Source organism: Musa acuminata, chromosome BXJ3-9 (assembly GCF_036884655.1).
Source record: "Musa acuminata AAA Group cultivar baxijiao chromosome BXJ3-9, Cavendish_Baxijiao_AAA, whole genome shotgun sequence".
NCBI lineage: Eukaryota > Viridiplantae > Streptophyta > Magnoliopsida > Zingiberales > Musaceae > Musa > Musa acuminata.
This window is the reverse complement of record NC_088357.1, coordinates 32,825,735-32,897,823: the sequence shown is the minus strand read 5'-3', so window position 1 is coordinate 32,897,823 and position 72,089 is coordinate 32,825,735. Positions and strand designations below refer to the sequence as shown.

Here is a 72,089-nt window from a genome sequence, read left to right as displayed (position 1 = left end):
ATTCCAGCTAAGTTCATGACATTGTGGTATCAGAGCGAGCAAGCAATTCGAGCAAGCAACAAAGGAACTTTACAATTTTGCTATAGCAAAGCATCGTGGTGAATCAAGCAAGGCGGGGCAAGCCGGACCTTTGCCCCAAGCAGCCGCAATGTAGGCTGCAAGTGGAAACTCACTCTCATGTCGTTGGAGCCACTTTGGAGGATTGTGGGAGTGAACATGATGAGCGAGAAATTACTTAATCTTCGCGAGCGGAGGAGGCACAATCTGGAGCGCCACCCGGGAAGAAGAGCCATAAGGAGAGACTCACAATGGCGGAAACCCGCTTGGATGTTCTAGAAGCGAGCTTGGAGGAACTCTACTAAGGCCAACGAAGGCTTCTTGGGGTAGAGAGCTCACAAGAAGAAGCTGAATCCCGAATCGACAAGGTCGAGGCCCTAGTCGATCGATTGTCGGACGACACAAAAGACTCCGTGCAACATCTGCAGGAAGTCGTGGCAGAACTCACTTCCAGGGTGACCATGCTCACAAGGGCACTGAATGCAGGAGGAAGCAACGCCCACATTGTGCCACCACAAAACTTGAGGGCACCCGAGCCACATTATTATAGAGGTGCCCGAGATGCTAAAGAGCTTGGGAATTTCCTATTCGACATGGAACAATACTTTTGAGTTATGAGGTCTGATTATGAAGAAACCAAAGTTTTGATAGCAACCATGTATTTGAATGAGGATGTAAAACTTTGGTGGCGTACCCATTGGGAGGAGATCCAACAAGGTCGGCGTCGGGTGGACACATAGGAGGACTTAAAACGAGAGTTGAGAACTCAATTTCAACCCAAGAATATAAAGTTCGTTGCAAGGAGGAAGTTGAGACAACTTCGCCAAAGTACTTCCATCCAAGACTACGTGAAGTAATTTTCTATGCTAATGCTGGATATATAGGATATGTCCAAGAAAGATAAGCTATTCAACTTCCTCGATGGTTTAAAGCTATGGGCTCAATAAGAATTGTATCGAAGGAATGTCACCGATGTGATGGGGACAATTGCTACTGTAGAAAGGCTCACCGACTTTATTTTCTTTAGGACCCGGGAAAAAAGAAATCATCTTCAAGAAATCGCCCTCCAAAATATTCTTGAGGGAAGGAGCCCGGAGGCGAACAAAGAAAGAAGAGTTCCCACAAAGGGCCAAGCTCAAAAGGCAAGGCCCCAAAACTTGGCAAATGCTTCTTGTGCAGAGGGCCGCACATGGTGAGGGAGTGCCCGTAGAAACAGACACTCAATGCTTTAACAACTTCCATCTATCCTCCCAAATCAGACAAGGGCAAAGCCATCACCCTTAGTTCAAGCAGTTCAGAATCTAGCAGTGACGATGAGGAGTCGCAAGGTCCCCGAATGGGAGCAATGTGTTTATTAAATACATTATGGGGTCAAGTGGGGGAGAACATGAATGCAAAGCCATTGAAAGCAGGGAGTAGCGAGCTAATGTACGTGGACATTAAGCTCAATGGCCAAACAACCCATATAATGGTGGATACGGGAGCTACCCATAACTTTATTGTCGATCGAGAAGTAAAGCGACTTGGGCTGATCTTGGAGGAGAACCCAAGTCGAATAAAGGCGATGAACTCGGAGGCCAAGCGAATCTCCGGGTTAGCAAAGGGAGTTCCCATCAAGATCGGAACATGGAGTGGGAGCATAAATATGATGACGGTGCCACTGGACGACTTCCAAGTGATTCTTGGAATGAAGTTTATGTATGTAACAAAGTTGGTACCAATGTCGTTCCTAAACTCCCTATGTATGATGGGAGGTAACGACCCCTATATGGTTCCCATCTCTCAGAGAGGAACCAAGGACCCCAAACAGATATCAGCATTACAACTGAAGAAAGGGGTATGAAAAGGTGAATTTGTTAGGATCAAGAGTCGGCACTAGAGGGGATGAATTAGTGCAGCGGTAAAATAACATCGGTTTAAAAACTTTCATATGATAAAAATTGATTTCGATGAAAATCGATTTCGGAAGCTTAATAACTTGAAAGCGTATGGAAGCGTAGTGACTAATTCAAGTAGTTTGTATTATGTAAATGGCAAGAATAAAATGCAAACCAGAGAACACAACAGTTTTAGAGTGGTTCGGTCAACGTGACCTACATCCACTTTGGGCTTCCTCCTCCGACGAGGTCATCGACGTCCACTAGAGGCCTTCTTTCAATAGGCGAAGGCCAATCACCTTATACACCCCTCTTCTCCTTTTGCCGGGTTTAGAAGACAACCCTTACAAGCACTCACTTACTCCTCTCTCAAACTAGTCTAACACTTAGAAGAGGGAGAGGAGATCATACAAGATTTTAGCAGCGTTTCTTTCTTTTTAAACTCTTTATGCTTGTATGCTTTAACTAGGGGTGAGAGGGATATTTATAGGCTTCAAGTTGATTCAAACTTGGAGCCTAAAACTTTCTCATCCCGGGTTCCCCGGGCATGGGCGGTACCACCGCCTGCGTTGGACGGTACCACCGCCCATTCTAACGGTACCACCACATGGGGGGTAGTGCTGGGCGGTACCACTGCCCAGACTAGTGGTACCACAACATGATACAGTCTCGAAGATTATGCCACGATGGTAAGACTTCTTGGGGCACTGTTTAGGCCTCTTATTAGGCCCAACATAGTTCTTATATGGGCCTAGCTAGCCCTTAATTGGGTTGGCCCAAATCCAAGCCCAATTACATGCTAACTACGAAATCCTAAGACATTTGTAAGCTAAACAAGTCCCTATGTCTATTCTTCCGGCGAGCTTCCGGCAAACTTCTGACGATCTCTCGGCAATGTTCCGACAGACTCCGGCAAGCTCCTGGACTTCACGATGATCTTCTTGGCAAATTTTGATGAGCTTCTCTAGCAAGCTCTGAGACTTCTCGGTTGGTTCCCCCAGAACTTCCGACGAACGTCCTGACTTTCGACGAACTCTCAAACTCCTAACGAAATCGCGTCATTGACTCCAGGACTTCATTTTGCTTCATGCCTTGCTATCGTAGTTAATCCTACATATGTAAAAACACACTTCGATCTAGACAATTAATATTAAGCATTAATCATGTTGTCCGGCATGTCAATGGTCCATCGACGCTTCGTCCGATTCTTCGGCGCATCGTCCTCTCTTGCGATCTATTGCCCAATCAGTCAGTTGACTCCGTAACTCTAATATCCTTAGCGCAATATCCGCTCTTCTTGGCCCGATGCCCGAATCCATGGCCTGAAGCCTTCTGTTGATACGTCGATCGATCCACCGGCCCAACGTCCAATCTTCTGACATGTTTTCCTTCGGCACAACATGATTCTTCTTGCTTTAATTATCTTATCCCGATCGAAGCATCCTGCCTCACTTAAAATGAAGATTAAAACATAAACACTTATCGATTGGTTTCATCATCAAAATCTGAGATTCAACAGAATTAATATTCGTGGCTGCTATGAAGCTAGAGCCACTCGACGAGAAGGCTATTCATGAACCTGCTATGGTGGCAAACGTTCTGAAAGAGTTCACAGATGTTATACCACTCGAGTTGCCAAAGACTTTGCCATTACGCAGAGGTGTGGATCATCATATCGAGCTAGAGCCAAGAGCGAAGCCTCCAATGAGATCACCCTAGTGTATGCCCCCTCCAAAATTGGCAGAGCTCAGAAAGCAGTTAGGTGAACTGCTAAGCCGTGGTCTCATCTGTAGTTCTAAAGTACCATTCGGAACTCCAGTTCTCTTTCAAAAGAAACAAGATGGGAGCCTCTGACTATGCATCGATTATCGAGCCCTCAACAAAGTAATGGTGAAGAACAAGTATCCTATCCTACTCATCGCGGACTTGTTCGACCAATTGGGTCATGCCAAGTATTTCTCCAAACTTGACCTTTGGTCGGGGTACTAGCAAGTGCGTATTGTTAAAGGCGACAAAGAGAAGACTACCTGCGTGATAAGGTATGGAGAGTTTGAGTCCTTGGTAATGCCTTTCGGCTTAACCAATGCTCTGGCCATGTTCTGCACTTTTATGAACCAACTATTCGAGGGGTATTTGGATAAGTTTATAGTCATCTACTTGGACGATATCGTCATCTACAACCAAACGCTCGAGGAGTATGTCGAGCACCTTCAAACAATTTTCAAGATTCTCAGGGAGAACACTTTGTTCGTGAAAAGGGAGAAGTGCTACTTTGCTCAAATGGAGATCTTATTCTTAAGGCATCGAATCGGTGATGGCTCCATTCGGATGGATAAATCAAAGGTGTAAGCTATTGCAGAATGGTGAACTCTGAAGAAGGTGTCGGAGCCGAGATCCTTCCTTGGTTTCGTCAATTACTATTGATGCTTCATAGCGGGTATTCGAAGTGTGCAACTCCACTGATAGAGTTGCTGAAGAAGGAGCAGCCTTGGAGGTGGTCTGATAAATGTGAAGCTGCATTCCAAGATCTGAAGGCTACTATGTTGGAAGAACTAGTGCTAAAAAATTATCAGACTATGAGAAGCCCTTCAAAGTCCATAGAAATGCTTCCGATTTTGCTATTGAGGGAGTACTCATGCAGGACGGTCATCTGGTGGCCTACGAGAGCCGCAAGCTTAATGAGACCGAGCGACGGTATCTAGTGAAGGAGTAGGAGATGACAGCGGTGGTCCATTATCTACGAGTTTGACGACACTACCTTCTTGGATCGTGATTTGTGCTAAGGACAGACAACATCGCTTTGAGCTATTTCTAAACTCAGAAGAAACTCTCCCAAAGTAAGCACGATGGTAGGACTTCCTAGCTAAGTTTGATATGGTAATGGAGTACAAGCTCGGAAAAGCAAATGTCGTGGCCGATGCATTGAGCCAGAAAGTAGAGTGAGTGAATGTCATACAGTTGGAGGACGGAGGCCAAGCAAGTCAATTGCACTCCAACTTCCTTTCCAGGATCAAGGATGGACTATATAGTAATCCCCAGGTAGTAACCGTGATGCAACTTATCAAAGAAGGCAAGACACGACGATTTTGAGTCTAGGAGGGACTCGTTTATATAAAAGGGAATAGGGTTTATGTCCCTCAAGTGGACAATATGAGGCGTGAGCTCTTAAGAGAGTATCACAATTCCCTTTGGGCTAGACATTCGGGCATTCACAGAACCTTAGCTCTCGTGGAGAGGGCCTTCTACTGGCCGAAGATAGGGACTAATATGGAGGTATATGTTTAAACATGCCTCACTTGCCAATAAGACAAGGTGGAGCAGCGAAAGCCGGTGGGAATTTTGGAGTCATTGCTTATACCAAAAAGGTCATGGAAGAACATTTTCTTGGACTTCATATCTAGCTTACCGGCAATAGGGAGACTCAGATCGATACTCGTGGTGGTCGATCGATTTTAAAAGTATGTAACTTTCATTGCTGCAACCCTATACTGTTCAGTAGAGGAGGCGGCTAAGCTAATAATGAAGAATGTGGTAAAGTATTGGGGAGTCCCGCACAATATCATTAGTTATCGAGACGCTCGATTCCTGGGATGATTCTAGACCGAGCTATTCAAATTGTTAAGGTCTAAGTTATACTTCTCCACAAGCCTCCACCCCTAGACTATTGAATCTCGTATTTTGATGATGAAACCAATTGATAAGTGTTTATGATTTGATTTGCATTTTGAGTGATGCAGGATGCTTCGATCAGGATGAGACAATTAAAGCAGGAAGAATCATGTTGGGCCAGAGGAAAACATGTCAGAAGATTGGACGTCGAGCCGAGGATCGGTCGACGTATCAACAGAAGGCTTTGGGCCATGGATTTTAGCATCGGGCCAAGAAGAGCGGATATTACACTAAGGATATCGGAGTTGCAGAGTCAATTGGCCGATTGGGCAATAGGCCACAAGAGAGGACGATGCGCCAAAGAATCGGACAAAGCGTCGATGGACCAATGACATGCCGGAGAACATGATTCAAGCTTAGTAATAATTGTCTAGAACAAAGTATGTTTTTACATATGCAAGATTAACTATGATAGCAAGGTATAAAGTAAAATGAAGTCCCAGAGTCAAGAATGCGATTTCGTTAGGAGTTCGAGAGTTCGTCGGAAGTCCGGACGTTTATCGAAAGTTCTACAGGAACTAGTCGAGAAGTCTTGGATCTTGCTAGAGAAGCTCGTCGAAACTCGCTAAGAAAATTGTTGTGAAGTCTAGGAGCTTGTCGGGAGTCTGCTGGAACATTGCCGAGAGATCGTCGAATGTTTGCTGGAAGCTCACCGGAAGAAACTAGATTTACGAACTTGTTTAGCTTAGTAAATGTCTTAGATTTCATAGTTAACATGTAATTGGGATTTGAATTGCGACAAACCAATTATGGGCTAGTTATGCCCATGTAAGGATTGTGTTGGGCCCAATGAAAGGCCCAAATAGTGACCTAAGAAGTGGTACCATCATGGTATAATTTTCAAGACTATATCAGGCGGTAGTACCGCCTAGTGGCCTAGTGCCAAGTGATGGTACTGCCAGTCTGGGCGGTGGTACCGCCCAATGTAGTGTCAGTGTCAGACTGACACTGGTGGTGGTACCGCCCAACACAAGCGGTGGTACCGTCCGAACCCAGGATTTGGATTAACTTGAGGCCTATAAATACTCTTCTCATCCCTAGTTAACACACACAAGCATAGAGAATTTAAAGTGGGAAAAACACTATTGTAATCTCTTGTGAGAATCCTCCTCTTTTAGTCTAAGTGTTAGAATAGTTTGAGAGAGGAGTGAGTGCTTGTAAGGGTTCTCTCCTAAACCCGGTAAAAGGAGAAGAGGGGTGTAAGAAGGAGGTTGATCTTCACCTATTAAAGAAAGATCGATAGTGGATGTCGGTGGCCTCGACGGAAGAGGAATCGGAGGAGTGGATGTAGGTCACGACGATCGAACCACTATAAATCGGTTTACATTTCTGTTTTGATATTTATCTTAACTGCAAACTGTCTTCCTTGCTTTACATCAACTACACTTCTATATGCTTTCAATTTAAAGATCTTTCCAAAATGATTTTCATCAAAATCAGATTTTACCATACGAAAGTTTTTCAAACCGATGTAATTTTTACCACTACACTAATTCACCCCCCCCCCTAGTGCCGACTCTTTTCCTAACAATTAATATCAGAGCCACGTTTTTCTCATTTGGTCTAACACTTAAAGAGAAATGGCTCTTTTCGGCCTTCAAGATGGTCACTCTCTCATTTGTCCTCCCTTTTTTAATGGGACGAACTACACATATTAGAAAACTTGAATGAGAGTTTTTTTACTTTCCTTGGATTTAAATTTATGAAATATTATTGAAAAGAAAACAGTTTTTGAAGGTCTTCTCTTTCAATGAACCGTTGGAATAATTTGGAGAAGAAGACATTTTCTCTAAATGCAAAGACTATAAATGTTTTATTTTGAGCTTTAGATAAAACTGAGTTTAATCGGGTTTCTACTTATGAAATGACTTTCGATATATGGTACACTCTTGAAATCACACATAAAGGCACGAATAGAGTAAAAGATTCGAAGATTAATTTTTGAATAAATGATTTTGAGCCGTTTTAAATGAAACAGAGTGAAACTATTTTTGACATGTACACCCGCTTTATGGATGTCATCAATAGTTTAAAAGCTCTTGACAAATGTTTTTCGAATCTTGAACATGTGAATAAAGTTTCACACTCACTTTCTAAAACTTGGAATTTAAAAGTAAAGGCTATTCAAGAATAAAAAAATTTGAACCATTTACCAATTGAAGAACTTATAGGGTCTTTGATAACCTATGAAATAATCTGCAATGCGCGTGAAGAACTTGAGAACCACCTTCCAAAGAATATGAAGGATTTCAGACTTAGAACAATTGAAGACCACTTGAGCATAAGCTCAAGTGATGGTGAACTTGAACTCCTCATGAAATTTTTAAAACAAGAATCGAAAATTAAAAATGAACTTAAAAAGAAGAAGAAGAAGGCAACTTTGGACGAATCAAGCTCATCCGAAGATGAGGAGAAAAACAAAGGCGAGGTGGCAAACTATGCCTTAACGGCATTTGACAATGAGGTAATAAAAATGCCTTTAATTTATTTCAAAATTACATGATACTTTTCATGAGTTATTTTTAATTTAGTATAGAATAATTTTATAAAAAAATTACATGTTTAAAAATGAAAATACAAAAAAAAATATGATCATGCTAGTAATTTTGAAAATGATAATAAAAATTACATGTTTTATGTTAATGAAATAAAATGTTAGATTTAAATCTAATGATCCTATATATGTTTTTCAAGAAGAAATAATGTGTATCTTGATGATTTCCGACTTTGATTGAAAATACTCAATGAAATTATGCTTGTTGTTTTTAATAAAAGTTTTGGTACAATGCTTGTTGACTTTATTTTATGCATGAGATTTTGAAGTTATACATGATAGCTTTTATATGGAAGGCTTGATGATTTTTATGATGAATTTTTTCCTTAGTTTTCGATTTTAAACATGTTGCATGGTTTTAATATAAGAACAAATATTTGGCCATGCTAATATAAAGACAATCATACAAATTGAAACTAAAGAAGATTAGATATCTTTAAAAATCATTCAACATTATGTTGAATGAAGCCATACTTAAAGTCTTAATGAAAATGTTAAGAGATTTGATATCATGCTTAATGAGTTTATATTTCAAAATTATGCATAATGATTTTTATGATTTATGGCTTATTGATCTTTATCATGATGAAATTTAATTTTTTGGTTTTGAAACGATGATGAATGTTTTTATTTAGCAAAGGCATGCTTGTATGAAATAAAAGGGGAATACATTTCTTGAAAATTTCTCAATTCCTATGTTATGAATTTTTGAACCATGAAATTGATTTTGATTTTTCATTAATGAATCCATGTATATTATGCTTTTGTGAATCTCATGGATTATGAAAATGATTTAAATTTAATGGATTTTATCGAAATCATGATCTTGATTTCTCATGATTTATAAATTAAAAATTCTTTTTTATAAATGTCTACTATGATTCTTTCTTTTCGCCACTTGAATTATCCAAAAAGAATCATAATATGTTTGTTGATATTCATAATTTGTCTTCATGATTTGTATATCTCATCATCAAAAATCTCTTGATATTTTTTATGATGATATGAAATTATGCATGAAATACTCATGAATTTATGTTAATACAAACAAATGAGAAGTTATGATCATGCATGATAGGATGTAATATAATTTGATATTTATATATCATCATGATTTGAAATGTTATGATTTGTTGTCAAAATGATGTATCATGAATGCTTGAATATCATATATGATATGCCCATAATGATTGATTTATTTGTGTCATGCATAAAGTAAGGATACAAATATAAGGTTTTGAAATTGTGCATGTTTTAATTTGAAAATATAATAATACACAAATAAGATTGATGCTTTACCTTTGTCATGATTTGAAAATTACTGTAAAGGGAAAAGAATTACAAAATTATATTCTTCCCTTCTCTTTGATAATGAAAAAGGGGGAAATAGCTAGCTTGCACAAGTCAAGAAGATACAAAGACATGCTAGCTTGCTCATCTCAAAAGAGAAGCAAAGATTGTTAACTTGTATATTTCAAGAAGCAAAAGTTGTTTTCTTGAACATCTCAATATTGCTAGCTTATATTTTTTTTAATGATGTAAAAATTTTTTGCTAGCTTGCATGATGTAGAAATTGCTATCTTGAACATCACTAAGAATTGCTAGCTTGCAATCTCAAGAGAAGCAAAAGTGCTATCTTACCTATCTCAAGAAGCAAAACATGCTAACTTACAAAATTTACGATCTTACACATTTTCAAAATTAATGATGATTTGGTGATTATGCATATTGTAAGTTAGATGAACAAATTTGCTAGCTGTATGTTATAAAGCTTGCATGATGATAAAACTTAATATTATGTTTATTATGCAATGATATGAAATGTAATGTCTAAACACTTGAAAGTTACATTTCTTTTTGTTAACGACAAAGGTGAAGAAGTATGATCATGTTATGCATAATGACATGTTGCAAATACTTATGATGAAATTTGCAACGATTTGAATTTAGCTTGAATTCAAGGTTCTATCAATATAGCATATTGATAGGGGGAGTTAAGGTTAACTCCGTCATCAATTGGTTGTCATCATCAAAAAGGGAGAGATTGTTGAATCTCATATTTTGATGATGAAACCAATTGATAAGTATTTATGATTTGATCTACGTTTCTTCACTTTTAAACTCTCTATGCTTGTGTAAGTTAACCAGGGATGAGAGGGGTATTTATAGGCCTCAAGTTGATTCAAACTTGGAGCCTAAAAATATGTCATCTCGGGTTTCCTAGGTTCGAGCGATACCACCGCTTATGCTGGGCGGTACCACCGCCAGTGTCAGTCTAACACTGACATTGCTTTAGGTGGTACCACCACCCAGTCTGGCGGTACCACTGCTTGGCATTGGGCCACTAGGCGGTACCACCGCCTTGCACCCTACTAGGAGCGGTACCATCGCCCAGACTGGAGGTACCATCGCCTAACACAGTCTCGAAAATTATGTCATGACGGTGCTGCTAGTCATAAGTGCCCAGCAAGCCAATCACGTGAGTGATGGCACGTGTGACTTGATACAGAATCTTTTTTGCTTATTATATTTTGGCGTATATCACTTTATACCTATTGCATAAATGCATATATATTGTGATGTCCTTGGATTTGTGCAATGGGAATCGGATCGTGATGAGATCACGATAATGAGATCGATTCACCTTTAAACACATATCCTAAATAATCCCGGTCATAGGTTACTCGAGAGGGACATCGTGATAACCGGATAGACTGGTGTGCTGTATACCCGTCCATATGATGGATGCAGCTGGTCTTATAGCTGCTCGTGTAGGGACACTAGGGATACAGTACAGGTGCTCATTGGAGAATGAGTTCACTGATTGATCCGCTTACGGAATGCTGGATGGTTGATGATGCCTTATTGTCAGACAACAATTCCGTAGTCCTAGTGGTGTATCTGGTTCTTAGACTTGAGACACCAAGGATGTCCTGTATGAGTGCTCCACTCTTTGATACCAGACTTATAGGTTTGGCTGTTCCCAGATCTAGTACAGCTGGTCATTGGGAGTGGTAGTCGACCTTACGAGGGCTATTGAGTGTCGATAGAGGATCATCCACTCTCGGTATCATGAGAGGAATATCCCATGTGTTCTTGCTCAGACAAATCCCTGGCCAGGGTCATTCGGGTTGAGAGAGAAAGAGTTCTCCGGGAGAATCCGATTAGAGCGAGACTCGAGTAGAAACCGTATGGGTCTGACAGCACCATGCTCGATATACGGTCTCTGGGATATTAGATGGATGAGGGACTATAGGTACATGGTAACTGAGGACAGACAGGTCCAATGGATTGGATTCCCCTGTATCGTCTGGGGACTACGGCGTAGTGGCCTAGTACTTCCGTAGTCGATGAGTCGAGTGAATTATTACAGAGATAATAATTCACTTAGTTAGAAGGAGTTCTGACAGGTATGACTCACGGCCAGCTCGATATTGGGCCTAGAGGGTCACACACATATGGTAGGCATTGCGATGAGTAGAGGTTCGGATATGAGATATCCGACGGAGCCCTTGTCTTATTGGATGCAGATCCAATACCCACTAGGGAAAGGACCCATTAGGGTTTTGACACGGGATCTCTATAAATAGGAGGGATTCACAGCCTCATAGGCTAGAGTCTTTGCTTGCCCTTCCTATTCTCCTCTCCCTCTCCACCTCAGAGTAGGCCTAGAGTTTTGAGGAGCGTCGTCGCAACCCTGCTGTGTGGATCACCGCTAGAGAGGAGGACGCTTGACCTCCTTCACCCTCTCCTAAGGATCTGCAAGGAAACAGGGATATACGCAGTTTTGTGTTTTTGCGGATTTTGCGCACCAATCTTCGCACGACGATGAACATCTTTTTGGGAATCGGGGATTTTTGTTTTCTTGTTCTTCCGCTGCGCATATGATGTCGCCCCCCCCTATGATTTCCCAAGAGTGGTATCAGAGCCAGGTTGTTCGTGCGAATGATTGGTTTTTGAACTGCGTGTGTTGTGTTTAGGAAGAATATTGACGTCAAAATCGTTGACGCAAAAGCAAGGAAGGGCAGCAACAGTTGCTGCCCTCGATCTGCATGCCTGCAGCCAGTCGCAGCTGCAGCCAGGCAGCACAGCGCCGGCGCATGCGCAAGCGCTGTGCCTGCAGCAGCCGGCCGGCGGTCTGCTTGCAGCAGGCTTGCGGCCGGCAGGGCTGGGAGCCCGCTCGGTAGAAGCGCCTGCGGCCACTGAGCCCGCGGGCAGAGGCGCCGCGGGGCAGCAGCGCGGGCTGAGGCACCGCAGGGCAGCGGCGCCTGTGGCCGCTGCTCCCACGGGCAAAAACCCCGCAGGGGCGGCCGCCAGCGAGACAGCACCACCTGCGGGCGCTGACTCGCGGGCAGAACCGCCCGCGAAGGCGGCGGCGCCCGCGGGGGCGCCCACCTGCAGCGGCAGCGACCCCAGCGGGCGTGCCACCTGCAGGCGAGGGCAGTGCCCTCGCCCTCGCCGCACAGGCCGCCGCCAGCAGGGTGGCGGCGGCGGCGGCGCAGCAGCGAAAAGGGGAAAGGGTATTAGGGTTTTCTGCGCAAAAGACAGTTTTGCCCCTCGGAATTTGAGAAATTCCAGTTTCTGTCTTTTGTCCAAATTACGAAAATACCCTTAGGAATTGAGAAATTCCCTATATATCCCTGATTTCAGAAAATATTAATTAATTAAAAGGTTTAGTTGATTATTATTTTTATTATTATCTAGTAGTCCTACATGATGATGATTATTTATACATGTGATGTATGATGAGTGGACGGATGATCATGGACCGTGTGATGTGTGTACTTGTGATTATTATTATTGAGGTCTGCGAACCTCCATTATATTTCTCGTTTATTGTCGGGCCTGCGTGCCTATGATTAAGTTGTAATCACATGAGGAGGCGCAGCGGGAGCGTGGAAGCCATAGCGGGACCCACGAGACGGACGATCGTGATGCATGAAGATGCATCAAGATGTCGACGGAACCAACGAGGACGAGATGGACGATCACAAGGCATGGAGATGCACCGTTGCACAGATAGATCTTGATGTGAGTGATTAGGCCTACTGGCTCGGGCCTAATCATATTAGGTTGTGGTCCATGATCATCTGGTGTGATTGCTTATACACATACTAGATATGTATATATATTTGCATGCGATGTAGATATATATTAAATATGTATATGTGTGACATGTCATATTAGGAGACCAAATCATAGAAACATCTCTCGATAATATTAAGTCGGTAAACGTGAGGCAATTAGATTGACCCACGTGGCCTTCCATCGTTATGAGTAGGAACCGAATCCCGGTGTAGGTTGAGTTGGTCGAGTCCCTCGAGACTCACCTATATCGCGATTCGCTATCTTGCTTACGACATAGAGATGTCACCGGTGACCTGAGGGCATGATATGCTTGGTCGAGTCCCTCGAGGGTATATCATCAAATCAGACTCATCTTGTAACGAAGGTGTTGACTTAACCAAGCATCATGGTTGGTCGAGTCCCTCGAGGTCATGGTGATTCGGAGGCCGAACAGGACGGGAATCACAAGGAGTTGTGATCGGCAAGAGTTGTCTACCTTTTAGGCTTAGTGTGATTGGTCGAGTCCCTCGAGGTTACACTAAGACGCTGATTGGATCCTGATCCCCACTAGAAGTCTGCCGGAGACTTCCGTTTCACGTGCTGAGGGTGTCGCGTGACTCGTTAGTAAAATAGTGGGAGCATATTAAGATAGAAGTCCATATCTTGATAGTTTAATTCTTGCAAAATCTGCATGTTATTCATTTTTGCTACATCTTTATTTTCAGAAAATGTCGCTTTCAAATCCCTTACGTGGCATACTTGATGTCAACCGCCTCACTGGTCCAAATTATACGGATTGGCTCCGTAACTTGAGAATTGTTCTCACAGCGGAGAAAATCGTGTACGTCCTTGATACAGTGATGCCTACGCCCGAAGAAGGGGCAAGCGAGGATGAGATCGCTCGCTACGTGAAGTACATTGATGACTCCACTCTTGCTCAGTGCTATATGTTGGGCTCTATGACTCCAGAGTTACAGAGACAACATGAAAAGATGGATGCCAGATCCATTCTCCTACATGTCCGTAAATTGTTTGAGGAACAGGGAAGGACTCAACGATATGAGATATCCAAGAGCCTTTTCCGCGCTAGGATGACTGAGGGGACACCGGTTCAGAACCATGTCCTAAAGATGATTGAGTGGATAGAGAAACTCACAGGTCTAGGAATGGTCCTAGAGGATAACTTGTGTGTGGACATTGTGCTTCAGTCCCTACCAGATTCCTTTTCACAGTTCATAATGAACTTTAATATGAACAAGCTTGAGGTGACTCTCCCAGAGCTCCTCAATATGTTGAGGGAGGCAGAGAGTACTATTAAGAAAGAGAAGCCAGTTCTCTACACTGGTGAGACCAGAAAGAAAAGGAAAGCAGAAAGGTCCCTTAAGAAGGGAAAGGGCAAGGGTAAACAAGGTAAAGCAAAGGTTGCTAAGAAAGACCCAACAAAGGACAAAGGCCAGTGCTTCCACTGTGGTAAAGATGGGCACTGGAAGAGAAACTGCAAAGAGTACCTTGCAGAAAGGGCGAAACAAAAGCTTGATGAAGCTTCAGGTACATTCATGATCAGTCTCCATTTGCCAGACTCTTATGATAACACATGGGTATTAGATACCGGTAGTGCTTATCATATATGTAATTCGTTGCAGGTTCTGGCAAGGCCTAGGAGACTAGAGAGAGGCGAGATGGACCTCAAGATGGGTAATGGAGCAAAAGTTGCTGTATTAGCTGTTGGCGAGGTCGCCCTACATCTGCCTAGTGGAGCTTTTATTGCATTAGATGCATGTTATTTTGTTCCTTCTATTATCAAAAACATTATCTCCATTTCATGTTTAACAGTTAGTGGATATAAATTTGTTTTTGAGAACAATGGTTGTTCGATATTATTAGATGATAAGATCATCACGAAAGGAACATTGCATAATGGTTTATTTATGTTAGACACCACTCCACATATCATGAATATAAATGTGTCCAAAAGGAAACGAGATGAGTTGAACAGTGCATACCTGTGGCATTGTAGGCTAGGTCACATCCATGAAAGAAGGATTCAAAAGTTGCTAAATGATGGATATCTAGATCCATTCGACTATGTGTCATATGCAACTTGTGAGCCTTGCATTCGTGGAAAACTGACCAACTCTCCATTTAGTGGAACTGGAGAGAGAGCCACTGAGTTGTTGGAACTCATACATAGTGATGTATGTGGACCCATGTCAACTCATGCCATTGGAGGTTACTCCTACTTCATTACATTTACTGATGATTTCTCAAGGTATGGATATGTGTACTTAATGAAGTACAAGTCCGAGGCCTTTGAGAAATTCAGAGAGTATAAGAATGAGGTGGAGAACCAGACTGGAAAGAGTATCAAAACTCTTCGATCAGATCGAGGAGGTGAGTACTTAAGTACAGAGTTTACTCACTTCCTCAAGGACCATGGGATATTATCCCAATGGACACCTCCTTATACACCTCAGCTCAATGGTGTCTCTGAAAGGAGAAATCGTACATTATTAGATATGGTACGGTCCATGATGAGTTTCGCTGACCTACCCATCTCATTCTGGGGATATGCCCAAGAAACCGCAGCTTACCTTCTGAACAGAGTTCCAACTAAGTCGGTGGTGTCTACACCATATGAGATATGGAAAGGGAAGAAGCCTGATCTTAAAGTAGTTAAGATTTGGGGCTGCTCTGCCCATGTTAAAAGACACAACCCCGATAAGTTAGAATCAAGGACAGGGCGATGTAAATTTGTGGGATACCCCAAGGAAACTTGTGGGTATTACTTCTATCATCTCGAGGACCAAAAGGTCTTTGTAGCTAAGAGAGCAGTGTTCCTTGAGAAGGAACACATTCTTGACGGAGACAGTGGGAGAATGATAGAATTGAGCGAGGTTAGAGAACCAAGCTCAAGCACCACTCTACAGCCCGAGTCTGTTCAGGTATCTAATACACAAGTTTCAACTTTACGCAGGTCTGATAGAGTATCCCATCCTCCTGAGAGATATGTGGGACATATTAGAGCAGAGGATGTAGAGGATATTGATCCTCAGACCTACGAGGAGGCTATTATGAGTATAGACTCCGGGAAGTGGAAAGAAGCCATGAATTCTGAGATGGATTCTATGTACTCCAATAAGGTTTGGAACCTAGTTGATGCACCCGAAGGTATTGTACCCATCGGTTGCAAGTGGATCTTTAAGAAAAAGATCGGAGTAGATGGAAAGGTAGAGACCTATAAAGCAAGGCTAGTGGCTAAGGGGTATCGTCAAAGGCAAGGTGTTGACTACGACGAAACTTTCTCACCCGTAGCAATGCTAAAATCCATCAGAATTCTATTGGCTATTGCAGCACACTATGATTATGAGATCTGGCAGATGGATGTGAAAACCACATTCCTCAACGGGAACCTGGAGGAGGAGGTGTATATGATGCAACCTGAGGGATTCGTGTCCAAGAACTGCCCAGATAAGGTGTGTAGGTTGCTTAGATCCATTTATGGACTAAAGCAAGCTTCCCGAAGTTGGAACATAAGATTTGATGAGGCAATCAGATCTTATGACTTCGTTAAGAACGAAGATGAGCCTTGTGTATACAGAAAGGTAAGTGGGAGCGCTATTAGCTTTTTGGTGTTATATGTGGATGACATCCTCATCATTGGGAATGACATAGGAATGCTATCCACAATAAAGGCTTGGTTATCTAGACACTTCTCCATGAAGGACTTAGGAGAAGCATCTTATATCTTGGGGATTAGAATCTATAGAGATAGATCCAAAAGGATGCTTGGCTTGTCCCAGTCCAGGTACATAGAAACTATTATCAAAAGGTTTGGCATGGAAAATTCCAAAAGAGGTCTCATACCGATGAGACATGGGATATCGCTTTCTACGAGTATGTCCCCAAAGACTCCAGAAGAAAGGGCGAACATGGATATGATACCTTATGCCTCAGCAATAGGGTCTATCATGTATGCCATGCTATGTACTAGGCCTGATATAGCGCATGCTCTGAGTGTCACGAGCAGGTATCAGGCGGATCCAGGCTTGGAGCACTGGAAAGCAGTAAAGTGTATCCTTAAGTACTTGAGAAGGACTAAGGATCTTTTACTAGTATATGGAGGTAATAGCCTTAAGGTTGAAGGCTACACTGACTCAAGTTTTCAGTCTGATGTCGATGATAGCAAGTCGAATTCAGGGTATGTGTACACCTTGAATGGAGGAGCAGTGTGCTGGAAGAGTTCCAAGCAAGATACCACTGCTGACTCGACCACAGAGGCGGAGTACATTGCTGCATCAGATGCAGCAAAGGAGGGAGTCTGGTTGAAGAAGTTCATCACAGATTTGGGAGTCGTGCCGGATAGTGAGGAGCCGATTTCCCTATATTGCGACAACAACGGGGCAATTGCTCAAGCGAAGGAACCTAGGTCTCATCAGAAATCTAAGCATGTTCTGAGGAGGTTCCACCTTATCAGAGAGATCGTGACCCGAGGAGATGTAGCAGTGGAAAGAGTTCCATCCGAAGATAACATTGCAGATCCACTAACAAAGCCATTGTCTCAGATTGTCTTTGAGCGTCACAGGGGTCTGATGGGGATCAGACACATAGGTGATTGGCTTTAGGTCAAGTGGGAGATTGCTAGTCATAAGTGCCCAGCAAGCCAATCACGTGAGTGATGGCACGTGTGACTTGATACAGAATCTTTTTTGCTTATTATATTTTGGCGTATATCACTTTATAACTATTGCATAAATGCATATATATTGTGATGTCCTTGGATTTGTGCAATGGGAATCGGATCGTGATGAGATCACGATAATGAGATCGATTCACCTTTAAACACATATCCTAAATAATCCCGGTCATAGGTTACTCGAGAGGGACATCGTGATAACCGGATAGACTGGTGTGCTGTATACCCGTCCATATGATGGATGCAGCTGGTCTCATAGCTGCTCGTGTAGGGACACTAGGGATACAGTACAGGTGCTCATTGGAGAATGAGTTCACTGATTGATCCGCTTACGGAATGCTGGATGGTTGATGATGCCTTATTGTCAGACAACAATTCCGTAGTCCTAGTGGTGTATCTGGTTCTTAGACTTGAGACACCAAGGATGTCCTGTATGAGTGCTCCACTCTTTGATACCAGACTTATAGGTTTGGCTGTTCCCAGATCTAGTACAGTTGGTCATTGGGAGTGGTAGTCGACCTTACGAGGGCTATTGAGTGTCGATAGAGGATCATCCACTCTCGGTATCATGAGAGGAATATCCCATGTGTTCTTGCTCAGACAAATCCCTGGCCAGGGTCATTCGGGTTGAGAGAGAAAGAGTTCTCCGGGAGAATCCGATTAGAGCGAGACTCGAGTAGAAACCGTATGGGTCTGACAGCACCATGCTCGATATACGGTCTCTGGGATATTAGATGGATGAGGGACTATAGGTACATGGTAACTGAGGACAGACAGGTCCAATGGATTGGATTCCCCTGTATCGTCTGGGGACTACGGCGTAGTGGCCTAGTACTTCCGTAGTCGATGAGTCGAGTGAATTATTACAGAGATAATAATTCACTTAGTTAGAAGGAGTTCTGACATGTATGACTCACGGCCAGCTCGATATTGGGCCTAGAGGGTCACACACATATGGTAGGCATTGCGATGAGTAGAGGTTCGGATATGAGATATCCGACGGAGCCCTTGTCTTATTGGATGCAGATCCAATACCCACTAGGGAAAGGACCCATTAGGGTTTTGACACGGGATCTCTATAAATAGGAGGGATTCACAGCCTCATAGGCTAGAGTCTTTGCTTGCCCTTCCTATTCTCCTCTCCCTCTCCACCTCAGAGTAGGCCTGGAGTTTTGAGGAGCGTCGTCGCAACCCTGCTGTGTGGATCACCGCTAGAGAGGAGGACGCTTGACCTCCTTCACCCTCTCCTAAGGATCTGCAAGGAAACAGGGATATACGATCTCCCTAGGTAACACAATCTCTATACGCAGTTTTGTGTTTTTGCGGATTTTGCGCACCAATCTTCGCACGACGATGAACATCTTTTTGGGAATCGGGGATTTTTGTTTTCTTGTTCTTCCGCTGCGCATATGATGTCGCCCCCCCCTATGATTTCCCAACAGGTGCCACTTCTTGGGTCACTATTTGGGCCTTTCATTGGGCCCAACACAGTCCTTTAACTTTTCGTCGAAAGTTTTAAACTAATTGATGTTTGGGCCCAATAGCATTTCAGATTTTGACGCAGGATTTGATCTGCGTTTTGAGTGATGCAGGATGCTTCGATCAAGATGAGACAATTAAAGCAGAAAGAATCATATTGGGTCGGAGGAAAACAGGTCAGAAGATTGGACGTCGGGCAGAAGGATCGGTCGACGTATCAACAGAAGGCTTGGGCCATGGACTTGGGCATCGGGCCAAGAAGAGCAGATATTGAGCCAAGGATATTGGAGTTGCAGAGTCAACTGGCCGATTGGGCAATAGGCCACAAGAGAGGATGATGCGTCGAAGAATCGGACGAAGCATCGATGGACCATTGATATGCCGGACAACATGATTCATGCTTAGTATTAATTGTCTAAGATCGAAGTATGTTTTTACATGTGCAGGATTAACTACGATAGCAAGGCATAAAGCAAAATGAAGTCCTAGAGTCAAGAACGTGATTTCGCTAGGAGTTCGAGAGTTCGTCGAAAGTCTGGACGTTCATCAGAAGTTCTACAGGAACCAACCGAGAAGTCTCAGAGCTTGCTAGAGAAGCTCGTTGAAACTCACCAAGAAGATTATCGTGAAATCTAGGAGCTTGTCGGGAGTCCGCTGGAACATTGTCGAGAGATCGTTGGAAGTTTGTCGGAAGATCGCTGGAAGCTCGCTGAAAGAAACTAGACTTACGGACTTGTTTAGCTTAGTAAATGTCTTAGATTTCATAGTTAGTATGTAATTGGGATTGGAATTGGGCCAACCCAATTATGGGCTAGTTGGGCCCATGTAAGGACTGTGTTGGGCCCAATGAAAGGCCTAAACAATGACCCAAGAAGTGGCACCGTCGTAGCATAGTCTTCAAGACTGTGTCAGACGGTGGTATCGTCCAGTGGTAGTGGTATCGCTAGACTGGGCGATGGTACGGCCCAGCACAGTATTAGTGTCAGATTGACACTAGTGGTAGTACCGCTCATGCCCAGGAGACTCGGGATGAGATGTTTTTAGGCTCTAAGTTTGAATCAACTTGAGGCATATAAATACCTCTCTCATCCCTAGTTAGCTTACACAAGCACATAGAGTTTTAAAGTGAGAAAATATTATAAAAATCACTTGAGAAATCCCTCCTCTAGCTTAAAATTAGAATTCTGTTTAGAGAGGAGTATGGGTGCTTGTAAAGGTTGTCTCCTTTTGTTCGATGTGCCAAATCCTTCATGTTCTTTGGAAGGTGGTTCTCAAGTTCATCATGTTCAACATGTGTCATAAAACTCATTTAATAGGTCTTTAAAGACCCTATTAGTTCATCTGATTAAGATTTGATTTTAGGATGACCTCTTCTATTTCCTCAGTAGAGATGAGTTTTACTAGAGTGAAGAAAGTGATAAGCAGATAAGATTTCCTCAAGGCAGTTGAGGAAAGCTCTAAGCAGTTAAGAAAAATCCTTCCTGTTGAATGTGTATAAATAGCTATCAAGAGCTCACTATCTAAATGAATGAGGCAATTACATCTCATACATTTCATAGTTTCTTCTATAATTTATATCTTTCTATCTTCTTCATTTAATTCTTTACATGGTATCAGAGCCTTCTTCCTTGCGGATATAGGCAACTCTGCCGAAGCCTTCTACTGCTCCTCTTTTCTGTTCAGTTCGAAAGAGCAGTGTTGTTGCTTACCTCTCCTCCGGCGTCGTTGCTTCCTGTTCCGGAGTTGGAGACTGCTCGGCCACCTCCTACCCTCACAAGAACCTCGCCTACACTACCGTGGTGGTCGCCATCCTCGCAACTGCTCCCCGACCAGCGACCTCTCCTCGTTCCCACATCTCACTCGAGCGAGAAGTGCTATTGCCGCCATCCTTACCGCCACAACCATCATTGCCTTCCTACGGCAATAGGAATGATTGCAGTTTTTATAGCTTCCATCTATAGCCGCTTCCCTCTACCGCAGCAATTTCTCTACCATAGCAAGTTTCAGCAGTTGTAACCGCTGTAGATTTTTTTTTTTTCACCTAATCACTACAGATTTCTTGCTCTAAACCATTTGAAATTATTTATACCGACGTGTGGGGCCCTACCCCAATTCCTTCTTTTGACAAGTTTCGCTTTTATGTTATTTTTGTAGACTATTTTACTAAGTACACATGATTATATCCTCTCCACCATAAGTCTGATGTTTCCACAATATTTACCAACTTTCAAAAGTTGGTCAAAAATTTTTTTCAATCTTCCATTGAAACAGTTTACTCTGATAGCGGAGGCGAATATCAAGCCCTCACATCCTATCTCTCTACTTATGGTATACAACACCTCAAGTCACCCCCACATACTCCCCAATTGGTTGGCTCTACCGAACGCAAACATCGGCATATCGTTGAAACTGGTCTCTCCCTTCTACATCAAGCATCCATGCCACCATCTTTTTGGTCAGTAGCTTTTCAAACTGCAGTTTATCTCATTAATCGTATGCTTACTCCAATCTTACAATACCAGCCACCATTTGAAAAATTATTCTACAAGCTTCCAAAACTTCATAAACTCAAAGTTTTTGGTTGTTTATGTTATCTATGGCTCCGTACCTATGCCTCACATAAGCTAACACCACGATCTAAGCCTTGCACTTTTATAGGCTACTCTCTTGAACATAATGCTTTTCGATGCTATGAACCCCAAACTAAAAAAGTCTTTATATCACGTCATGTTATTTTTGAGGAGTTTGTCTTTCCTTTTCAAAACAATCCTACTATGCAAGCTACTCCGATAAACATACATCACTAGAATATCCCTCCGATCTCATCACACGAACCTCTAATGACACCATCCAATCCTTACCATCAAGATCCGCATACTACTATTACTCCAGTTCAACAGCTTCTCACTCCCTCTATTTCTCCACTCCCTCATAAGTTTCTCCTATTAATGAAGTAATACCCTCGACAACATTGCCACTTGCTTTACCTTCTCCTAGACCTAGTGACATTGTCGTGCCGATGGTTGGCCCGGTCCATGACAGTGACTCGCCCTCGGCTATACCACCAACACAATCTACCACTTTCATTCCCCCTAAACATCTAATGACAACACACTCCAAAAGTGGTATTTTCAAACCATGTTAAGTCTTTGACTTACATGCTATAACAAGTTCCTCCACTAAAGCCAGTGAATCCACTATAATCACTCAAGCTCAAAAATCTTCTCACTAGCGTAAAGCCATGTGTGATGAATATGATGCTCTCCTCCATAACTCTACATGGCCCTTAGTACCCTTTCATCACACACAAAATATCATCGGGTATAAATGGGTCTTTCGAATTAAGCAAAACCCAGACAGATCCGTTGCCAAATATAAAGCATGTCTAGTCGCCAAAGGGTTTCATCAACGACCTGGTGTTGACTTCACAAAAACATTTAGTCCCATTGTTAAACCCACAATAATCCATCTTATCCTGAGTTTGGCCATCTCAAAGGGCTGGCACATACGATAATTGGATGTTAACAATGCCTTTTTACATGAGTCACTTACTAAAGATGTCTTTATGCAGCAACCTCCTGGTTTCATTCATCCTCAATATCCGAGGCTTGTCTGCAAACTTCAAAAAACTATTTATGGACTTCGTCAAGCTCCAAGGGCTTGGTATACCGAGCTTAGCTCATTTTTGATCTCAATTGGCTTTATCAATTCTAAGTCTGATATATCGTTATTCATTTGCCAGTACAATGGAAGCACAATATATCTTTTAGTATATGTGGATGATATTATTGTCACAGAAAATGATCCTTTAAAGACTCAGGCATTTCTAAAGCACTTGGTCGATCTATTCTCCCTCAAAGATCTAGGAACTTTAAGCTACTTTCTGGGAGTGGAAACAACATTTACATCTTCAGGTCTCTTCCTATCACAAAGAAAGTATATTCAAGATTTATTATCAAAGACAAACATGCAGGATGCGAAAGAGGTTACAACTCCTCTCTCTACCAGTGAATCACTTAAATTATGTGATGGAAGTCTTGCTACAGATTCGACTCAATATCGACAAGTCCTTGGCTCCTTACAGTACTTGGCTCTCACCCATCCAGATATTTCATTTGTCATCAATAAATTATCGTAATTCATGCATCGACCATCTACTACGCATTGGTCTATGGTCAAACGAATTTTGTGATATCTTAAAGGGACTCTTAATCATGGTATTTTTCTTCGTAAAAATACTTCACTCCATCTACATGTCTTTGTTGATGTTGATTGGGCAAGGAACTTTAATGATAGAACATCTACATCATGGTACATTGTCTTCCTTGGAGCTACTCTAATCAGTTGGAGTTCTAAAATACAAAAGACGGTTGCATGGTCTACAACTGAAGCTGAATACCGTGCTATCGCCACCGTCGCTGCTGAACTCAATTGGATCACAAATCTGCTCAAGGAACTCAACGTCAACTCCATGATTATTCCTACAATATATTGTGATAATATTGGAGCTACCTACTTATGTGCCAATCCAGTATTCAATTTCCGAATGAAACACATTGCCATCGACTTCCACTTCGTGCGAGATCAAGTTGTCAGACATCAACTCCATGTTTCTCACGTACATATAGCTGGTCAACTAGCAGACTCACTCACAAAGCTCTCGCCTGCAAACTATTTTCATCTCATCAGTCCAAGATCGGCATCCTTGAGGGAAGCTCAATCTTGCGGGGGCATGATAAGCAGATATGATTTCCTCAAGGCAATTGAGGAAATCTTTAAGCAGTTGAGAAAAATTCTCTTAAGAACGAGGTAATTACATCTCATAGTTTTTTCTACCATTTCTATCTTTCTATCTTATTCGTTTAATTCTTTACGGAAAAGGCTAAAAAGATTCTCATAATATTTAATAATTTGAAGTTGATTCCCATATATAACATAACTATTGGAATTCACTAAAGAAAGGATGGAGTTACGGTTCTTCTGGGCGTATAGAGACAGAAAGTAGGAAGAATTAGATTCTACGGTTTCGAGGAGTTTATCAATGGTCTTATGGGCGTATAGAGACAGAAAGTAGGAAGAATTAATAACCTCATTTTCGAGGAGTTTATCAATGGTCTCTAGGTTTTTATCTTAATATAGATTCTTCAGTTTGGAGGAGTTTATATAGCTTAGAATTTAGGACCTACTCTATCTTTCATCAAAGGGAGTAATTCCAATTAGTCTCGAATAAATTTCAAGGAAAGAAATTCTTGTGCTGCTAGTAGACAAAAATGGGAGAAATTTTGCATCTCCTCCACAACTTTAAAAAAATTAGGATGAGAAGTCCAATGATTAAAAATCGATTAAATATGTCAATAGAAAGAAACCAAGCCTCTTAAGTCCAGAAAACTAGAAATCCAATCTTGGTTAACAAACATATGATCTCATAATTTGTTATATACCAACTACTTTATTTAACCACAAAGATGTTTTCTTAGGTCAAATAATCTCAATTCAATAAGATAATTAATAATATTTATAAGAAAATTAAATATAAAATAGGACACCCACTAACTAGTAAGACCCATGGCCCATGTGTAGAATATGAAATTTGAAAAATTAAAATTAAAATTCTCTTTGATCAGCCACATATAAAGCCCATATACCATTGAAAAAGTGAATATTTCTCAAAAGTGAATATCCTTGAGAAATTTAGTATATTAATAAATATATATATAAAGAGTTTTAAATGCACCAACTTCGAGAAACACTAGATAGATGAGTAATTAGTAATACATCTTGAATCATATAATAAGTTCGTACTTATGTTTTTTCACTCAAGACTCCGGAAGGAAAAATAATAATTAGTGTGGTATTTAACGAGAGAATCCCGGACAACCTTTTGTTTAGAAGGAGCATTAAGACCTTGATATTTCATATAGCAAAATTAATCACAAAGTTGAGATTTGATATGTTTACCTAAGGGGTATAAGGTAGCAATCTTCTATTTTTTTCACACTTATTTTACACTCATAATAATTTTTAAATCCATCAATACCAATAGGAAGTTCATCCTCAATCTTTTAGAGTGATCTAAACATAATATGATAGTTCTTTGCATGCAGGAACCTCAATGTAAACTTTAGCAAAACCAATGTGCTATCTTTTACTAGTTAGCTAATCCATAAATAAAGGTTTGTCGATACCACTTGCTATTGAACTAAAGAATTTAGGAGTTCACATGAATAAGGGGGGCGTAGAATTTTACCCTTTTTTAGTTGAGTATTGTGATCCCAAGGATGAAAGATGAACAATATATTACGAATGTACCAAGGTCTTAATTCCATAACCTTGGTGAGATCATCTTAGTTACCAAATCTGAAAATAAAAAATCTTGCTTCTAGTAAAAAAAACTTCAAGAGATCTTACAGATTCCTAAATATAATTTACTTAGTTCTCACTGATATGAAAGGGAGGGTGTGGCCCAACAAAGATTCTCAATCAGTAAATTGAAAACAAGTACTCTTCCCCCTTGTTAATCTCCTCCTCTGATGCTTTTATCTGAAGAACTCCACCTTTTGAAAAAATTGGATCCTCATGGTAAAATATAAAATTTTTATATCATTGGAAAGATACAGAAAAGAGCTCCAAGATTTGTTTCTGAGTTGATCAGCCTTTGTAACATGATGGACGATGGATGAAGATGTGGTGTTCACCTTATCAACACAAGATAAGTTCCTAACAACATTTTGATTGGCTAAGGAGACAATATGCTTTTATTTGCATGTTGGGAAGTTTGCAGTTTGGACGGAGAAGCCAAACATGATTTGTGAAGGCTCCGCTTACTAACTAACTAGTGGAGGGAAGGAGTCCACTTCATGAGGATGAGGTGGTGAGAATAACGTATCTACAATGAAGAAGGAAATGCATACGGATTTTAGGAAGAAATGATCCATATATGTTTTGGATTTAAGATCCATCAATTCAATACTATATCTCGGATAGAAGTTTTGATAGAAGAGGAAATATAGCAAGAAAACAAGCATAAAATCGAAAAAAAATAACCTTTATTGCTTGTAAGGCTACTCTCCACTTATTAAGGATCACTACTACTTTTGATCTCCTCCTCTCGTACTACTAGAACCTACTCTTGAGATTTGGACAGTAAACAGCATGGCCTTGGGACTGGACTTCTCACAATAGCTGAAGAAAGATTATATGAAGGACTTCGCTTGTTGGAACTCGAGAGAAAAGGGGTTACAGATAGAGGTTTGGTTACACCTTGTTAAAATTTTCCCTCTCTCTTCTCTCTTCTCCTGCTCTCAATGGAGGTTGGAAAGATAGGACCAGTTGGAGCTCCTTGCTACTGCTTTTTAGTTGCCTTTGATTGTTTTTCTTCTTCTTCTTCTTGCTACTACCAAAGGCTTTTTCGAAGCTACTAAAGCTAATAGCAAGTTGAAAAAGTTCTCTACAATAAGGTGGCTACAAGTAACAAGAAGGACTATTGAACTTATAAATTCCTTCCTCTCTCTCTTTCCTCTCTTCTCAACTTAGGGTCGATCGGCTTTTTAAGAGGAGACATGATTTGGATGCTTCAAAGGGGCTACAACCCCTTAGTTTTACATGATTGAAGGTACACGAAATCTTAATCGGTTAGGACTTCTCCTGGGTTCCTTACAGTCGTAGGAGTCTTCTGTCGGATATTATCCTAATTAGTTAGGGATTACCCAAATCCTAATTCTAGTAAGACTCGGATTGAGCTTACTTAAATATGACCTTTGAACTTGAGATTGAGCTCGGTCATGTTTTGTTCTGATCAAGATCAAATTGAAGTCCAATTGACACTTTAGTTGAGTCGAATAGAGTTAGGCTCAAACTCAACTAAATTGTCTTTGATCGGAGACACCGCAGACTTATTCTAGGAAGGAATCACAATTGCACTTACAGTAGCTTTTGTGTTGATCACCTAAACACCGAAAGAAGGGATTATCGATGATTGATCGTGATAAGGGTAATAATTGCGATAAGACTCGTGTGATATCAGTTACCCCAGATGACGCATCACGCCTCTGTTAACCTGATGAGGACCTGATCAACACGGACCGGAACGCCTACCAAGGCACATTGACACCCTGTTCAGGCTCGATCCCTCACGCCACACCAACGGCAATGCCAGACGCTACCAGAAGTACGATCCTGCTCCCTGCGGGCAGGCACATCACGCAACGGTAATTCTCACTATAAAAACCCTCACGCTCCGAAGGAGTAGGAGAAAAAACATAGATAAAAAAAACCCCCTACGACGGCTCACTAACTTGATCGTCGGAGGGCCGAGCTTCCCCGACCTGACCTTTGTGCAGGTGCGAAGGTGGAGGTCTCCCACTAGACGCCCAGGTGACCAGTCCCTTCCCAGAGGAAACGGCGACCCCGTCCCGATCGAACCAATGCAATCGGCCACCTCAGCAGTCTCAGGAAACATCCCAAGGAGATCCCCCATCATCCGGACCCCAACTAAGTCGCGACGGCCCCGGGGCCACGGCTTAAAGTTGTTTACAACAATATTTTTGGCGCTAGAAGGAGGGCCCGAATGTTAGGGGATCGCCCAATTGGCTCAGACGAGCTCACGGTTGAGGGGTCACACCCGATGGGAGCTCCGAGGGAAACCCCCCCCCGCGCGCGGAGAACCTCAAGATGAACCCCCCGCCGCGACCTCAGAGCGCTATTGGCGGATATTTAACGACCCGGTCCTGTCACCGCCAGACGGCGCCTCAGCTGGCCCGTCGCCTGTGTCATCTGAGGCCTTTCAAGACCTCACTCATCAAGTCTGAACTCTGACCAGTATGGTGCAGTCCATTATCCCACTGGTTTCTCGACCACTGCACCCGCCTGCGATCCAACCACTACGTCAACAGGAGCCGCCCGTTTGGGCTCGCACCCCACCTCAAGAACTTTCGACGTCCCCTCGGGACCGATTAGCCCTGCTCGGGAACCGAGCGACAGCAAACCCGAGAGGCCGCCCGGAACCCGAGGCATTATCCTCATATTCCACAGATTCCCTGCGAGCCCAGTTACGCTACGTTAGTCAGCGGCTCAACGAGGTGCAAAAGGAGGTTCGCAGGTCAAGAGGAGAGCTCAGGGAGAGCTCGGGGAGGACGCACACCAGGGATCTCCATTCACACTCGAGATATAGGATCAGACAATCCACCCGAACTTCCGACTCCCCTCCTTGGACGCATACGATGGCTCCACCGACCCGGCGGACCATATAGCCGCTTTTCATGCTGAGATGGCGTTGTATGGAACTTCTGATGCTTTGATGTGCAGAGTGTTTCCCACCACTCTGAGAGGGTCGGCCCGCGCGTGGTACAGCGGCCTGAAGATCAGGACGATCGCCTCCTTCGACCAGCTCATCAAGGACTTCGAACTCAACTTCTTGGCTTACGCCCAGCCGAAACCTTCCGTTGCGCTGCTCCTCGAACTCAACCAGAGGGAGGACGAGCCCCTCTCCCATTTTGTGAATCATTTTGCAACGCAAATCCGAGGATTACCGGACGCTCATCCCTCTCTATTGATGCAGGCGTTTATGATAGGCCTGCGACCTTCTAGATTCTTCTAGTCCCTCGTGGAGTGACCCCCCACCACGGTGCCTGAGATGCTTCAACGGGCGAACCAGTTCATCGCGGCCGAGGCCTGGATGGCCGGGAAGTGGGAGGAGCACAAGAGGGTTAGGCCGGAGTTGGCTCGAGGATAACCGTCCGCCGCACCGAGGCGTAGGTTGGACCGTCCTGACCCACCGGCGTTGAGGACCCCGTTGCCCTCTTTGGGCGCATCCCGAACGGAGATATTTCTCCAAATAAGGGAAAAAGGGTTGCTCAGGGCCCCCAACCCGATGAAAAGCCCACGAGAACTCGCCGATCAGTCGAAGTATTACCGCTTCCACCGGCAAAGCGGACGTGATACTGAGGAGTGCCGCGAGCTGAAGCGGCAAATCGAGGAGCTCGTCCGTAGAGGACACCTCGATCGGTATATCTGACAGGACAGGGAGCTTTCCCCCTATCCGGTGGGCCTTGCGGAGTGCCAAATCAATGTCATCATAGGAGGCCCAGCATTTGGAGGAAACAGTATGTCCAGAAGGAAGGCCTATGCCCGCTCCGCCAGGGTCGATGCTCCCGGGAGCGGCCCTGACCCCGAGGTCATGTTCCCTCCCGAGGGCGCTGAGTGATCAGAACATGACAATGCGCTTGTAATAATGGCCAGGATCGCTAATGCCTAGGTTAGAAGGGTCATGATCAACACGGGGAGCTCAGCCAATGCGCTCTATCTTGACGCTTTCCAGAAACTCGGGTTGGCTAAAGAAGCCCTTAAGCCCATGTGCTCGGCGCTCACAGGGTTCATCGGCGCATCGATCTCGCCGCTGGGGGCCGTCACCTTGCCCCTGACTTTGGGGACGCCGCCCAGATCGAAGACGGTGATGTCCACCTTTTTGGTGGTGGATCTCCCCACCGCATATAATGTCATCCTCGGTCGCCCCACCCTCAACAAGATTAGAGTTGTAGTCTCCACCTACCACCAGACCGTGAAGTTCCCGACCCACGTCGGGACCGAGGAAGTCTGGGGAAGCCCCCGTGAGTCCAGGCAATGCTACTTGATGGCGGTCTCGCTGCACAAAAGGGTAAAGACCGACCGCCCCCTGGAAGACCCGAGGGAAACGAAGCGGCCGACCCTACATCCCGAGCCGACGGCGCCCACTTGCGATGTATCGTTGATGAAGGATCAGCCAGATCGGACGATCAAAGTCGGGTCAGAACTCCCCGAGTGGGAGCGGGAGCAGCTCGTCGGATTCCTGTAGGAGAATGCTGACGTCTTCGCCTGGTCGCCATCCAACATGACGGGCGTCGACCCAAAGACTGCCCAACATCACCTGAGCATATCGCCCGATGCTCGACCAGTGAAGCAGAAATTGTGACGGCAAGCTACAGACAGACAATAGGCTGTCCGTACAGAAGTGGAGCGACTCTTGGCAGTAGGCTTTATTGAAGAATTCAAGTACCCGCGATGGCTGTCTAATGTAGTCCTGGTGAAGAAATCTAATGGGAGCTGGAGGATGTGTGTTGACTACACCAGTCTCAATCGTGCATGCCCAAAGGACTGCTATCCCCTCCCGAGGATCGACCAGCTTGTCACGGACAAACTTCGAAACACCTTTGCCTTCTCACGGACACCTTTGCCTTCTCAGCTAAGCCGAAGGCTTAATAGTCCCATTTTAGTTGGGTTGGTGGCCTCTTTAGGCTTGTAAATAAAGGTTGTGTCATGTGGACACGTGCGAGAGATTCTCAGTCTGTAATAGACCATTTTACCCTTTGTTGTGCCACTGTTCAGAGCTTGTAAAGTCTGTTTGTAATTTGCATTGTCTATGAAGTGTTTTTCGGATATGTTTGCTTGTGGATCCCGATTGAGGCGTTCTCTTTAGCCCGTTCTCTCTTTTGTTGGTCCTAAGGGACAATGGGAGTCTTCGGGGAGGCTGACCTTTGCGGACGGACACGCAAGGGTGCCGCACGACTTAGACAAAACCAGCTAAGTCCATGACAGATGGTATCAGAGCGGGACAAGCACTCATAGAAACACTTAGCATGCAAACGTGGGGGACCTAGCGGGGCTGCGTTGAGGGCAGTCAGCACACGCGTGACCGTTTGGGGGAAAACGGGCATGGAGATGTAGGGAAAAGGAGTCGCTCAGAGGAATGGCCAACCCTTCGCACAAGAGGCACCACGAGAACAGGCAAGCTTGGAAGAATGTGGAGCGCACAAAGGTTGGGATGGCTGAGTTTGAGCTACGGCTCAACGTTGACAACCATACTTGATGGTGCTCAAGGCAAGCGAGGCGCTTGGTAAAGGATGAGACCATTCAAGGTGGAATGAGTTGCTCAACGACCAAAAGAGTTCTGCAAAGCTCACAGAGGTGAGGGGAATTGCATGTGCTTGTATACGGACGATGGAATGTTCGTGGCCATCCCAAGGCGACCGAAACTCGGTGCCATAGAGCATTGAAACTTTCTCTTCGGCATGTGAAGGATACATCCGTAGGAGGCTGAAGTGTGCAACAAGTTCAGCATGTTGCTAGGCCTTGAGGGGTGCAGTGGGGACTGTATTGACGAGGAGTCGCAATCTAGCAAGTGTGTTTGCAGGAGGCAGAACAATGCACAGTTTGTTCAGCAGATCGGAGTAGTCTAAGGGGATGGTGGTCTCCGAAACGAAGAGAGATGTTGCTCCAACGGGATAGTTATCCAGGAGGGATAAGTCCCGGCTCTCCAGAGGGAGAATCATGTGAGACGGACCTCACATGTTGAGGAGGAGTACCTCAACAAACAACAACTCCATGAAGCTCGATGGACTGAGCAAGCGGCGAGGAGTCATCGCATGATCTCGCTTGAGAGAATGCATTGGTGGATGAATTGCAAGATCAAGTGGGGGAGCGACCCAAAGCAACTTAAATGAAGGCACACTTGGAGTCGATATGGAGATTGGACTCAAGGGAGGGCTGACCCGTGGAATGGTGGGCGCGAGGGCCACCATCGACTCAATGCAAAAACGAGGAGCGGAGCAACTTGGGTGTAACTTGGCGAAGTACCCAAGCCGTATGAAGTGAGCCAGCATAGAAGTTGGAACATGGAGCAGAGGCACAGTGCTTTCCTTAAACAGAGGTCAAGGACATGAACTCTTGCAGAGGCAAGAGTAGGATCATGTTGTTCTATGGGTCCTTCATTCTGACGGAGCGGACTCATCTTGCATGGTACCAAAGATGAAGGGAGCTTCGGGGCACATGCACCTTATCTCGGAGAAGCATTTGATGGAGAAACTAAGGCGACTCAATTTGCGGAGGCGAAGTTGGGTATAGAAGGCCTTAGCACAGGGCAAGAGGACTCAAAGGTGGGTACTCTTGAAGAATATGCCACAGTGTTTCCATTCGAGTTGCTATGAAGGAAGCGGTGCGCAGCGGAGATTGTGCTGGTAGGGGCAGAGGCCCAGGATCCAGACAATGGTGCACAAATTACAGTGAAGTCGGTGGAATTCGGGAGCTACTAGGCGACGGACTGTCCTAGAGCGGTGCTTCATCTAGGTGTGACCCAAGAGTGGGTGGATGAAGGTCGATTGCCAAAGGGGCGAACAAAATCGAAGGTGGAGAAGACCCTGCGATTTATTGGCAGAGGCCACACATGGAGGGTTCACAATTCGAGTTTATTCCACAAGGATCAGAATGCAATGGAGATGTCACCAGGAGGCGACATGGTGCAGCGGATTGTGGTGGAACAGTTCGTGGCAATGCGATACACACGACTTAGTCCCGGGAGGGACTGGATCATATAGAGGTATGATCGGGAGCTACTGGAAGCTCCACTTCGGTGAACAACACGACGGCAAGAAGGGCTATGGATTCAAGGAGTGAAGGCCATGGTACCGCAGAGGCGGGTCTTTCGGGCGTGCATCGAATTTTGCATCGGATGAAAACCTTGGTCATCAGCATATGGGGGCTGTGTTCCACCAAGGGAAAAGTTTGAATGCAAGTACCAGTGAGTCCCATGGGAGGGACTTGATCATGCAGAGGTATAATCGAAGTAGCTGGAGAGTTGGACTACTCCAGAGCTCATATTCGCTTAAGGGAGCCTGGCAAGTCAGAGGACAAGGCCGAGTAAGCGAACGTTGTTACCAAGGAAGCTAAGGAGAACAGAATCGGTGCAAACCCTACAATGTGATGGCAGAGGCCATGCATGGGAGTTGCAGTCTGTCTTTCCATCGACCAAACAGAATGCTTGGAGAACACAGAGGTGTTGGAGTAGGGGGTCGAAAGGGGCGAGGAAGCGACGACAAGTCCAAAGGGACTTAGCTACCCAAAATCAAGGATCAGTTAGAATGGAGGTGGACTCAGAGGAGTGCCACGGAGACATATCTACTGATCGTGAAGAAAAGGGATACAGATGCGAGGCGACGGATAGTAGGGCCATAGGCATGGCAGCGCCATGGTACCGTAGAGGCGGGACTACCGTGAAAGTCATTGATCCCTTGCTCTCATGGAGGGAGAGCGCTTGGTCGTGAAAGGGGCCGAGGAGGTGGAGAATGCAGAGGCAATCTTCAAGTACCGAGACAAGACTGAAGGGCAGAGGCCGAAGAACTTCATAAGACCGGTGTCAATGTGCTTCTCATCAAGATAGCCGAAAGTGAAGGACTTCGGGTCATGCAAGAGTGCATAACCAAGGAACGAAGCAGGCAGTACGTGGTGCTGTACCTTTGCTACTCAGAGGAGTAGGCGGCAGGGTTGATGGAGAAGACGGTACAATCCCAGAGGCGACCAAACCTATGAGAGAACTACTCCAAGTTGGGGTGAAAACTTCCTGCATTCCAGAAGTTCGATGGCATTGAGAAGGTGAATCACAGTAGCTAACTCAACGCAAGGAGTGCAAACACTTCATGTGCTTCAGAAGTGTGAGCAAAGAGTAGGCGAAGGCCAGTAACCAGCTCGATGCATGAAGTACAACCTCGAGGAGGCGGGCGAAGTCAAGTAACCTTTGCCTTCTCAACTCTTAAGAGAATGGGCGAAACCGAGTACCCCAATTCTCTTATCTATCCAGCAGAGGAGCTCTGCATATATTCAAAGACCCTTCGAAGATAATGGAAGACAATAGTTGTCAAATCCTCACCAACGGTGATCGGTGCTACTGAGAGTAGATTGTCCGCTTCATTTCCCAACGAAATGCCAATCGAAAGTGGAAGTGATGCGAACCTACTTGGATGTGACAACTAAGTGAAAAAAGAGTCAATGGGCAAATTTTATGGAGGAAGGACCCAAAACTTCAGAAGTTTGCGAGACGATGCTCATTAAAGCTCCAACAAGCATCCACCCAGTTCAAGCAGCATGAGGAATTTGAGAGACTGGCACAGTAAGGATGGTCTTTTCCTTCATCTGGGGGATCCGCAGGAATCAACAATGATCAACACAACTCAGCCAACCCCACACCAGAGTCAGAGTCATTGGTGAGTTGCAACAGCATGGCGGATCAAAGGTTCGACTACTCAAAAAAAGCAGCGGAGAGCAGCTGGGAGCCAAGAGGCGCATTGTAGCTGGAGTAGAAGATTGAAGACTCAGCAAAGGCGAGGAGTTGCAGTATCAACAAAGGCTTCAACGAGGACGTCGAAGGAATAAGTGGGGGAGAATGTCATGGACAAACTTCGAAATAGGGTGTTTGATGTAATGCTTATGTATGTTCGTGTCTTTTAGCATGTTCATACCTTGTACAGCATGTAGAGGGGCGGCCGAAGGCTTAATAGTCCCATTTTAGTTGGGTTGGTGGCCTCTTTAGGCTTGTAAATAAAGGTTGTGTCATGTGGACACGTGCGAGAGATTCTCGGTCTGTAATAGACCATTTTACCCTTTGTTGTGCCACTGTTCAGAGCTTGTAAAGTCTGTTTGTAATTTGCATTGTCTATGAAGTGTTTTTTGGATATGTTTGCTTGTGGATCCCGATTGAGGCGTTCTCTCTAGCCCGTTCTCTCTTTTGTTGGTCCTAAGGGACAATGGGAGTCTTCGGGGAGGTTGACCTTTACGGACGGACACGCAAGGGTGCCGCATGACTTAGGCAAAACCAGCTAAGTCCGTGACAAGCTGGTCGACGCAACCGTCGGGCATGCCCGTCTTTCGTTCATGGATGCCTTCTCCGGCTATAACCAGATCAGAATGGCGCCCGAAGACCAAGAGCACATGGCCTTCCTCACTGATCTAGGAGTGTATTTCTACAAAGTTATGTCATTCGGGCTGAAGAACGTAGGTGCTACCTATCAAAGAGCCATGAACAAGACGTTCGCCCAACAGATCGGGCGAAACATCGAGGTCTATGTCGACGACATGATCGTGAAGAGTCGTGTGACCATGGATCACCTGACCGACTTGGCCAAAACATTTGCCACGTTGTGGAGGTATGGTCTGCGACTCAACCCAGCAAAGTGTATTTTTGGCGTCAACTCGGGAAAGTTCCTCGGGTTTATTGTACACGAAAGAGGAATCGACGTCAACCCGAAAAAGGTCCAGGCGATCATCGATATGCAAGCCCCCCGGACAATCAAGGACTTGCAGCGACTGAACGGAAGGCTCGCTGCCTTATCCCGGTTCCTATCCCGATCTAGTGATCATTGCCTCCCCTTCTTCCGGGAGTTGAAGAGCCCGAAGAACTTCCAGTGGATGGCGTAGTGCAAAGAAGCTTTTGGACAAGTCAAACGACACTTGGCCAACCTCCCCCGCCTTGCCTAGGTCTCTTTTGGGGAAAAACTCGGTATCTACTTGGCTGCCTCCCGGTAAGCAGTCAGCTCCATCCTGATCAAGGAAGCCTCCGATGAGCAACTACCGGTCTACTACATCAGCCATGTCCTGAATGGGCCTGAGGAGCGGTACCCACCAATCGAGAGACTTGCTCTGGCGCTCGTGCTGGTTGCCCGGAAACTACGCCCCTACTTCCAAGCCCACCCAATTGAGGTAATCACTTACCAACCGCTCAGGCAGGTTTTATCTCAGTTCGATGTTGCAGGTCGGCTCTTCAAGTGGTCGGTAGAGCTTGGAGAGTTCGACATACAATACGTGCCGAGGACTGCCATCAAAGCCCAGTCGATAGCCGACTTCATCTCGGAACTAGTTCAGACTAAGGATGGGGGTTCCGGGGAGCCTAGGGAAGCGTGGATCCTACACGTGGACGGCTTGGCTATTGCGTGTGGTGCGAGCACGGGACTAGTGCTGTCAGCCCCCGACGGGCATTCATTCGAACGCTCCCTCCGCTTTGGGTTCCAAGCAACCAACAACGAAGCCGAGTATAAGGCTCTCCTGGCAGGACTCAGGCTGGCCCTTGAGATGCAGGTGAATGCCATCCACGTCCTCACCAATTCGTAGCTCGTGGCCGAGCAACTCGGCGGTGGATACGAGGCCAGGGAACCAACCATGGCGAAGTACCTGGCAGAGGTAAAAAGCCTAGCCTCCAATTTCTCTCACTTTACGGTATCTAGGGTGTCAAGGAGTCAGAACGAGTGAGCCGACGAGCTAGCTAAACTGGCCTCAAGGTTGGACTCCAAAGCCCAGTCCGGGATTGAAGAGCTCCCCTTTCGTGCCATCTCAATCTCGACTGTATCTTCAACCGACGCGGATGCCACATGGGTGCAAGAGATGCTGCGCTTCAAGCACGACGGGATTCTTCCCACCGACAAGGCTGCGGCTCGGCGCATCCGCCGAACGCAGGCATGGTACTCCGAGGTGAACGGACGGCTCTACAAGCGGTCCTTCTCGCATCCTCTAATGCGGTGCCTCAGGCCTAAAGAGGCTCAGACGGTCCTGGCTGAGGTCCATGAGGGGATTTGCGGAGAGCATATCACTGGACGGACCTTGGCTTACAAAGTCCTTCACCAAGGATACTATTGGCCCACCATGTCCCAAGACGCAAGATCTTATGTACAGTGGTGCGACCCGTGCCAGAGGCATGCCTAAACGCCCCGGCAGCCTGCGGTTCCGCTCACCCCCATTGACTATGCGTGGCCATTTGCACAATGGGGACTGGACCTCCTCGGCCCTTTCCCACCGGCCTTGGGGCAACGGAGGTATATCGTCGTGGGAGTAGACTACTTCACCAAGTGGCCCGAGGCCGAGCCACTAGCAATGATCACGGAATGGCAATTGGAGAAGTTTGTCTGGAAAAATATTGTGACTCGGTTCGGCTTGCCCAGAACCATCATCACGGACAATGGATCCCAATTCGCCAGCACGAGGTTCCGAGAGTTCTGCACGAACTATGGGATTCAGCTGAGGTTCAGCTCGGTGGCCCACCCCCAAACGAACGGACTGGCCAAGGTGACCAACCGATCTATCCTGGACGGACTTAGGAGGAGAGTATCTGCGGCCCGATCGGCTTGGGTGGATGAGCTCCCAAGTATCCTATGGTCCTTGCGGACCACCCCCAAAACTGCAACTAGAGAATCCCCCTATAGCCTTTCATTCGGGACCGAGGCCGTCCTACCCCCCGAAGTGGTTTTCCCTACCCCTCGAATGGAAAACTATGATGAAACGACATCGGCCCAAGGAATACAAGCCGGCCTTGACCTGCTCGAAGAGCGGCATGCTGACGCACACCTGAAAGACCTCTCTTACAAGAGAGCCGTCGCCAGAATCTATAACCGCAAGGTACGGCCTCGACCCATTAAATTAGGCGACCTGGTCTTGCGCAAGACCGAAGTCAGCGACCTAACCCGAGCGCGCAACAAGCTAGCCCCCAATTGGGAGGGACCTTATCGGGTTGTTGACGTCATCTGGGTCGGCACGTATCGGCTTGCAACCATGCAGGGCCACCCTTTGCCGAGAACGTGGAACGTGCAAAATCTCAAGAAATTCTTCGTATAAAGGAGAGGTGAAGTAGACAAGGCAGAAGTCTGAAACAAAAGTTTTATTGAAATCAAAACCTGATTATAGGACCAGACAAGTTACAGCCCCAGACCAAACCCCTAGGTTATTACAATATTCTACCCTATCTCTCGGAGGCTTCGGCGCTGTCATCGAAAGGGACCTCATCCGGCATATCGACGCTATGGTCTTAAGGGCAGGAGGCGAAGGGGTTTTCCTCGACCTCCAGGTTGGGGTGGCACGCCTTGAGACGAGCCAGGGCAATCCGATACCCATATTTATAGGTAACCTGCCCCGACCGGATCAGACCGAGCTGAAAGCCCGAGGACTCTTTGTGACTCCTCAATCAGCTTCCTGTCTTTCTCCGGCCGCTGACTCATCTCGGTGGCTAGGGTGTCGGAAGCCCCCTTCACCTCGGCGCGTGCATCCTCCAACTTTTGAGCGAGGCCCGCCGCCTCGTCCCGAGTCAAACGAGCCTCGGTTCTAGACACCCTCAGGAGCATCTGGAGCTCGTTATTTTGATCCTTGGCCGCCTTCACCTTTGATTGGAGGCGCGCCGACTCCGCCTCCAACTCTGAGATGCGTTGCTCGGCTGCCCTCGAGACGGAGGAGAGGCGCGTCACTTCCGCTTCCAGATCGGAGGCACGCTGCTCGGCCGCAGCGACCGCCTCCAGAGCCGCCCCTGCACGGACCTCCTCAATCTACCGACGCAGCTCGGCATTGCGGTCGCTCAAAACGCCGAGGGCCCGACCCGCGTCACGGACATGGTCCATCAACACTATGGTGTAATGATGGCCCTGCAAAAAGAAAGAGTCAGGACAAGTAGCATTCGGGCGTAGGCAGAAAGTCGATAGCAAGATGCTTACCCACAGCAATGTCTTAGCGGACTTGCCCAACAAAATGTCCGAAGGCATGGTGTACAGATCCCGAGCCATGTCGGGAGAGCCCGCCTCACGCGAAGGAGGCCGCGGCCTCCCCATCGGTTGGTCGGAGGGTTGGCCCTCCGGGAGTGCACCCATCACCCGAGCTTGATAGGGCTTGTCCTGCGCTCCCGTAGGGAGGCGACACAGGTCACGGATGGAGGGTTCCCGAGGCGCCTTCCCTGCCACCTCATTGCTCGGGCCAGCTTCTCCCCAACCAAGGCCCCGTCGCCGATCACGGCGGCCCGGTTCAACAACAAACTCCCGGGCCCGAGGTGGAGGCATATCCTCCTTCTGGATGCCGATCTTCGATTTCTTCCAGGGCCGACTGGCCTCGAGTTCTGTTGGCACTTCCTTTGAGCCGGCCCTTGGCTCGGCCGTTTGACGACGCGACCGACGAAGAATGCCCCCCCCCCCCCGCACAGCGACGAGGTTCACCATCTATGCACAAAAGCACCGACATTGGTCAGAACACCAAAGACAATCTTTTAGAAAACCCTAACGCTACCCATTGCGGGCATACCCCGAGGTGCCGAGCAAAGACCCGCCTCGACCAGCCACCCATCGGTCATTTCCCGGATAACCCGGGATGTGGGGAGAATCTCCTTGAGCCGCCGAAGGTCCCTACGCTCCTCGTCGTTCAGGGTCGGGGTGGTGTTGTCAATCATGCGCGCCGCCCACCGGAGCCCGAAGCCCCAGTCCTCCGAACGATAGACAAAAAAGAAACGCCCCTTACATCCCTTATTACTGGAAGGAGCCCCGCTAACCCGGAAGCCCGCTCGGGCAGACAGATAGTAACCCCCCGACCCCTTGGAAAGGCAGAAGCAGGAGAGGAAGAGAGACCGGGTCGGGATGATATTGGCGTAGTGACACTCCTCTAGGAACGCCACCAGATAGCGCCAGGAGTTTGGTGCCATCTGCGATGGGGAAATGCGCCACCACGAAATGCAAGAGGTGATGACGGGATGCAATGGGAGGCGTAGCCCAGCCTCAAAGGCATCTAAAGTTAGGGCGAAACCCCTTGGGATAGGGTCGTACGTCCGCTGCCCCGGCTCAAGGGCAGTAAGCACAAATTCCTCCGGGATACCACAATGACCCCGGAGGTAACCAAGTGATGACTCGTTCATGGTAGAGTCGAGGTCGTGCGGCCACATTAAGGCTTCGAGAGCCCTAGCCGCCTTTTCGTCGGATGACAAGTTGGGGCTCGGCGGCAATGCTTTTTCTCCGACATCACCGGAGGTGGATGGTGAAGAAGGCGGGGGCAAGGAAGAGAGGGAAGCCATCCTCACCGACCTTAGGAAGGAACAGCGGGATAGCCGATTCGGACGAAGCAATACAGTCCGAAGAAATAATTGGGTGAATGCAAGTAACAAGACGTGCAGGAAGCCAACTGCACGTTATTTATAGGCCAAATCCTGCCAAAACGACGACCCTTCCTCTCCTAAAGCACGTTGCGTCAGGCAAACCAAACGTCACTTCACCATAAGTATGGCCTGACGTGGCAGCCAATCGGCGCGCAGTGCGAATGCTGAAGCGCTGATCTTATCAGCCTCGAAAACCAGCGACTCCCGAAAGTGACGGTCCCCTGGGCTTCCCTAGGAGGGAAATGACCTAGCCACCCGTGCCCGCACGTCATTAAGCAATGAATTACTGATCATAACCAAGTTGCTCCTCGGCTCCATACTGCCCGAGGCAACCACCTCTGCGCGGCCCGCTCGCCTGAGTCGTGCTCCTCGGCTCCATGCTGCCCGAGACCACCACCTCTGCGCGGCCTGCCCGCCTGAGTCGTGCTCCTCAGCTCCATGCTACCCGAGATCACAACCTTTGCGCGGCCTACCTGCCTGAGTCGTGCTCCTCGGCTCCATGCTGCCCGAGACTACCACCTTTGCACGGCTTGCCCACTTGAGTCGTGCTCCTCGGCTCCACGCTGCCTGAGACCACAACCTCTACGCGGCCTGCCCGCCTGAGTCGTGCTCCTCGGCTCCATGCTGCCCGAGACCACAACCTCTGTGCGGCCCACCCGCCTGAGTCATGCTCCTCAGCTCCATGCTGCCCGAGACCACCACCTCTGCGCGCCCGGCCCGCCTGAGTCGTGGTCCTCGGCTCCATCCTGCCCGAGACCACCACCTCTACGCGGCCTGCCCGCCTGAGTCGTGCTCCTCGGCTCCATGCTGCCCGAGGCCACAACCTTTGCGCGGCCTGCCCGCCTGAGTCGTGCTCCTCGGCTCCATGTTGCCCGAGACCACCACCTCTACGCGGCCTACCCGCTTGAGTCGTGCTCCTCGGATTCATGCTTCCCGAGACCACCACCTCTGCGCGGCCTGCCCGCTTGAGTCGTGCTCCTTGGCTCCATGCTGCCCGAGACCACAACCTCTGCGCGGCCTGCACGCTTGAGTCGTGCTCCTTGGCTCCATGCTGCCTGAGACCACCACCTCTGCGCGACCTGCCCGCTTGAGTCGTGCTCCTCGGCTCCATGCTGCCCAAGACCACAGCCTCGGCTCCATGCTGCTCCTCGGCTCCATGCTGCCCGAGGCCACAACCTCTGCGCAGCCTGCCCGCTTGAGTCGTGCTCCTCGGCTCCATGTTGCCCGAGACCACAACCTCTGCGCGGTCTACCCACCTGAGTCGTGCTCCTCGGCTCCATGCTGCCCGAGGCCACAACCTCTACGCGGCCTGCTCGCCTGAGTCTTGCTCCTCGGCTCCTTGCTGCCCGAGGCCACAACCTCTGCGCGGCCTGCCCGCTTGAGTCGGGCTCCTCGGCTCAATGTTGCCCGAGATCACTACCTCTGCACGGCCCGCCCGCCTGAGTCATGCTCCTCGGCTACGTGTCGCTCGAGACCACAACCTCTGCTCGACCTATTCGATTGAGTTGTGCTCCTCGGCCGCACACTACCCGGGGCCACCGCTGCGCATCCAACCCTCCTTTGTTACTAAACTCCACGATTCCCACACCCCTGGTAACGAACCGGCAAACGCCCAGCAGGGATAGTTTCTCAAAGCCTAAGCCATGCCTCGAACCCCCATTACAGCAACCGATGTATAGCTTCCTTCCGGGGGGGAATATGATGAGGGTAATAATTGCGATAAGACTCGCGTGACATTAGTTGCCCTAGATGACGCATCACGCCTCTGTTGACCTGATGAGGCACCTGGTCAATGCGGACCAGAACGCCTACCAAGGCACATTAACACCCTGTTCAGGCTTGATCCCTCACGCCACGCCAACGGCGACGCTACCAGAAGTACGATCCTGCTCCCTGCGGGCAAGCACATCAGGCAACGATAATTCTCACTATAAAAACCCTCGCACTCCGAGGGAGTAGGAGAAAAAACATAGATAAAAAAAACCCCCTACGACGACTCACTAACTTGATCGTCGGAGGGGTCGGGCCGAGCTTCCCCGACCCGACCTTTGTGTAGGTGCGAAGGTGGAGGTCTCCCACTAGACGCCCAGGCGACCAGTCCCTTCCCGGAGGAAACGGCGACCCCGTCCCGATCGGACCAACGCAATCGGCCACCTCAGTAGTCTCGGGAAACGTCCCAGGGAGATCTCCCATCATCCAGACCCGAACTAAGCCGCGACAGCCCCGGGGCCACGGCTTAAAGTATTTTACAACAACAAATCGAGCTTTAACTTGCCATGGCTCAAACTAATTTGTGGGGAAAGATTCATCGAGGCTTAACCTGCATGTAGATTGAATGAATCCGATAATAATACAGCCATGACATTGTTAAAAAGCATGTGAGATAGCAATTCCATAAGGAGACGAGTCATGATGGCGGGAGTAACACCCTCTCCCGATTCCCCCCCATTGTGTCCGTGAAGAAAACAATGAGCTGAGAAGATGCAACTGCAATAGAAATCCCTCGTTAAATTGCTCTTATGCGTATATAATAGAATCTCCTCGTTAGATTGTTCTTTAGGGATGAGATAACTAACCCTCTTGGCAAGGATGCTGGACGCATGAGTAGCACGACCTTGCCGCTGAGAATGGGACAACATTTTACCACCGACAACCATGAAAGCCAAAAAAACCAGTGAAACCCTACTAAAGCTCCTCCCAAGTTTTATCGTATTTTTTTCATGAAATTTAGTTTTGTATAGAGTGCTTGTCTCTCTATACAATTCACTTCCGTATCATCTATAACGTTACTCAGATACGCGTGTGTTTCAGCATCCTTTTACTTTTTCCACTCCAATTCTGCAAGCTGTAAAAGAAACAGTTGGCTTGGTCCGAAAGCCGAAACCAGGCAGGACAACAAAACCTACGTTCATCCAATCCTCAAATATTGACTGGTGCAGGACAAACAATCCAGAGAAACAGAACATATCTTTCTTCTGACTATCAGAGTTTGGCACTACGGAAACAAGAAATTAAACCAGAGAAAGAAACAGAAAAACGAATGCCTAAACACATCCATCTCGTTACAGGGCATTCTGTATTGAACTAATAGACATCTTCCCCATCTGAACTGCCCTCACTGGTGTCAGGCAGTACAGAGACTACTGCAGAGCAGCAGAAAGACTCTCGGTCCTTGAGGAGAAGACAACTTCCATCTGAATTCCATTTCATATCGCAGACAACAAAATTTGACAGGGGAATATTGACACAACAAGCTCCTGAGGGGCTCCACATGTACAACTGGGAACTGCCGGTGCACAAGACAAGACGGGGGCCAGTAGGGTCCCAGGCTGCCGTTCGAATTGGATCTTTCTGCACCAATACTGTAGCAAGCTCAAGACGTCTAATATCCCATATCCAAAGAATGGTTGGCATGTTGTCATTGCGAGTGAAAACATATTGACTGTCGTTGCTCCATGACAATAGACCTGCAGGTAAGTAATTAATTGACAAAACTTTTTAAATTACTTGCTAAAATCATTAATGTGTGAACTGTGAAATTTAAAAAATTGCTTTACACTAAGAGACCGCATGACTGGCATTCTCTATGGAGAATTAATGCATCTATGTTGTTTTCAGTCTTTCTCACTTTTACAAACAAGCACTAGTAATGAACTTTACATTCTATCTAATGTTGATTGCCACAGTGAATAATTTCCTTCCCAGTGGATTAAATGTGCTCTCCATACTGTGCTACTCATGTGCATGATCCAAGGACTAACATCAACATGCCTGATGCTGGTTCCCTTAGTGACACTAGGAGGCATGACAAATGGAACCACTATTGGCCATACATGTAGAATTAAAAAAATTAATGGTCAGGGCGAGGAGCTCTGATTTGAGATAATGTTTTCAAAGTAAGCCAGTCTAATCAATGAGAACCACAGGATTCAGCGGTCACATGATTAATGTGGCAAAACTTAAGATTATTACTGCAACAAATATCTGACCATGAAGAACTAGAATGAGTGACATCTTCATTTGACAACACATGGATTAAAACTAAGTCAGGAGAGTACTTTCAAATCTCAGCTATAATTAAATTTTAGGAAGCAACACTAACCGATTCCTTGTTTAGGATTGGGTTTATCTGGTGCTGGCTTTTGGAATGGCAAACTGACAGGAAAATCCATAACCTTGTACTTGACTCTGGTGTTCCCCTCGGCAGCACTTTCTGGAACTGAAAATACATAAAGACTTAACAGACATAGGATAAGATGATAAATCAAAGAATTTCTTCATGAATTGTCAAAATGTGAGCCATAAACTAGACGCATTGCCATTCAGACATATTCATATATTGGCTCAAACTTTATCAGTCCAGTTGTATAACAGAATCTTAAAAACCCTCTTCCAACAATTCTACTTCTTTGCAAATGAAACAAATTCCTTAATAGATGGCATTTAGCAAAGTGAACATACTTCTCCTTAATTATATATTTATTAAAATTTTAATATATGAGAACGTCTCGCTTCGCTCAAGCGAGCGCCTTAGATGTTTTGGCACCTTGGCATCTTTTAGCGCCTAGCACCTTTGACTGCACTGTTGGACACTGGCTCGTATTTCAAAGTAATGTAATTACAACCCTCTTAAGGACATATTGTATCAAAGGATACTGAAAACATTCCAACATAGATGGTTTTGAAGTTGCTTGTCAATGAGTATAAGCGAAGGATTAAAATTGGCCTGATACTAGTTTCAGTAATTTATCATACCAGCATTGTACTAATATACCAGGCTCTGCAACCTATACTGCACAGATAAAAATAAAATGGAAAATATATGTTCAATTTTCGAACTATACATTTCAATCAATACTTTGTCAAACAACACTGATTGACATATACCAATCTAAACAGTATTTAAATCCTTGATTATGAGATCAAATATTAGCGTCGGACTAAAAATTAAGAGAAATGGAGTATTGAAACTCTAAGTAGGGTGAGCTATATTTTTATATCATTCTCATCTTTCGACTATCTTTCTTTCCTATATTTTTATATGATTCAAATACAAAGTTCAATCATTCATTTATTTTAATGGTCAAATTGTAGTTGGTAGATTTTCATCACTATGTGATAGGATTTTGGTGTAGTTTGATGACACACTGATGGTGGGACGAGGTAACCAAAAGACATGGAAAATACTAGTTATAGTTTATTTTAGTTTGAAATGTGGAAGACACTAGTTATAGTTTATATTAGTTTGAAATGTGAAAGAATGTTTACAGATATGCCTCCATTGCAATGTATCACAGCACAATTATGTATGAAGCTACCAAGACATCATCACTATTACACCAATTCTCATTCCTAGAAAGATATAGGAGAACATTACCATGGATTTCAATGACTAATGTCTCAAGTGTGCCAGGAAAATCAATAATTATGGTGGTGGCCAGTCGACTGGGTATGCGCACTTCATCACCCTGTTGCACTATGACACTAATAAGCTAGCTGTCAATTTATTTGTGAGCACATAATAAAGCTACATAGCATACAGATGTCTATTGTCTGTAGCCGCCACAACTTGTTTCAAACTTTCAGGTGCATTCTTTTCTCTTTAGAAGGGACAAAGGTTAAGATTAGCACAACATATTGTCCCTAGATAAATGGCAAGTTGAGATGCTCTACTGCAGTTTGAAGATACATTTAAGATGTTATAATGGAGAGGAATTCAAAACCCGCTATGATTCTTGCCATGGGTGGAATCTTCTTAGAATATTTTCTACAACTCCTCCATAATTCATGTGAGCCTTCTCGAGAACCCATTTGGTCAATCACAATTTTCCCTTCCTAATATGGCCTTCTCTGCAGCAATATATAAGGTTGATGTCAAGTTAGAGGATCAACACGATAGCAGAAGACTCTCAATGAATACCTAATAACGACCAAAAATAAGACAAAGACCAAGACTTCAATTGGCAACTATGACTGTTTCACTTTCAAAAGCTACAGGTGGCATAGTGCTTAAAATAAACTCTCTTCTCAACACTATGACCCTTGAGTCTCTTCTCAACACTATGACCCTTTAAATTGTTGGAGCAGATTGGATTTGCAACTTATGATTAGGGTTCTTGCCTAGCGCATCCATGACATCTTTGATGTTTCCAGGCTCAAATATTATTGAGAAGAGCTAGGACTATGCCAATTGGCACTCCAAGCTCATTGAAAACTAGCTTCATGTGCCTATGAAGATCATAAACTGACAACAGTAAATGGATGGAAGACCACAAATTAAACTTCTCATTTGGAGTGATGGGACAAATGATGAGACAACATGCAAGCTAAAAAATCTCTTTTTGATGTTGTCTTCAGTTATTTCCATGTGGATAAGGAAACTTTAAGAAGGGAAAATGTGATGCAAAAAGCATCACCCAAAGCAGTAGCAGAGAGGTGGCAGCAATAAGGAGTAGTGATACTGATATTAGGCAGCAGCATCAGTCCAGTCCCAAACTGGGCAATCTCAACCTTGGTTAGATTAGCGATCCCGGCCGTGGTGAAGCAAAGGGTGTCAACCAAGCTCCTATAGCAGTAGCAGAGAGGCAGCATAAGGGTGAGGTGGCAGCAATGGTCCAGTCCCAAAGTGCACAATAGACAGACTTGGTTAGACTGGACTAGGCATTCTCAGTCACAGACAGACTTGAGTATCTCAGCATCAATTAATATCGGCTGAGGAGCCCCAGGCTCACCCAAACTTCACTGGAGAGATCAAGTACAAATTGGAGGATCATGCAAGCCTTTGTGTCAGGCAAGAAAGGACTTCTGGAAATCCAATGAGAACCAGGGGTTCCTTCCTCTAACTGCATAGTTATGTTCAAATCCCAGATGGATTGTGAAAGAGAGCTGGAATTGATATCAAGGCCAGCCAGAAAAGGAGAGGATTGCAGATGTTGGAAAGCCCACTAAAGGGCATTCAGCCAACGCAATCATAGTAAAAGGCAGCAACCTAATTAAGGATTATTATAGTATTGTTAATAGCAAGGATCGCCATTTCAAGTACTGAACCCATTTTGGTGATCTGGTAAGACTAGTGCATACTGGTCAGTACTAATGTACCATGTGTTGGTACACTAGCACATACTGGTATTTCGGAGAGGAAGAAAAAGAAAGAGAAGAGGAAGGGATGGTAGAGGAAGAAGAGGAAGGAAGGAGAGAAGAAAGGAAGGAGGAAGAAGCAAAGGAGAGGAAGAAAGGCAGGAGGAAGAGAAAGGAAGAAGCACAAGAGAAGAGGAAGAAACACACGAGGAAGAGGAAGGAGGAAGAGAAAGGAAGAAGTATAGAAGGAGAGGAGAAGAGGTGTGACATAGGCAGCTACATGTGGCGAAGGTGTGCGGAGAGGTTGTGACGGACGCATAGGCAGCTGTGTGTGGCGCAGATGTGTGGCGATGTGCGCAGCAGAGGCATTGCGTGGTGACAATGTGCAGCATGCGCAAGAAGATTGAGGACAAAGTTAACTTGGATAGTGCTTTCCTTTTTATATGGACAGACCAGACCGAGAGCAGTCAGCATGCCAATTCATGCCTGGACTGATATGTACTGCCTATTTCGTACCAGTCCGGGTGAAACATCCATCCTTGGTTTAATAGCATGACAATGTGATCAGGAATAAGTGATCAAATAAAGCATTGTGAAATTTTTGGGGACCACTTGAGTATTATCTCGTAAAATTAGTTTCTTCCCCTTTTCAGTCTACTTGTGAGAGGCTTCTGTTCCCAAACTAGATAAATACCAATTAGGGATCATAAGTCTTAACATATTGTAGAATTACACTCATCTTCTTCTTTCCATGCAACTTCACAGTTACAGGCATCCCTCCACCATAACTATCACTAGCAACCTTCTTTATATATCTCAGCTACTATTTACTATCCTCACCACTGTGGCCGCCACTATCATCATTATCACCACCGTTACCTCCTCTACCTTGTATTTTCTTGGAGGCTACTCATCCATGATCACCACTACTTTCACCAATGATGGCTTTAGTGAAGGATGAAGATGAAAATCAGAGTGGCTATATGTATTTTCATTTTAAATTTAAATTAAAAAATAAAGATTATGAATATTCGAGCAATGTATTTCTGCAACCGGCAACAATTCAAAGAGAGTCAATGAGATAAAATTTGGTACTCAATTGTCAATATCAATTAGAAACATTTTTTATACAACTTTAGGACAACATGTAAGGGAAGTTTAGTATATCTAAATAAAAATGGAATCGAGTATATAATTAATACGGATAATGTCTGGGAGGTAAAATTACCCATGACAAAATTCTTTAACACCAGAAGCAAAGACAATGCCCCACTGAGAGTCTGAGACACTAACACAAGATCCCAGATAATGCCTAATAGGAAAATAAGGATGCAAGTGTGAACATCTAACCTTCAGTCAGATTTTGGGACTTCACCAGAAATGCAAAACACAAAACCTAAATCTTATCGGGCCATGCTACAACAATAATAAAAAATCACAACTGAAGGCCAAATACAAAATTCAGTCAGATTTTGGACTTCTTCATAATCTTCTCACATAATCTAAATCATTATCTTAAAGCTTACAATACCAGACCTTCAACATTCTTATATATTATCAAACCATGAGTCTTTGATCAATACAAATGACTCTAATAAACTAAGCATCCAGTTTATCAGATGTTTTTTTGTAGAAAATTAGCACTAGTAAAAAATTTGTTGACTTATCTTACATCTAACCTTCAGGTCAACCACCTTAGATAATCAATTGTACTTATGTAAGTACAGAAACACAATTGTTCATAAATAATCTCTCCAAGATTTATCGAAGTTCTAAATAAGAGAATAATAATGTGCAGATCAAGGATTAAAGAGACAATAAAGATAAAAAAAAAAGGCTATCCAACGCATTTGAGAAGGTGAAATTGATAGAACCCCAAAGGAATTCTATGTAGATTGATCTTTGAGGGAGATTAAACCTTGGAACGCTATAGGGGTTCCACCCTCCTAGAAGTCGGTCATATGGCTGCAATTGTAGATAGATCTTGTTACCAAAGAGATGGAGGCTACATGCTTATATAGGGCTCCAAACCCTAGCTCTAGGGGCTGCTTCCTAAATGAGTTATCCCTTTTGCCCTCAACCCTAGCCGACCGGCCCAGTAAATTGGGGGGTGCGGCGGCTAGAAAGCCTAAAGGCCCAAATATAAACCCTAGCCACTCTTCTTTATATGATAGAGACGGCTATGTGGGGTTTATTACAATCTCACAGGTTTTTTATTAGCTGCTTCTTGGTTGAGTAGGACCCAACCCTGCTAGGGTCCTATCAAGCCCGCCCTCTCCAAATCAGCCTTGTCCTCAAGGCTGAGGTTTCATGAACTCAGGGAACCAGGTCTTCAGCTCCTCATATGATTCTCATGTGGCGTCTTCGAGTGGTAAATTATTCTAATGCACTAGTACTTCAGTAGAGGGATGTCGGCGACGCATCACGATTCTACGATCGAGGATGGCTTGTGGTTGGGCTTGAATATCTCTATCATCAGTGGTGTTGGGCAGTTGGATCTGGGGTGACTTGTATTCTCCCAACTTGGGCTTCAAGCATGACATGTGGAAGACAAGATGAATTTTGACATCCTCGGACAATTTAAGTCTGTACGTCACGGCTCCAATTCGCTCTGTGATCTGATAGGGCCCATAAAAACATGGGGATAGCTTCATGGTGGCTCATGTGTTGATGGAGAGTTGCTTGTATGGCTGTAGGCGAAGGAAAACCCAATCTCCTACTGAAAATTCTCTTACGCTTTGTCGTGTGTCAGCTTGCTACTTCATTCTGGCTAGAGCGATAGAGAGATTATCCTGTAGCAGCTGTAGGAGTTTATCCCTGTCAATTAAATCTTGGCCGACCTGATCTACCTTGGCCAAGCCAATTATATACTTTGGAATCACAGGGGCCGACCGTCCATATAGTGCTTCATACGAGGCATATTTTGTAGATGAATGATATGTAGTATTATACCACCATTCGGCCCAAGGAAGCCATTTCACCCACTCCTTTAGCCAGTCACTTGTGAAACACCAAAGGCATGTCTTTAAACATCTGTTCACCACCTCTGTTTGGTCGTCAGTTTGTGGATGATATGCTGTGCTCATCTTGAGTTTGGTGCCCTGTAACTAAAATAACTCGGTCCAAAATTTACTGGTGAAGATCCTGTCACGATCACTTACAATGGACCTTGGCATCCCATGCAATTTAACAATATTTTCTATGAAAATCTGAGCAACACTAGTAGCGATGTAGGGATTTCGCACAGCACAAAAATGAGCATATTTCGTAAGTCGATCAACCACTACGAGGATTATGCTTTTACCTTTGAAAGGTGGCAGCCCTTCGATGAAGTCCATGAAGATGTCAGTCTACACCGAGTCCGGTATGGGTAGTGGTTGTAGCTTCCCAAGACTCGCCACTGTTTCACCCTTTTGCTGTTGACATACATCACATTATGCCACATATTCAGAAATATTTTTTTCATCCCTCTCCAATAAAAGTTTTGCTTCACTCTTTTGTAGGTTCTCATAAATCCGAAGTGCCCTACTAAAGGTATGGGGTGCATTTCATACAGAATGATTTTGATACAAGAGGAGTCAGGTATAGGCATAATGCGACCTTTGTAGCGTAGATCCCTCGAATCCCAAGTGTAGTGGGCTATTGCGCTTGGATCCTCCCCCAATTTTTTTATGATGTTGCTGATCTCTGGATCCTTCTTTCATTCCTCCTTAATATCCTCGAGGAAACCAGTGGTAGGAAGGGAGATGACTAAAAATTTAGTTTGCTCAGGTAGCCGTGAGAGTCCATCTTCAATAACGTTTTCTTTTTTTTTGTAAATAATTTCATAATTAAATCCTAGAAGTTTGGTTATCCATTTTTGCTGCTCAAGGGATGATATCTTCTGCTCCAAAAAGTACTTGAGGCTTTTATGGTCGATTTTAATTTGAAATCATCGGCCAATTAGGTAGGGTCTCCACCTTGTTACTGCGTGGACAATGGCGAGCATCTCCTTATCATATATTGATATTTTTTTATGGGAGGGAGACAATGTCTTGCTGTTGTATACGAGTGGTCAACCATCTTGCATGAAAACGACTCCAATTTTGACTCCAGATACGTCGGCCTCAATGATGAAGGGTCGGTTGAAATCTGGTAGCGTTAGCACCGGCATCGTCATCATGGCTGCCTTAAGTTTGTCGAAGGCAGCGAAGGCTTTGTCCGACCATTGGAAGGCGTCTTTTTTCAGTAGAGACGTGAGAGATGCACTGATCTTCCCATAGTCCTTCACAAATTTTCGGTAGTAGCCCGTTAGCCCAGGGAACCCGCGCAATAATTTCACATTTGTAAGTTTCGACCAACCCTGCATTGCTTCAATTTTTGTTGGGTCTACCGTAACTCCTTCTGATATTATGTGCCCAAGGTACTCTACTTTTTGCTGGAGAAAGCTGCACTTTGGTTGCTTAACAAAAAGAGTATTCTCCCGAAGGATTGTCAAAACAATCTGTAAATGCTGAAAGTGAATCTCAAGAGAAGGGCTGTAAATAAGAATATCATCAAAAAATACTGATACAGATTTGTGAAGAAAGTTCCGAAAAATATCGTTCATGAGATTTTTTAAGGTTGAACGAGCATTAGTGAGTCCAAAAGGCATTACCAAGAATTCATAATGGTCGTTATATGTGCGGAATACAGTTTTTGGAATGTTGTCTTCACATATACCCGAATTTGGTGATAACCGGATCGGAGGTCCAACTTCGTAAAGACTCGAACTCCTTTTAACTCATCAAGAAGTTCATCCACCACTGGTATTAGGTACTTGTCCTTGACGGTGATGTCATTTAAAGCTCGGTAGTCGATGCACATCCGTCAAGTTCCATCCTTCTTGGGTACAAGTAGCACCGGTGAGGAATAGAGGCTGCAACTTGGCCGAATCATCCCTGTTTCAAGCATCTCCTTTACAATCTTTTCAATTTCATCCTTCTGGAGGTGAGGATAATGGTATGTTGGTGGTTTGCCCGGAAGAATTAGAATCCGATGGTCATGTTGCCGAGTAGGAGGAAGACCGCGCGGTTCAGCAAAAATGTCGACAAATTCAGCAAGCAATTGGGCGAGATTTTGATCTTCAATTTCTATTTTCTTCCCCTTTGGTTGCTGCTAGAGATGCATCAAAAAGCCACCATTTACCTTGTGTAAAACTTTCTCCATTCGTTGGGTCGAAATGATGATTACGTTGCTTCCGCGCTTCCCGCGTAAAATGATATGTTTACCTTTGCAATAGAATTTCATAATTAATTTGGAAAAATTCCAAGAGACGTCATCTAGCGTCGTCAGCCATTCTATGCCAAGCACGGCCTCATAATCATCAATTGGTAGGAGAAAGAAGTCGGCAACAATTTCTTGGTCTTGCAGTAATAGTTTCACCTGCGGCCATCTTTGGTCGGACTTTAGGATTCTGCCGTCAACGACCTTTACGTCGAACTTGCTGCAACCTTCGATGTGGAGCGTCATCCGAGCAGCAACCTTACTGTTTAGGAAGTTATTAGTGCTGCCCGTGTCGATGAGAATAGTGATTAGTTGTTGTTTAAGAAGGCCTCCAACTTTCATCGTTTGCGGGTTTGAGTAGCCGGCTAGTGCGTGTACTATAAAGTCGGTTGATTGTGGCTCTTCTTCCACATCTTCTTCTTCATGTTTAAGGCTCTCTTCTGGATGTTCAATGACCTCTTCTACTGGTTCAATCACAAGAAGTCTCCCTTTTTTACAGCGATGCTCGCGGCTCCACGGCTCGTCACAATGCCAACATAACCCCTTTGCAGATCGCTCCCGAAGCTCTTCTCTTATCAACTTTTTTGGTCCAGGGGCTTGGCTGATAGTAGGGGGGCTAAGGGCTTTAGTATTGCTAGTCGAGGAGCGACCCTAGTCCTACAGGCTTCATGGTTCAATCGCTCCTCTTGAAGTCGTGCGAAAGAGATGGCTGCCATAAGCATGTACGGTTGTCGCGCTTTAACTTCTCCCCTGATCTCCGGCTTCAAGCCCTCAATAAAGGTCCCCAATAGCTGTTTTTCAGACCAATCACGAGTTTGATTAGATAACCTTTCAAACCTAGTTTGGTACTCCTGAATGGTGGCGGTTTATCGGATCTTTACTAGTTGTCCGTCAATGTTCTTATAATCAGTTGGTCCGAAGCGGATCGGTAGTCCTTCTTTGAATTGTCACCATGAGAGGACTCTATGAGTGTGTTCAAACCAGTCAAACCACTGAATGGCATCCCCTTCAAGATGTATCGCAACTTCCACCATAGATGTGTCTGCAGTTTTGTGGTACCAAAAATATCGCTCCACGCACGAGATACAACCAATTGTGTAACATCCCTCATTTCTGAATTTTCGTATAAGTTTCTAGTTGTAATGTAAGTATCTATTTTAAATTTGATAAAAGAGCCAAAGTATGAATATGAGAACTTATTCATAAGATTTGGGGGGTTTGTTCAAAAAAAAAATCTGAGGACCTAATCGTAAATATAATAATACAAGGACTAAACTACAAAATGCACAAAATTACAAATCTCACTGTTTAAGCCTCTCTGCCTTCGTTCTTAAGGAACCAGAGAAGGCAGCTGCGTGGAAGAACAGAGAAAGAAAGAAAGAAGAAGAGAAAAAAAAGGGGGAAGAAGAAGAAGAAAAAATTTGGGGCTTTGAGGTTTTTGCTCAAACCTTCTCATTTAGGGTTATAATTCTCAAAGGCAAGTGTTGTAATCCCATCCTACAGAATTATTAGTCTTTGATCTCATATTTATTCTGAATTATTCGAAAGATTTCAACCTAGAACCTGATATTTCTCTTGTTAGATACAAAAATCATGGATCTGAAATTTTTTCGATAAACTGACCCCTTTACATTGTTTCAGCCATAATTTTTAGCACCAAACATGGATTTAGGCAGGACCTTATTCATTTGAAAGTAGACTCTTATACCTTTCTTTTGACACTGATTTTGAAAATTTTGGACACCGAATACTTACTCAAACGTCTGTTTCAAATGAGCCTATAGATGCTGCAAAACAGGGATCAAAATTTCTGACCTTTTGATACTAAAATGCCTATAAGTCCCTGTTGGAAATTCTGATTTGTACCAAACTGATTTCATTTGAAACTAGACTTGTAAACCTTTCTTTTGATATATAGATTGAAAAATTTGGAATTCAAATGCCTATTCTGCTATCTGTTCATTCCGCCCTATGGATTCTGCAAAACAGTGATTTAGTTTTTGACTTTTGGTCACTAAATCAATGGTAACTCTTTGTTGGAAACCTTGATTCGTATGAAACTTATTTCATCGGAAAATATATTGATATATCTTTCGACAGTAGCTTTCTTAAGGGTATTGGAGCATAATTGATAATCTGAAATATTTGTCCAATATGCCTCTTGAATTCTGTCAGAAATCGAGCTTTGGTCGATTTCGCGTATTCTGTTTCATTCGTTTGGAAATAGATTCCATTCAGTCCCCTTAGCTCAATTGAGGCTTATGTTAATGCTTGAATTCTGGTTTGCTCTTGTCTATAAATTATTTATATTCTTGAAACATTTTGTGTAACATTTATGCTATATCGCATTGACTCATATAGGCACATGTATATCCCATTGTTCCGCATTTGCTTTCGATATGTGCCTATTCTAGTTTCATTCCTTTGGTTATTGAATTCATCTAACCTTCTTATTTGAATTGAGCTATATATGATTGCTTGGAATCCGTGTATACTCTTGCTTTCATTTCATTCCAAATCTGAATACATTTGTGAGAGATTGTTACTTGCATCGTATTGACTCGTAAAGGCACATGTACATTTTGTTGTTCCGCGTGTGCTTCCGATATATGCTATTTATTGTTCATACTGCCCTTTTGTACTCTGGTGTTGTGGGATAATGTGAACCTTTGTCAGAAATGATAAAGGGAGTTATGCATAGAGCCTGTGATGCTCTGCCGGCCCCCTCTGACTTCACCTAGACGTGGGTAGATGGAGCTCCCAGACGTGGGAGACTTCTGTCTGGTGGTCATTCAGAAATGGACGAATCACATTTTGTCTGTGGTCCCACTACACCTTATGTATGTTTGATATGATATCCAAAGCTTTGGTTATGTGTTTTTGTACATGCTTTGGATAAGAATGATATGAATGCAACGTCAAATACGACGTTTGAGCTTCTGTTTGGTATTTATTATTGATATGCTCCGAAATGTTCCATAAGCCGTTGATATGCTCCGGAACATTTCATACGCCACTGATAAGCTCCGAAACATTTCATTTGTTATTTATATGCTCTGAAATGTTTCATTCATTGTTGATATGCTTCGAAATGTTCCATACGCCGTTGATATGCTCCGGAACATTTCATACACCATTGATAAGCTCTGAAATGTTTCATTTGTTATTGATATGCTCCGAAACATTTCATTCGTTGCTGATATGCTCCAATCACTCTATGCCCCATTTGTTATGAACCAAATATGTTTGATTGAAATGACATTTGTGATTCTGCACCTAATGATATTACGTCTATGAATTCTTATATTCTGCCTTGCATTTTGAAACTTTATCTCTTTGGAAATTGTCCTCTTTTGACATGGATATGTTAGTCACTTGCTGAGCTTTATATGCTTACCCCGTTGTTGTATAAATTTTTCAGGATAGCTTGTCGCTTGCTTAAATGTTAAGATTGGGCTGAGGCAGTGGAAAGCTAAAAGATTTTGGGCAGATCTTTATTAGTATATATGTTTTTGTTGTATAAGCACACTCTGCATCTAATGAAATGTTGACGATGAATCTAAACTTGTGGATTTTGTATAAGTTTAAAGGACCTCTCATGTTTAAGATTCCGGAATGTTAAGTTTAATTCGTGTAACGATATGAACTTATGGTAAACGTTGGTTTTGTGATTGCACAGACTCCCACACTTGTGAATTTATGTTGTGGTTATTATTTTGGTGAGTTGGGTTCAGATTTTATGAATCATCGAGCGATATGTTGTATGTTTATGAACTGCACAGGGTTTATAAATTTGTAGATTATAGAGGAGAAATTTTGATCTGAATGTTTTCTTAGTGACCTCAAATGTTAGTTTGGATCCTGGATTGGTTTGTGGTGAAATTTTTAATATCATGGATATTTTGAGGGGCGTGACAAATCGGGTCTCCTTCTTCCCATCCAGGGAAGTCCACCCTCATGCGTGGACAGTAGGGATCGGTCACAGAGCCTCCCCTCTCCTGGAAGTCGTCTCTTCGGTCAGAGCTCTCTCCTTAATGTGATTTCTTCGGGCTCGGTGGTCGGCCCAAACTGAGTTCGGTAAAGAGTCTGAATCTTATCCTTCATTCACGTCTCGAAGGCTTCGAATTTAGTATTGATTGCCTCCTCAGATGCCATAGTATACGCCTCCAAATCTGTAATGTTAAGATCTCTCTTTTGTTGTCAGGTTAAAGGCATATATCGGTTAAGAGAAGTGGTGGCCAAAAGGGTTGGTGGATTAGTGTATGTAAGAGCAAAATTGTCGTCGAAGAAACAGCGATTTCAAGATAAAATTTCCAGCAATAATCGAGAGATTTAAGGAGGGAATTTAACAGTAAAATCTCGGTTTAAATAACAGCAATGATGACAAATTTGATCAAAAAGATTTCAGCAGTATAACAGCAAGGAAATCGGTGCAAGTTGTGATAGCAGAATTCTCATCGAAAAATTTCAACGGTTTGCGATGAAAATTTGCAGCAACACAAGAACGTTTTAGAGATGAATTCCTCAATAGATCAATCACAGATGGAAGCAAGACAATCTATAAAGCGTATAAAAAATTTTGTTCAAAAAGGATAGCAAGTAAATCGATTAAAGGCAACAATATGCGGCTGAAATTTTCTATAGCAATTCTTCGTCCGTAAAGATGATAACTTTTACGGCGAAAGGAATTCGTAGCATGGGATAGATAAAAAAACTTCTTCTTGGTAGTTTGAATGGAAAATTATAGTAGCAAAAGATATTGGTGATAGGAGAATACCAGATCTCTTGATGCAATTAGAGGTGACGACAGTAGATTGATTTAATCTACGCAGAAGATGACGATGGAGATGGCGACGTCAAGAGCAATTGTGGGAATTGCTTGGCTAGTGGTGGGCGACAAGGGTGGCAGCAAAAGCAGCAAGATCGCTGCTCTGATACCAGATGATAGAACCCAGAGGAATTCTATGTAGATTGATCTTTGAGGGAGATCAAATCTTAGAACGCTACAGGGGTTCCACCCTCCTAGAAGTCGACCATATGGCTACAATTGTAGATAGATCTTGTTCCCAAAGAGATGGAGGCTACATGCTTATATAGGGCTCCAAACCCTAGCCCTAGAGGCTACTTCCTAAGTGAGTTACCCCTTTTGCCCTCAACCCTAACCGACTGGCTCAGTAAAATGGGAGGCGCGACGGCTAGAAAGTCCAAAAGCCCAAATATAAACCCTAGCCACTCTTCTTTATCGGATAGAGGCGGCTAGGTGAGATTTATTACAATCTCACATGTTTTTTATTAGCTGCTTCTTAATTGAGTAGGACCCAACCTTGCTAGGGTCCTATTATAAATATACATAACCTTCTCCCGCTATGAAGATACTAAACAAAAATACCAAGAGTTTATTCTCAGGCCCAAGAAAATCTATGATTAACTTTGATTACAACTAATAATGTGCAGTACACAAACACCATTTGGCTCAAAATTCAGATGCAGGTACATATAAAATTAATAAAGTTCCAAGATCATTAAGCAGAGTCTCCAAACTTCTAGCATCATGCCAACGAAAGAGATACAACACATCTTTACAAACAAATTTTTTTCCATCAATGAAAGAAGAATTTTTATGTGTTTCTAAAATTCAAAAAAAAAATGTTACAAAGATTGTTCGGACATTATGGCTTTTGGTTGTTGTTATTATTATTGCACTACAAGTCAATAACATAGACAATATATAATGTGAGAGCTGAGAAGTAACTCCCAATGCAAAATCTACTCAAAGAATATAATGAATTATTTTTTCTTGATTCTTAGATGCAAAATCATGTAAAATACAACCAAAACTGAACTTCAAGAATAAGAGCAGGGATCATGAATATAATCATCTAGCATTCGTTTTGTTAGGGACGCATCCAGTTTGCATGATTTTACATGATTAAAAAGCAAAGAATTCTTCAATGATCTAACTTCTGCAAATCATCATGCTTAAGCATTTTGGTCATAGTTCTTATGCGATAACCAGAAATTATAATCAAAACAGTTCATACATCATAATTCTTACCAGGGCAGTTGCCTTGAATATTATGAAGAAAGTTGTCACTCAGATATAATTCAGACATATCAAGTTGCAATGGTTCATCAACTTCCTACATAAATATACATACATGTTTCAGATATAAACTATTTGTTAGTCTGACAAACAACAACACAAGAGAAGTAGAATTTTACCTTGAAAACAACTGCATTACAAGGACTGCGAATGGTTGTTACATGTGTGAATTCAGCAAAAGTTTTCCAGGTCAAGTGGTTGAGAGCCCTTAATATCTGATCAAAACTACCGACAGCTAAAAACTGGCCACATGGGGACCAGGCAACAGTTTTGACCCCTAAACCACTCTCATATGCCTGATACTTGAACAGGCATCTCCCATCTGGAGAATAAATCAGAACCTGTATCATGCACAGCATTATCAGCAAATGCGTATGTTAGATGGGCTTGCAAATTACAAAATATAGAAATAGAAGCTTTACATGCAGGAGATAGAAAAACAAGAAAGCAATCAATTCTCCAGATATAGGAATACAAAATGTTTATGAGAAATTTGCCTTTTCTTGACACTATAGCATATTATTAAGACTACAGATCAGACTACATGTAGTCTAACAAGATTTACTTAACACTTATCTACAGTAGGGCCATAAGAATTCTAAAGCGCATCTTATCAATAAATTGCCCTTCAAGGAAACTATCATTCTGTAGTTGTTCTCAAAACCAACTTCTCAAAATAAAACTACTAAAATTCTTGGTCTGAAGAAACGAATAAAGAACAGAAAACATGGAAGTTATATATAATAAGACTACCAAAGCTCCTAAAAAAATCACAAAATTGACTACCTTATATTCAAGAAGAGAGTCCCAGATCACGATGGAACTGTCATCTGGGGACCATTCAATGCCTGCTAAATCTATTGTGTCAACAGCAAATGTGCCCATAATTTCCCATGTATGACAGGAAAGCAAATTAATATAATCTTTGCAATCACGCCTCGTACATACAGCAGCAAACTTTCCATCTTGAGTAAAAGAAACACCTTTTGAAGCATGTTTTGGCCACTGCACATGAACACAGGCAGTGTTAAGCAGTGACCAAACAGTCAACCTCACTTGAAACTCTGATGTGGTCAGTATGTGACGGCTGTCAGGGCTCCATCGTGCATATGCGATTCCAGCAGGGCCTTCATCTATTTTGCAGGTCCATTCTGGTTGTGTTAACGACCATGCTTGTACCACTGGTCTTTTGTGGAGACCGCAGAGTATGTATTCTGAGTCCAGGGCCCATTCAATGTAACTTATTTTGTCAACACATGAATAGAGTTGTATAACCTGCATCAAGATGTAAGAAGAGTATATCAATTGAAATATGACAAGGGAAAGAGCACAAAGAAAAAAAATAAAAAAAGGATATATGTTTTCCCAATAACAGCTGAAAGATGAGTTTTTCTTTTCTCATCGTTCTTTAGTTGGTTGATTGGATGCATGGAGTCATGCTTTGTCCTAATTCCAATAATTGGCTCAGCAGCATGTTAAGCTCACTAAAGAGAAAGAAAATGGCTTTCTGCAGTAGTCATAAAGTCAGCTCCATTCATCATAAATAAGTTTACCAACATTAGCTAATAATTTGCTATCATCCCTTTTAGGAATCTGAAGATAATAGCATAAGAAATAAGACTTGTAAGCTAAAACAAAGAGAGAGGGTCCATGATAAAATTATCCACAACATTACGCATAAAATTTTATTGACGGAGATGCTATTGTCTGCGTTCAATCTCATCGTCTGAAGAATTTAAGCCAACTAAAAAAGTATATGTCGCTTTGAGATGAAAGAAAGAACAGTAATTCGCAATTTCCACTTGTACATTTTATAAATAAACCGCAATGAGATGCCGCAATCGACTTGTTTACCTTGAGAGAGACGACATCGCGGATGACAAGGCGGTAATCGACAGCAACAGCGAGGTACCGGGAGTTGGGGGAGAAGCAGCAAGGGCCCGTTTGCTTGTAGGCGTCCGTGAACTCCATCGATCCAGCGGAGAGATCGGATCTGTGAGAGGAAACCCTAAGAGACGGCGATCGGGGCTGTGATCGCTGCGAGATGGGGAGTTGGGGCGCGCATCGAGAGCCTAAGCGGAAACCCTAAGAGGGAAGAGGTGGAAGCCCGTCCGTTTACATACCCCACTCGCTCTTTCTGTTTGGAATGGGAGGGCGCGGCGCGGCGCGGCGCAACAGAGAGGAGAACAATTCGAACAATTTTACAATGACAATATGCTGTATGCACTCATGTCCGTGTTTAAATATCTAAAACATATTTTTATCATTCAAATCAATTAATTTATACGTTGTTTTCTTCTCTATTTTCCTTGGTGGCATTGGAGTTCCCTTTTTATTTTCTTCGATACTTATTTGCAATAGTTAATTTAAGTTAAACATATAAAAGAATTAACTTTGTTAAGCCATCAGAAAATATTAAGTGTCAGCGAGACAACCATAGAGGTGACTGACTCTCCCACGAAATCAGCATCGTCAGATTCAATTTCCAAAGTGTCATTATTGATAGAATACTTGATGCTCTCAAAGTTGACCGTCAGCTTATTATATATAATACCAGATGAACCCGCAACAGTTCAAAATAGAACAACCGTATCACAGATTGATAGATCGATCATGATAAGCCCCATTAGCATGCGGCTTCACTCATCGTGCAATAGGTTTTTTCCATGGCACTGGTATTGGGTACTGATCACCCCTCTTACCTTGAGATATATGGAAATCCATCTCAATCATCACATAAATAATTGCTCAGTAAACAATAGAGTATCAAGAAGGCTGCACAATAAGAGCTTTTTCTTTTAGTGAGAAGAGCATTATTCTTCCCACCAGTTACTGAAGTGTCCAAATCTAATGTCCAATTTACACTCATAGAGGGACCATATTCTTTTAGAAATTTAATGATTAATATATATATATATATATATATAGTTTTGATTTTTTTTTCAAAAAAAAAAAAGAAGAGCTTTTCATTAATTTAAAGACATAAGACACGCTTAGCTATGCAGATCAAAGCTCAAAAAGGAGGACAAAACTGAAAACCGATTTGATCTCTAAATCCCGTCATCCTAATTTCACTTCATAAAATCAATTAGCATAGCGATTAATTTCTCTAAAAACATGTGCGATTTTACACACTTAAATTTTGTTTAAACATTCAAAAAGGTTTCCAACAAAATTGGTGTATTTTCAAAGTGATTTTTCCTCCTTACTAAGGATGCTAACGATCTGTTTGGCATCAATTTTAACCTCTGTACGAGAAACAACCTCTGCAATAGCCACCTGAATGTCTTCCATAATAGCAAATACTTAATTGTATAAGCTTCCCCCCTCGTTTGGCATCCAACCACTATGTGTTCCCCTTCTTCATCGGTTGGTTAGCTAAAAAAAACTCACTCCACCGATCTCCAAGGATTCATCCTAATCACAGTTTGGAAATTATGGATTTTGATTTGATAAAATCTGAAACCAAAATCAAACTAATAAGGGCCAATTTGGAATCGAAAATGGAACCTTCGGTTTTGGTTCTGGTTGGATTATAGTTAAAAATGATAATTTTTTTTTATATTTTTTTAATTATAATTTTATTTTAAAATTTAAAAAATTTTAATGTACATCCATAATAAGTGTAAATGTGTAATGACTTGACCAAAAAATTTAGATATAAAATTAGATAAAGCTATAAATATTTAATTGCTATCAGACATTGTGATAGCCCCTTCGATTGATATGTCGAATAGGAGATCGTTGTCTTCATGGATTTTCTCTTAGTTTTGTTTTGTTATCTTTGTTTAATTGAATGCTTGAGTTTCAACTAATTCAAAAGTAATACTCAATCTAATTTTATATGGAATCTATCCTCTCATGCTAAAGGCTTATTCGACAACTATTATTGATACTAGAGTCGCTAGTATTTAATATACGTTCTTTGTTAAAATTAAAAATATTATTATGTATAACGCTTATCATTTAAGAATAAAAAAGTTCATACAGTATCACTAAACTTCAAAAGAAGTTATTAGATACATGTTAGGCTCGAAGTTCTAGCCTGAGGATCCCCTTGGATTTTTTTATTTTTTTTATCTTTGTAGTAATAGAATACTCTCTTAAAAATTTTACTATCCTCACTAAATTGATCTAATGATATAGAAGTTTCATAGGTACCATGCTTTTTGTTATAGCTAGTACTATAATAGTCATACAAGTTAATGATTATTTTTTTAATATTTCTAATTTTATCAACATCTACGGTAAATGGATGGTTTTATAATTATACTATTTTATTGATCTTGAATTTATAAGTGGTTGTTAATAGTCTTGAGTTAGTTTTGGGTTTTGTAGTCTTATCAAGTGATATGTTGAAGGATTATGAATTCGATAGGATTTATAGTGTGTGAATGAAAATTAAATACCTTTTATATCCTCAAATTTTATGTTTTGAATCCCAAGTTTATTTTACGATATATTAACATCTCTTGGATATTATTTTGGGATATGATAAAATAATTTTTCAAATTTCAAAAGTACCTTATAGAAAAATACAAGATTACTACTATATAATAGAATCTGTAACCTTCATTTTCTTATTTCCTTATCCCTTCTCTCAATTTTTATATTATCCTTTTCTTACAAGTCTAAATTTTTATTTATTCATTTTAAAAAATATTTTATATTATATGATTATTTTATGTTATATTTAGACTATATATATTTAAAATATAGTTTTTATGTCAAACACTTAAAACATTTGCACGTTTACTCAAATCTCTTTCTCCAAATATATATCAAAAAATATAAATGTATTCTTAAACGTAACCTTAGATCTTTCTTGAGCATCCAAAACCACAAAAGGTATGGATACCAATTTTTTCAAAATAAGACAATCAGCTTGGGATAATTTAGATAAGCTTAGTTACCATTTTAATTTGGATTCCTTGAATGTTCAATTTAAAACGTAGAAAAGGGGAGATGACATGGAGAAATCATAGCATCGAGGTAATTGAACAACAAAAATAACACCTAAGAAATATTAAAGGATGCACAAATAGTTTGTCTAATAGTACGAGAGTGTCACTTAGAAAATAAATTATTTAAAAACAAAAGTATCGTGACTGGTGAGTCAGCACGGTTTGGTCCGCGTATCGACATCGAGAACTTCTAGTAGAATGAGTAGGATAATAAGGTGGCTGCGCCTCTTGAGCATCTCGGGCAAGGGTTGGACCGGCAGGGTCGGTTGAGTCCTCGTGAGTGGCTAGGGGTTGGCGCTCTAAGGCTTGCCGACTTGAGTGTCGTTTGTGGCGAATGTGTCCTCTTGTCCTCGAGGTGGTTAGCAACCTCTCTTCGCGGTGTGGGCACACCCTTGGGTGGGAGGTGCAGGCTGGCATTGATTGGGATCTGAACCGACGAACCACCCTCTTATGTGCACCGGATGATGACTTCGGGGTGAAGACACCCGCCACTCGGGGGTGACCACCTCCCTGTAAAACGACCTTCGTTGGGTGCTTCCCGACTTTGGCCCCTCCGATGAGTAAGTTAGTTCAGTTTGCCCTCTTCTTTTTCTTCCCCCTTTTTTCCTCCCCCCGGCCGGGCATCGGACGGAGGTATTTATACCTACGTGTGAGGGTTGGTTGCGCCTCGGTTCGGCGTGGCCGCTGACTTTCATAGGAGCAGGATGACTTCTCTGACGAGATGTCGTCTTTGGGGGTGCTTGAGCGGCGTCAGACGGCACTGCCCCAAGAGTAGACGGCACCGCCCCAAGCTCTCGGGGTGGTCAAGTTGCACAATGTATTGGTACCGAACTTGATGTGGCATGCACCTCGTTGTTTTGACGGCATGTGGCATTGCGTTCATGGCTGACGGTTTGTGATGTTGCTGCTGATTCATCTAGGGCCAAAATATGCCCTATCACTTCTCTCCCCCCTCCGAGGCATGCTGACGGATCCCAACAGACTGGGAGGCATGCTTGGGGCTGAGGGATGTGATTGTACTGGGCGTCTCTATGGGAGAGGTGGATTGACTCGTCGGGGTGATTTAGGGGGGGGTAGGACCCCATGATGTGGGCAGGACCGACCCTGCTAATTGAACGGTAGGGGCCTGACGAAGCGAAATCAAAGCGTTGAGGTCGTCGCGGGGCGACTTGGATAGCGGGACGCGACTCAGGCATTAAATTAGCCGTAAGGTGTGGCTCAGTCATTGGAGTGGCTTAGGTGGGCCGAGGCATGGCTCGGGCGTTGACTTGGCCGAGGTGTGACTCGGGCGTTGGATTGGACGAGATGCGATTTGGGCATTGGATTGGCTGAAATGTGACTCGGGCATTAGATTGGCCGAGATGTGATTTGGGCATTAGATTGGCCGAGATACGACTCAGGCGTTGGATTGGTCGAGATGCGATTTGGGCGTTGGATTAGCCGAGATGCGACTCGGGCGTTGGATTGGCAAGGATGCGTGGCTCGGGCCAAGTAATTGGAGTTGGGCCTGTGGGCCAAGTGACTACGTCCGGGCTCGGGTTTTGGTGCCAGCGGGTCGCAAACCGATTGTGATTTAGCGTGATTCGGATAGGCACTAGATCTGGGAGCCGAGTGGGTATATTCGGCTCTGAATTGGACCTGAGGACTGAATAAGTTTGGTTTCGAATCGAGTCTAGGGATCGAGTTTGTGAGCTCGACTCCGAATTGAGTCTAGGGACCGAGTTTGTGGGCTCAGCTCTGAATTGAATCTGGGGATCAAGTTTGTGAGCTCAGCTCCAAATTGAATCTGGTGGGTCGCCAGTCGGGAGCGACCTGGGGAGGAATCGAGCTTGGATGCTGACGGGTCGCCAGTCGGGAATGATCTAGAGTGACCCGGGCAGGAATCGAGCTTGGGTGCTGACGAGTCGCTAGTCGGGAGCGATTTGGAGCGTCCCGAGGAGGAATCGAGCTTGGGGCGCTAATAGGTCGCTAGTTGGGAGCGATCTGGAGCGACCCGGGGGGGAATTGAGCTTGAGGCACTGACGGGTCGCCAGTCGGGAGTGATCTGGAGCGACCCAAGGAGAAATCGAGCTTCGGGCGCTGATGGGTCGCCAGTTGGGAGCGATCTGGAGCGACCCGGGGAGGAATCGAGCTTGGGTGGTGAGCCATACCTGAACACCGTCGTGCCACATGGTGGGCCAGGTAGAGCGTCATGGGGCATGGCGGGAGACTTCATTTTGAACGGTGCTTGGCGGGGGGTCTCGGGTGATGGGATGCCTCTAGCGGGGAGCCCGAGGTGGATGAATATGGCGGATCCGAAGGGTTGTGATAGGTCTTAAATGCTGCGACTGTTGCTCTCCTTGGGAAGCCCTAATCGTCGCCTCACCATGGGTCGCACCCATTTTATAATCCCCATCTAGGGCGGTTATCATCACTCTTGCAATCAGCCTTTCGTTCGATGCCTCGGTTCCCTCATCGCAATTCCATCGTCTTCTTTGCTTCAATCCCTTGCCCCGACAACCGGGCTTCTTTCCCGCGACTCCGAGGTCGGGATGTCTCCGACTTCATCTTCGTCTTTGTCTTTGTCTTCGTTTTCGTCCCCTTCTCCCACTCCTTCTCCTTCGCCTTCTTCCTCTCCTCCTGTAAGCTCCCGGGATGAGGTAGTGAGCATGTCCTCGAGTAGCGCCTCTACAGAGGCCTTGAAGGATTCAGCCAAGCTTGAGGCCCTCATGTCTTAGCACGATGTAGACTCGGTGGTGACCGAGAACTTGCTAAGAGTGCTCCGGGATCGCTACCACATCCCGAAGTGCTACGGCCTGCACACCCCTCGTTTGGGGCAGTGGTCGTATGATCGGTTCCTCGACAGGTTCGGGCTGACTATGGGGATGCTTGAAGTTGGTCTGTGGTTTCTAGTGCACCCCGTCATTAGGGATTGCCTTCACTTCTGGGGGATTTCCCCATCCCAGGTGTCGCCCAACTCCTAGCACTACCTAGTGGCTTTCATCTGGGAGTGTCAAAGGGCTGGGATTGTACCATCCCGGTCTCTGTTTCTGGCTTGCTTCTACTTGGAGAGGGGACCAGGTGGATATTACTTGACCGCCCGCAGCGGTTTCAAGATTAGTGGCGCGACCTCCAACAACAAAGGTTGGAAGAGGCGCTTCTTCTTCATCAGTTATGATCAAGAATGGGGCTTCAGCACTGGGTGGGCTATTCGATCCATCGATAATGCCCTCCCGTCGCTCTCTGCTAGTGACATAGCGATGGTGGATCGTCTAAGGGGTATCTTGCCCTCTTCTCGGGTAATAAAAGAGATGACCAAGGAGTGGATGGTTGGAGCTGAGCTGAGCCCCACCATTGGGGGTATGGCCATTCGTATATAATGGCTCATTCATTCATCCCATGCTGTTTGACCACTGTCTATTCTTGTAGAAATGGTGGACCTATGATCAATGAAGAAGACGACCAGCACTAGGGCCATTGAGCCCTCGTCTCAGGACGAGGAGGGCTCCGGAGGCGGGATTGTCCTATTGGAGGGTACACCGAAGAGGGCGTCGGCATCACCGGCATTGGAGCAGCCTCCCAAGAAAATGAAGACGACGGTTCGAAAGACGCCGGCAAGTCGAGCCACTCGCTCGAGCGCCTCCCTGGCATCACCTGGGGTCCCTGCCCAGGGGGAGGGCTCGGCGAGAAAGAAGGGGAAGGGGTCGGTCGGGTCATCCGGTAGCGACCCTTCCAGGAGGGGGCCGGCATGCCCCCTATCGGTGCGGGAACTATGCCGCATCTTTTCTTGGCCCGAGGGCGGTCAGTTCCAAGCCCAGCTCATGGTCAATCTTCTAGTTGAGGAGCCGGGAGCCCCCTACACCGCTAGGTGGTCAACTCTGAAGGCCGACAGTCGCCCCTGGGGCGATGAGGAAATCGCCCAAGAGTTTGTCCGAGGGGTGCTGCACCCCTCGTTGGCCAAGGACCTGTACTACTCTGACTCGGAGGTGTTGGTAGAGCGGGCGACCAAGTCGCTTGGCTGGGTAAGTGATGGCCTCTCCTTCTCACCGATTCTTTCCTTTATGGATGCTGACAATGATTCTCATGCAGAGCCTGCACTACGGAATGGCGTTGATCGACCGGGTCCTTGACGCTGGGCGAGCGATTGGGCGTCAGATGGAGCTCGACGACACCCTCCGAAAGGTGAACCTAGAGCTGCAAGCCAAGGGGGGTCCGGAGGTGGTTGTCGTGGCTAAGAGCATGCCACAACGTTGGAGGAGGAGGTGGCTCGTTTGAAGACTAAGCTAGAAGAAAGCCGGTCACACATCCATTAGTTGGATGACGAGCTGCTGACCCTCTCCCAGGACGTCGAGGCTGCCAAGGCGACGACCCGGGCCGCCGAGGAGGCACTCGAGGAGGAGTGACTGGGGTTGCCTAGGAGGGTCGAGGAGGCAGTCGCTGGGTACAAAACGTCCGCCGGGTTCGAGCGTGGCCTGGTGAGGTTGGGCCGGGTCACGTATGAGTATAGGTATCGGGTGGCCTATACTCGTTTCCGGGTGAAGTATCGGAACCTTGACTTGGAGTCGGACCCATTTGTTGACAACCCGGTGAACCAGGATGTCGACATGCCGGCGAACGTCCCCTTCGACGATGGGCCGATGACTCCTCCCTCGAGCTAGGGGCTGTACCCCCTCACCTTTTGAGTCTTGTTTTCCTTCCTTTTTTTTTTTGTCTGGTTGGGCTTGGGGCCATGTCGCCCGACCGCTATATGTACCTCCTTTATAATAAAGAAGCACTTTCATTTTAGAATTCTAGCTTGCTCTTCTCTCTGATCGTGGATGCGCGGGCTCCCATATCTTTCTTGTGCCCCTACCAGCCCCCCCTTATGGGTAGAATTTCTTCAGGTTCGTGGCATTCCATGTTCTCGGCAGGGGACTTCCCTCCATAGTTTCGAGTCGGTAGGTTCCTTCTCACACCATGTCATAGACTCGATAGGGGCCTTCCCCGTTGCGTGTAAGATTTCCCATTGCTCGGGTCGGGTTGTTTACTTCTGCTCTTCAGAGGATGAGGTCTCTGACTTGGATCAGCCGCGGACGGACCCTTTGGTTGTACATCCGAGCGGTCACCTTTTTGTATGCCAGGGCATGCAGGTATGCCCTGGCTCTTCTCTCGTCAAGGAGATCTAGGTTAGCCCGCAGTCCCTCCTTAGAGTGCCCTCGCTCATAGTAGGAGGTGCGTAAGGTCAGGAATACCATCTCGGGCAGAAGGACTACCTCGGTCCCGAACGTCAGGCTGAACGGGGACTCCTCCAAGGCAATTTTGAGAGTTGTTCGCATTGCCCATAGGACATCAGGGAGCTCATCCACCCAGGCCCCATGCACGCTTGAGATTCTCCTCTTAAGGCCTTCAATAGTTGCTCGATTCATCACTTCGGTTTGGCCGTTGGTTTGGGGGTGTGCAACCAAGCTGAACTTCAATTAGATTCCGTACGACTAGCAATAAGCCTTGAATTTAGTGTTGTTGAATTGAGTCCTGTTGTCGGTAATGATAGCCTTCGGGATCCCAAATCGGGTGATGATGTTCTTCCATTTGAAATTCTGGACGTGCTTCTCGATGATGAAGGCCAAGGGTTCGACTTCGACCCACTTCGTGAAGTAGTCGACCTCGACTATGAGAAAACATTGCTAACCCGACGCCGGAGGGAAAGGCCCGAGGAGATTGAGCCCCTACTGGGAAAAGGGCCAGGCCACATCTATCAGAGTCAGGGGAACTACCGGCTGGTGTGGCAATCGGGCGTGCCACTACGGGCACTGTTGCACGTATGACATGGCGTCCTGATGCATGGTCAGCCAATAGTACCCTTGCCGGAGGGTCTTGAAGGCCAAGGTTCATCCCCCGACATGCTCCCCATAAATCCCCTCGTGAAGCTCGGTGAGGATGGTTTCAGCCTCCGACGGCGCGAGGTAGCGTAAGAGGGGTTGAGAGAAAGCCCTTCGGTATAATTTTTCGTCGATGATGCAGTACCAGGCTTGAGCTTGCCTTAATTGTCTCATAGTCGCTAGGTCGTCGGGCTCCTTCCCGCTGCTTTATAGGGGAGGATCTCCTATATCCAATTCGGGGGTAGGTTCGTTTCGGCGACCTCATGAGTCGCTATTGTTGGGGCCGCCACGAACTTAGTGGCCGGGACCAACCGAGGGGTGCGGGTGGAGGCTGATCTGGCCAGTGCATCGGCCCGCTCGTTCTATGCCCGAGGTATTCTGGCGACTGAAAGGCGGTTAACACGGTGGGCGAGTCACTTTACCTCCATTAGGTATGATACCATCATTGGGTCTCAGGCTTCGCAGCTCCCATTGATGTGTCTCGTCACCAATTGGGAGTTGCTGAAGACTTCAAAATTATCTACGTGCAACTCTAGGGTGAGGCATAGACCGTGGAGCAGCACCTCACACTCAGCTTCGTTGTTAGTGGCTCAGAATTATAATTGGAGAGATCTTTCATAGGTTTCTCCCGACGGGTCTCTGAGAATAAACCCGACCCCAACCCCCTCGGAAGTGGACGAACCATCTACTTGCAGCGTCCACGTGCCCTGGCTGTTTTGCCACCCTACAGCCTGGTCCTCGGGTGCCAGCTTAGAGATGAAACCAGCTAGTACCTGAGCTTTGATGGCGGTCCTAGGGGAGTACTGCTAGTCATAGGTGTCCAGCAAGCCAATCACGTGAGTGATGGGACGTGTGACTTGATACAGAACCTTTTTGCTTATTATATTTTGGCATATATCACTTTATAACTATTGCATATATGCATATATATATATATATATTGTGATGTCCTTAGATTTGTGCAATGGGAATCGGATCGTGATGAGATCATGATAATGAGATCGATTCACCTTTAAACATAGATCCTAAATAATCCCAGTCACAGGTTACTCGAGAGGGACATCGTGATAACTGGACAGACTGGTGTGCTGTATAGCCATCCATATGATGGATGCAGCTGGTCTCATAGTTGCTCGTGTAGGGACACTAGGGATATATTACAGGTGCTCATTGGAGAATGAGTTCACTGATTGATCCGCTTACGGAATGCTGGATGGTTGATGATGCCTTATTGTTAGACAGTAATTCTGTAGTCCTAGTGGTGTATCTGGTTCTTAGACTTGAGACAACAAGGATGTCTTGTATGACATTCTTTGATACCATACTTATAGGTTTGGCTATCCCAGATCTAGTACAACTGGTCAATGGGAGTGGTAGTCGACCTTACGAGGGTTATTGAGTGTCGATAGAGGATCATCCACTCTTGGCGTCATGAGAGGAATATCCTATGTGTTCTTGCTCAGACAAATCCTTGGCCAGGGTCATTTGGATTGAGAGAGAAAGAGTTCTCCGAAAGAATCCGATTAGAGCGAGACTCGAGTAGAAACCGTATGGGTCTGATAGCACCATGCTCGATATACGGTCTTTGGGAAATTAGATGGATGAGGAACTATAGGTACATGGTAACTAAGGACAGACAGGTCCAATGGATTGGATTCCCCTGTATCGTCTGGGGACTACAGCGTAGTGGCCTAGTACATCCGTAGTTGATGAGTCGAGTGAATTATTACAGAGATAATAATTCACTGAGTTAGAAGGAGTTCTGACAGGTTTGACTCATGCCCAGCTCGATATTAGGCCTAGAGGGTCACACACATATGGTAGGCATTACAATGAGTAGAGGTTCGGATGTGAGATATCCGATGGAGCCCTTGTCTTATTGGATATCCAATAAGCCCCTGAATTATTGGATCCCATGGACGAGATCCAATAAGAACCCATGAGAGATTATTGGATAGAGATCCACTAATCTAAAAGGCTTGGGTTATTGGACACAGATCTAATACCCACTAGGGGATGATCTATTATGGTTTGACAGGGGACCTCTATAAATATGAGGAATTCAGAGCCTCATAGGCTAGAGCCTTTGCTTGCCTCTCCTATTCTCCTTCCCCTCTCCACCTCAGAGCAGGCTTGGAGTTTTGAGGAGCATCATCGCAGCTCACCGCTAGAGAGGAGGATGCTTGACCTCCTTCACCCTCTCCTAAAGATCTACAAGGAAACAAGGATATACGATCTCCCTAGGTGACACAATCTACTCTATACACAGTTTTTTTAGTTTCGCGGATTTTGTGCACCAATCTTCGCACGACGACGAACATCTCTTTGGGAATCGGGGATTTTGTTTTCTTGTTCTTTCGCTGCGCGTGTGATGTCGCCCCCAAGATTTCCCAACAGTGGTATCAAAGCCAGGTTGTTCGTGCGATAGATTGGTTTTGAACTGTGTATGTTGTGTTTTGAAGAAACTTTTGACGTCAAAATCATGCAAAAGCAAGAAAGGGCAGCAACAGTTGTCGCCCTCGATCTGCGTGCGTGCAGCGCAACCACAGGCAGGCAGCACAGGGGCTGCGTCTGCAGTAGTTGGCCGACGGCCTGCTTGCAGTAGGCTTGCGTCTGGCGGTGCTGGCAGCCCGCGAGCAGACGCGCCTGCAGCCGCTTCTCCCGCGGGGTGAGGCACTGCTGGGCAGCGGCGCCTGCCGTCACTGCTCCCGCGGGCGAAACCCCCCCTGTAGGGGCGGTCGCCCGGTGGGACAGCACCGCTCGTAGAGGCGGAGGCGCCCGCAGG

At 44.8% G+C, this 72,089-nt stretch overlaps 1 protein-coding gene across 2 annotated transcripts; it reads right to left on the bottom strand.

Annotated features, from left to right (window-relative positions):
- Positions 1-42,982: 42,982 nt before the first annotated feature.
- LOC135648517 (uncharacterized) lies at positions 42,983-60,723 on the bottom strand. 2 transcript variants are annotated; one of them, XM_065166275.1, is made up of 6 exons: positions 60,358-60,723; positions 59,290-59,778; positions 58,623-58,844; positions 58,456-58,540; positions 44,182-44,315; positions 42,983-43,546 (listed from the first exon to the last, which is right to left on the bottom strand). In XM_065166275.1, the coding sequence occupies exons 1-6, from the start codon at positions 60,472-60,474 to the stop codon at positions 43,286-43,288; spliced, it is 1,308 nt and encodes a 435-aa protein (XP_065022347.1). In that variant the 5' UTR covers positions 60,475-60,723; the 3' UTR covers positions 42,983-43,285. The 2 variants fall into 2 exon arrangements, with proteins under 2 accessions (XP_065022347.1, XP_065022346.1); XM_065166274.1 differs by having other exon boundaries at positions 44,182-44,298.
- Positions 60,724-72,089: the final 11,366 nt, after the last annotated feature.

What these genes read in the sequence shown, in the direction of transcription:
- LOC135648517 (XM_065166274.1), bottom strand. Translation starts at nt 60,474, where the DNA reads ATGGAGTTCACGGACGCCTACAAGCAAACGGGCCCTTGCTGCTTCTCC. An exon ending in ACTCTCTTCTTGAATATAAG is followed by an intron (nt 58,845 to 59,289) that starts GTAGTCAATTTT and finishes TGCATGATACAG; the next exon opens with GTTCTGATTTATTCTCCAGA. An exon ending in TATTCAAGGCAACTGCCCTG is followed by an intron (nt 44,299 to 58,455) that starts GTAAGAATTATG and finishes ATGTATTTTCAG; the next exon opens with TTCCAGAAAGTGCTGCCGAG.